This window comes from Adiantum capillus-veneris, chromosome 23 (genome assembly GCF_014529385.1).
Source record: "Adiantum capillus-veneris isolate H3 chromosome 23, ASM1452938v2, whole genome shotgun sequence".
NCBI lineage: Eukaryota > Viridiplantae > Streptophyta > Polypodiopsida > Polypodiales > Pteridaceae > Adiantum > Adiantum capillus-veneris.
The window spans coordinates 138,074,754-138,146,842 of NC_140953.1; positions in this window are offsets into that span (position 1 = coordinate 138,074,754).

Here is a 72,089-nt window from a genome sequence, read left to right on the forward strand (position 1 = left end):
AACATTCTTTTTAGTGGTAGTCTCGCTCGCTACGGAGGAGGAGCTACTGGATGCAAAATCTGTATCCGCTGACACCTCTCCATAAACCGTACAGTTATCCACTAAGTACAATGCCTCTCTCGTTACTTGCTCGAAACTTGTACAAGCTTTCAAGTGCAAGTCCTTCTTGAGAGTGTCGTTTCTCAGTCCCTCAATAAAGAGAACAGATAGTCTGTCATCTTGTGGTCGTTCACGTACTGGACATCTCTCAATGTATTGTTTGAAGCGAAGTGAAGCTTCCTTCACTTTTTCGTGTTCTCTCTGTTTAAAAGCATATATTTGTGAGACCGTATTGTGCTTAATCCCTCGTTTTGAGAATTCCTCAGCAAACTCTCTTAGCAAATGGTCAATGTCATGGAATCCCCCTATGTTCAGTGGTTGAAACCATGTCAATGCCGTACCTTCTAGAGTAAGACCAAATCCCTCGTATTGTGTATGGAAATCTGTTATCTGCTCAGCTCTTAAGACTTGCTTAAAGAGTGACACATGTGCATACGGATCTCCTGAACCACCATACTTCTTTGGCATACACTTCGCTACTTGAGATGGTCTCATACGTCTATGGTCTGCTACCAATCTCATTGCTCCTGTGTCCCGGCTAAAGCTTTCTCTAGCATCATGGACTTCATGGGTTACCCTTGTCGGTTCCCCTGCCCTGAATCTACTACTAGGAGGTAAATGTGATGGTTCCGCTTCGAACCTTGGACCTGGAGTGGTATATGTGGGGATTGGAACTGCACTACCTCGATTCGTATCCATTGACTCTCTGGAATGTAATGATCCCATTGGTCCGGGCTTCGAGTACTGAGGTTGACTGAAAGAGTCAGCAGCCTGAGTTCTTTGTCCTCCTGTCGTCATTGGGTTTTGCCCCATTTGTTGGTGCTGGTCTTTGTGAGCTAGAAGTAACATAATACTGATGTAGTGGTCCCCCAAAGTATGTATATCCTTCTAATTCTTTCTTGCCCATTGTTGAGTATTGCCTCCCATACTTGTCGTAAGCGGCAATTTTCACTTCCGATCCCTCTGTGTAGGTAAAGACATAAAGTCTTTTTCGGTCTGTCAACTCTCCAGTGTAGGGTTCTTCACATCTATAATAGAGATCCTGCTCCCCATTATTATATTTGTATAGCCCCACATAGATGTTATCAGTGTTGATCCTTGTAGTTTCATTCTCTCTTCTTAACCTCGCATCAGGGAAGTTCATTATTGGTGCCTTTCTCCTCAAGTTCTTCATCTACTTTGGCTTTGGTGCCCATCAATCCCCACTTGTCCACAATGTTAGGGTTTAGGACTACCAAGTACATGGTACCCTCGTCATCTAGATATCTATCTCCGCTATAGCTCACAGGCACTAAGTCCTTGAACTCACTAGGTCTCTCTTCTATCTTTACACAATAGCGGTCCATTCCATCTTTGTAGATCTTGGCACCTTGCTCATTGTCGTACTGGTATTTTATGAACAATAGCTTCATTGTGGCGGAAGGGTTTGATGATCCTGCTGCCATATTTTCTCTGTTGTTCAGGTTCAAGTGTTCCAAGTGTTTGGTGAAAATCTCGTAAGATCTCTCCGAAGAAGTATCAGAAACACTTCCTTCAAAGATCGGCTCTAATGGTTGCACCCAACTTTGGTTTACACTTCCCTCGGTTGATATGACACTTGCTGGTTCCCCTTGTTTTGGTTGGTTATTCTGGAGGTTCCTGCCCGATCTCAAATTCATCAATTCCCCTAAAGGACTTTAACTTTTCCGTCTCGGCAATTTGTTTTCCCCAAGTTTTTGTGGTCAGAATTGATCCAAACTGATTGATACTTGGTCAATTGTTTAATCTTGTCAGTTGGACAACTTCTGTTTCATCAAGTGAGAATTTTGTTGCAGTTATGCTGAAAAAGACATTATACGCGTATGATGTCTTTTTTCACAATTTAGACTATTTTGGTTATGCTCACTCTCAGTAGCCCCCTTATGCTCTTTCCACTCACAAAATTCAGTTTGAACTCTGTTTGAGCAAGTTATGGCTAATTTAGGCTTTTCTTGGCAATTTTCCGCTTTTGACTTGTTTTTTGGGTCAATTGTGATCCAAATGGGATGAAACTTGAAATATAACCTCTAGACAGCTATTACAATGGATCTGTGTTAGCAAAGTATCAAAATATGTCCAAAATTAGGTCAAAGACATCATACGCGTATGATGTCTTTTTCATCAATTTGGGTCAAAACTTGATATTTATGCTTCCTACAGTGCTTGTAACAATCTTGTCAGGTCAGATATCAAAAATAAGCAGTGGATGTGCCAAAAGACATTATACGCGTATGATGTCTTTTGTCCCAGATTTTGACTATTTTTGGTTTTAAGCCTTCTCCAATGTTTATAATTGAGTTTCAAGTGTTTTTGTCAGGTTTGAATGTAAAAACAAGATCTGAATCCAAAATTTCCTATTCTTTGCGTTTCTTGGACTCCGACTTGTCTTTTCGGGTTTCTTTGAGTGTTAATGCTCTTGTTTTAAGTTGAAATTAGGGTATAACCCCCCTTTTGAACACTCTGGTAAAGTCAAAATTTCTGTTTTGGTCTCTGTTTGGTCATTTAGACATCATACGCGTATGATGTCTAAAGTTGCAGATTTCCAGTTTTTTGGCACAGAATCCTTCCTAAAGCTTTCTCTAGTGCTCAGCAACTCCAGATACACAGAAAATTTCTCTGACTTTTGTTTATTGCAAGTTTCACTACTAACTCGACGGTTTAGTGATCTAACATGCAATCAACCACATCAAGCAAATACTCCAATGATTATTAGCTCTAGATCAGGATCAAATGAAGTCCTACTTAAGCTATTCCTAATCATAAAATGGGTTTGGTAATTGTGACTTTAAAGATATCCACTGTCACTCACAGACTAGCAAATTCTTCTTCTATCAACAACTACTCAACACCAACAAAACAACAAACAAATCTAAGCTAAACTAAAAATACTGTCAACACGGAAGACCCAGGAATACCCCACTTCCTAGTATCTCTCGAGATCTTCGGAGTCCACCACTCCTAGATCTTTTCTAACTAAAGTATACAAAGTAGTTTATACGACTCACCTCGTAGGATTAGTCTAAGGTCACCTACTTAGGGCTCTTGTCCCCGGCAACGGCGCCAAATGTTAAGGCGGTTACGCCGCTAGCTGAAGCTAAATAGCGAGAACTCAACCAACAATAGAATTTGTCAGATGAGGACGAAGCTTGACCCGCAGGCGCATGGAAACAACTAGGTGGGTGTCAAATCACCTACTCGACCTTCTAATGACAATCACTACTAAGGAAATCAAATCTAAGTTCTAAAATACGCAAGTGACTGAAATCCGTACTACGAACGAATACTATACGAAACAGGATCTAGAATCATTGAATCGATCTCAAACTCAAGGGAAAGTCTAGACACTAGGTAAGAACAACACCCTAAAGACTTGAACTGCAAAATCAACCTATAACCACTCCGTGCGGTAAACGCGTATGAAGACAGGCCAAAAAATACAGGTGACCGAAACTTGACCCCGATGGTACTAATGTGTAGCTCTACTCGTTGTGGTTCTATAGATATGTTGCACGCTCTATTCTGACACACGAGTTGGAAGAAAACTCACACCAAAGCTCGTAGGAACTTACCACACATAGAAGCCGATTGCGCGCACTCTTGGTAGCAGTGCGTAGCTCTCGCCGTTGCTAACACAATGGCGGTGTCGCTTCTCCAATGGCGGCTCCGTAGCTCGCGTAGCAAGTAGATAAGACTCTCTCTCTCTCACTCACTCTCTCTCAGACACAGTCACGGCGCTCAAAAACTCACTTTGATTAATAATCTGAATCCCCTTAGGTTACAAAACTTTGGCTTATATACCTCAGCCTTGGAGGTGAGAACATCTCTAACTAATTACATCAGCAAGTGAAATTACTTCGGGATTACAAGCTGGACACTCAGTTGAGTCCCGTTACTTAATGAATGGCTCAATTCAAAATCAATGTCGGAAAGACATTTATTACAATCAATGGTTACAAAAATGATGAGTGTGAGCAAAAATGTGGGTGTGATCCTCTGTTGGCTCAACACCTGCTCACACAATATGCTGCCCATCATGCACAATGTGGATAGCTTTATTAGACTATATAATAGTATGATACTTATCAGTCGATAAAAGATGCAATGCATAGATACCAAATTTATGGCATATCAATTGGCTTGATCACCTGAGGCTCATCCAAGAGGTGCATAGGATGTGTTATGTTGCTTTTCCTCCCCATTCTCTTTCGACAAACATCCTTCTTGTTGTGGGATATGCGAGTCTCCTCTGTGCAAAATGTGTGGACCAATTCCTTGATTTTGTCCATGATAGGGCTAGACGGTGTTGCTTGTGATATGCAGCCAATGAAAACAATCCACCATTGATAACAAGATTCATTATTTTGTTTTGTGCAAGGAACGATGGCCAACTTTAAGGACCCTTGAGATTTTTTGCAATAGGCATGTTATCCTTTGAATTCAACATCATCTGCAATGCTGCATTCTTAAAAAACAACTCCTCATTAGAACCTGACTGCTTGAAAGTAGCCAATGTGTTGCGGACATTGGAGATGATTTGCTCTATACATCAACCTCCTCCATTAAGGAGTGTTCCTAGATTGCCTAAACAATAGGATGTTCAACAACTAGATTCTAGATTTCTCGTTTTACTTCTGTCTCAAAACCTTTAGTCCTCATCTTGAAAGCTATCACAATCTCAAAGGAGATTTTCTTTTTCTCCTCCTCATTAAGGGCATGACGTCCTCGCTCATCCTGCATCTGATTTTGCTCCCTCTGTTTCCTCTTTCTTTTTCTCTTGTATTTCCTGATCACATAAAGAATTGGGTCTTGGGAGTTGTGATTCATCACATGTAATGGATCCCTTTTGCAAGTTTCTCTTGAATACTAAAAACAAACATAAGGAATTAATTACTTGAAATCACTTAAAGTCATATATGCCTACATCATAAGTTAACATTGGCAATATATTGACCCAACATTCAACACGTTTTTTGCATATCCAACGTTGGAGCTAGTGGAGATATTGTTGTTTGGTTCTCCATAGCTCTATGGAGATGGGAGGAGAAGGGAAAAATAGATAAGAGGGCACGTCAGGGCCAGAGAGAGAGAGAGAGAGAGAGAGAGAGAGAGAGAGAGAGAGAGAGAGAGAGAGAGAGAGAGAGAGAGAGAGAGAGAGAGAGAGAGATCAGCTTGGACAACATAGTCCCGGGTTTAGAATGCTTTATATATATATATATATATATATATATATATATATATATATATAGAGAGAGAGAGAGAGAGAGAGAGAGAGCTGAGCATGCATGTGAGTCGATGACCCCACAACTATAGTAACCAAAAAAGAGGCCTCATTTGAACCAATAATATTATTTTATGGACATTTTAATTTAAAAATGGACATTGTCTTGGCTTTTCAACATATGATAACAAGCATTACTACCTAGCATTGTCCCAAACAACATTTTCAATGGCACGTTAACATGCTTACACACACTAGGTAAAGTAGACTTCTACAATGCTCTTAGCCGTGAACACACATATCCCAACCTAGAGTAAAAACCCATGTTTGGATAATTTTGTGACACCTTTTCCGCCATGTGTTGAATCTAGCAAAGTTGATTTGGATTGTTTTGGTTTTGGGCCACTGGCAAAGATGTTATGGATTATCTTGGTTTAACGACTAATCTATCTCTCCACTTGTTAGCATTAATCTTGGTGCAAAATGATTTAGGCATATACTTTTCCTTGTGAGTGTGTGTGTGTGTGTGAAAGAGAGAGAGAGAGAGAGAGAGAGAGAGAGAGAGAGAGAGAGATCTATAATTTGTGTTATATATATTTGAAAGAGTGTGTATGTTTTTAATGATTCGTGTTTTAGTCCTTGATATATGTCTACTCACCAAGGAAAGAAATTATTAGAGAGAGAGAGAGAGAGAGAGAGAGTGAGAGAGAGAAAGAGAGAGAAGAAAAAGAGGGAGATTTGTGAATGATGGATGTTTGATTGAGGTGTGTTTGCCAAGGGAAAACTTCTGTGTGTGTGTGTGTGTGGTGTGTGTGTGTGTGTGTGTGTGTGTGTGTGTGTGTGTGGTGTGAGAGAGAGAGAGAGAGAGAGAGAGAGAGAGAGAGAGAGAGAGAGAGAGAGAGAGAGAGGACGAGGCCAAGGGAGGGTCAAGAGAGAGAAAGAAGGAGCGGATACTAAACTATGAAGGGTTGAGAGAGGAAAATAATCTTTTTGGAATCTACTCATCAGATTCACAGGGGCAACGAGTGCGGGACAAGGTAAGTGCAAACGTGGATGCAGATGAGGTTGAGCGGGGCCCGGTGGTCACGGAAGCGGGGCGGGTGAAAATATACACAGTTGCAACAAAGTTAAAAAAATTTCCCGAGAAGGTAAAATTACCCAAAAAATGCTAAAAACAAGCAAAAACCTAGCGAGAGTTCATTGTTTCAAAAATTTGTTTCGGATTGATTGATTTTACCCAAAAATGCTAAAAGCAACCAAAAAGTTAGCGAGAGTTCATTATTTCAAAAATTTGTTTCGGATTGATTGTTCACATCAAATTTTTAAAGTTTCATCAATGCCAAAAATTAACAAAATAATTATAAAAAATTAGCCAAATTCTTTTTGAAAAATATCCAGCTTGTTCTAGTTGATTTCCAGCACTTGGAGCATCAAGATTACAGTCCCAATCAATTTCCAATGCATTTGACAATCAAATTGATGTAGAATTGACCATTTTTTACCTCTTTTTTTTCCAATTTTGACCCAAAAATTAACAAACTTAATGATGAAATTAGATAAATTTCTGCACATACGCTTGATTATTGTGCTTTGGAATTTGCAATGCAATCAATTAAACATCAATTTGTAAACAATTACTACTTCAATTATGTGTACAAACACTAGCAAAATTAAGCATAAATCCAGTAATTAGTGCACACACACAATTTCTACCGCAATTTTGATGGCATAACGGTGCAATTTTAGCAATCAAAAAATCTAAACCATCATTTTCATAACATCATCAAACAAGTCATTGTCTTTCACAATACTAATTGGCACCAATTAAGCCATAATTAGCACTCAAAAGTGTGCACTTGTCTACACATGGACATACTAATTGCACTTGAATTTGCACTAATCTTTTGTGTAATCTAACTTTAATGAACCTGCAAATCAAATCAGCAATTGAGTGGGTTAGTGCACTCACAATTTCATGAGCAACGTGTTGATTTCCAACGCCAATTGACGCCTACACACGTGTGTACTAGCAACCTTTTAACGACATTTCAATTACAATCAATTGAGCACGAAATCTCATGTGTAGCATCATTTTCAATGAAATTAAACACATAAGGATAATAATCACAACTTAAATCAACAATTTAGCTATGTGTAGCACAAAAAAGCTGTAATGGAATTAGCCTTTTAACTTGAGTTGAAGCGGAAAGTAAATAACATATTGAGCATTTCCTTGGGTATTCTTTAGTGTGTAGATGTATAGTGAGAAAGAAAGTTCTTGGATAGAGAGAGCAACACTTAACACATTACTTCATTAACATGGCATGATCAATACTTGTAAAAGAGAGTGAGAGTTTAGAGAAATTGACACCAATAGAGGACCAGATTAGTTGGAGCCGGTCCCCCCTCCAATAGGCATTTGTATTATAGATTCTTCCATGACGGAAGACTTGTTTACAATACAACTGTTTGTGTTCCTTGAGACCTTCTTGATGAGATGAAGATGGTAAGCTTCACTCACCAAGCATTAACATAACTACAACAATAAACATGATTAGCATGAGCTTGAAAAATGCCCAGCCTCAATCCCAAGACCTCAAACACCATGAAAGGTGAGGAGAGCTAGCAGGGATTGAGGAAGAAGAGAGAAGTAGAAGTAGCTCTACTAGAAAGAAATAACCCCTTGCACATAATCACTCATAGCTCTTGTAGCATAGCTTAGCATAGAGTTAATGGAGATTAGAGAGATTGATAAGCAAGCATAAGCATTCTCTTGTGTGGATTTGCATCCATAGCCAAGAGCTTGTGGTAGTAGGCACTCAACTTCTCAAGCTTGGAGAAGGAGATGGAATCCTTGCTTCACAAGAGTGTGTGAAGGGAAGAATGAAGGAGAGAGAGCTTGTGGGAGACTCAAATGAGAGAGAGAGAGAGAGAGAGCTGGGCTCCCATTGGGGCAAGGTGTGTAGCCTCTTGACAAGTGTCCTTCTTTCTCTTTGTGAGGCTAAGCTAGCACCCCCCTTGCTTAAGCACAATCCCTGCTTAAGCACACCCCCTACCTGCTTGAGTAGTGTGTCTCTACACTTGACAAGTGGCCCCTTTCCTTTCATAAGGGTATGGGTCCTTGGTGAGATGCTCACTTACTATCTACCCCCCCCCCCCCCCCCCCCCCCCTTTGTAGGGCTCGCCCCCTCTTGAATAGCAAGTATTTTGAACTTGGTAAGCAGGCAGCCCCCTTGCTTAAGCACAGCCCTAGCTTAAGCAAGCTACCCCCTTGCCTGCTTGCACTTTAGTGACTAAAGAGTAAAATTTTAAAGACTATGTGCTAAAGCTTTTAACACTTACCTTTGGAGGCTTTAATGAAGACAACCCTAAGGTCTTTTGCTCCATTAGTTAACCTTTCTCTTTGATAGACCTTTTCTCATATGGGCCCCTTTACCATTGGCCCCATGCTTAAATAGATCTATAAGATCATCTATATCTTAACCCTTGTTCCCGTTTATTCTCCCACATTAAATGATCAGTTTAATATGAGAAAATCATTTGGGTTGGTCAGATATTAGATTTTATGACATTACCTCTCTCTTGAAATCATAGTCGTCCTCGACTATGAGGTAGAAGAGATAAAGCCTTAGTCATTAGTCAATTTTACTTAGCGGGTAGAGGATCCTTTTTTACCCTACGACATCTTTCCAAGATGGATGACTAATCCATTTGGTGCTTGGAAGACGTAGCTGCCGCAAGCATGTCGGCTCTTTAGTCCATTTCATTCTCCCAGAGTAGAGTGACAAATTCTACTTGGTGTTTGAGAGACGTCGTCATCACAAACATGATTGTAAGTATGCATACTAGTTAATTTTGTGCACAATTAAAAAGGGGACTAGTCTAATAAGACAAAAAACATGAGTCATTTAAAAGAAATTTGTACATTTGCTTACTCTAATGTAGCATTGTAAGCATTGACAAGGTTCATACTATCCTTAAGCTGTACTCCTTGCATCCATCTAGCATCTTCAAAAGGATAATTTTTGAACTTAATAAGATACCGTCGGATAATCTTACCATGTCGTAGTACCTTGTCTTCATGCCGAAGGACAGCTTCGGGTTGTAGCACCTCTTCTTGGTCTTCAACTTCGGGAGGGTCTTCAATAATTGGTTCAGTTGGTGGCTCTCCTTTGTAGGGCTTAAGTAGGCTTACATGAAAGGCATTGTGTATAAGCCAATGTTTGGGCAACTTGAGTTGATAAGCCGTCTCATTGATGGGCTTCAAGATTTGGAAAGGACCATAGTATCTTTTTGCTAGTTTAGCATAATACTTTTGATGGCCCGTAGGATTTTTGCCCGTCGTTTGCCTTAGTCGAGCCTTAGGAACCTTGAGTAAGACCCAATCATTTTCTTTGAACATTAAGGCTCTTCTGTGCTTATCAGCAGCAGCTTTTTGCCTTTGTTGAGAGATGGATATAGCCTCCCTAATCTTTTGAAAATATTCTTGTAGGTCACGGCTATACTCATCGGTGGCGAAGATCTTCCCATGTACTTTGAGTAGCAAGGGACTTTTAGGTCTTTCCTCAATGATCTCGAAAGGTGCTTTTTCCGTAGAAGTATGTACAGTATTATTATAGGCATACTCTACGAGAGGTAAGTACTTTTCCCACTGTGAGCGTTGATCTACTTCGGTAACATAAGTCTTGAGTAGATCGAGTATCGTAAGATTGGCTATTTCACTTTGGCCATCCGTTTGTGGGTGATAGGCCGAAGAGAAATTCAATCTTGTTCCTAGATATTCAAAGAGACCTTTCCAGAAATTACTGGTCATTCTAGGATCTCTATCTGACACGATGGATGTGGGTAATCCATGGTGCTTGAAAATCTGAGATATGAAGAGAGTTGCCATTTGATGTGCCTTAATAGTCTTTTTGACAGGAATAAAATGCGCTTGCTTGCTAAACCTGTCGACTATTGTCCATATTCCTGTATTCCCATGGATAGACTTGGGTAATCCAAAGATGAAATCCATGGATATACTCTCCCATGGTGAATTTGGAATAGGCAATGGCTGGAGTAATCCAGGTTTCTTTCCTCTATCATACTTGGTTTTTTGGCATACTACACATTTTGAAACATACTCTTGTATGTCCACTTTCATGGTAGGCCAATATAAGTACGTCTCCACTCCTCGGAGAGTAGGTTGAATACCTCTATGCCCCGCATATGGAGGAGCATGGGATTCATACATAACTTTCTCACGAAGGGAATGGGTAACACATAGCCTATTGCCATGGAGAAGATAACCATCCTGCAAGGTGAATGGTTCCTCTTTCTTCCCCAAAGCAAGGGCTGACATTATGTCTCTAAAGTCAGGGTCAGTAGCATACTCATCTATCATAGAGGATAGATCATTGTGAGTAGCTATAGACACCGCATTAACTTTTGGTCGTCGTGAAAGTGCATCGGCAACTTGATTGTGCTTGCCAGCTATGTGAGCAATATGAAAATTAAATTGCGAAAGAAAATTTGCCCACCTCATTTGTTTGTCGGAAAGCTTGGTTTGCGTCATGAAATACTTGAGACTTTGGTGGTCGGTTCTTAGGATAAATGGAGTCCCCAATAGGTAGTGCTTCCATGTGTCTAGGGCATGTAGAACAGCTAAAAGCTCTTTCTCATAAATGCCCAAGACTCGTTCATCAATATTGAGCCTTCGGCTCTCATATGCTATGGCATGCCCTTCTTGAAGCAAAACTGCACCAAGGCAATCTCCACAAGCATCACATTGGACCTCAAATGGCTTTGAGAGACCCAGAAGCACGAGGACTGGTTGGGAAGTAAGCTTCTCTTTGAGATTTTCAAAAGCATTTTGCTCCTTAGCAGTCCATACAAACTTAACGTTCTTCTTAGTTAAGTCGTGTAGTGGTCTTGCTACTTGAGAGAATTTTGCTATGAAGCGTCTATAGTATGCGCATATACCAATAAAGCTTCTTAGCTCATGTAGATTTCTTGGGTTAGGCCATGATTTTATTACCTCTAACTTTGATGGATCCATACGGATACCATGGTGAGAGATAATATGACCTAGGTATTGAATCTCTTGAAGGAAGAATTCGCTTTTCTTTTGGTTGAGATAAAGCTTGTTCTCTCTCAATGCTTGAAAAATCACTTGGAGATGTTGTTTATGTTCCTCCAAAGACTTGGAGTAGATGATGATATCATCAAAGAACACTCCAGTGAATTTGCGATATGGTCTAAAAATTTTCTCCATTAAATGATTGAACGTAGCTGGTGCATTAGTCAAGACAAAAGGCATGACTAGATATTCATAAAGACCAAACGTTGTGCGAAACGCGGTCTTTAAGATATCTTCATCCACTATGCTTATTTGATGATAGCCACTCTTAAGGTCAATCCTACTAAAGTAGGTAGAGCCTTGTAGCTTATCAAACAGATCTTCTACCTGAGGTATGGGAAATCTGTTTTTGATAGTGATATGGTTTAGTGCTCGATAGTCCACACACATACGGTATGTACCATCTTTCTTTTGCACTAAAAGGACTGGAGAACAAAAGGGAGAGGAACTAAGCCTCACCATCCCTTTGTCTACCAGCTCTTGTACTTGCCTCATGATCTCCTCTTGTTGAGCTTGTGAGACTCGATAAGGAGGCTTGTTAGGTGGTGAGCTTCCAGGAAGGAGCTCAATGCGATGGTCATCATCCCCTCCTTTTGGAGGTAAGTCCATAGGGATATCATCGATGAACACATCTTCGAATCCTTTTAGAAAATTAGATAAGTCTAACTCTTCTTGATTCCTATCATTTACGTTTGATGAAACATTAGTATCTTTTAGAGACTCTTTGACAAAAATCATGTACGCAGAAACTGAGCTCTTCATTGACTTATCAAAAGCAAGAGGATTTACAAGTGGAATAGTACGACCACGCTCACTAGCATCTATATACATGTTCTTTCCCCTGTAGGTGAAGTAAATTCTCCTTTCAGGGAACTTCATGTTGGTAGCCATGCGATCAAACCATGGTGCCCCTAGGATAACATCCTAATGTTGGAGAGGAGAGATGAAGAAGTCTTCTCTGTCGACATAGCTTTGGACATGAAGCCTCAACTTCCCAATCAAGGGAGTAACGGAGGCTTGTTGTCCCTTGAAAGCTGCATCAGCCACTACTATATCTCCCATCTCAAAAGCTTGAATGCCCAACTTGGTGGCCAACTCTATTGATATGAAGTTGAGAGTAGAGCCAGGGTCAAACAAGATGAAGGCATCATGCTCTCTTACCTTTCCCCAAGCATAGGAGAGTGATGATCCTTTGCAATGAGCATCCTCTTTTGAAGCTTCGATGGTGGAAGCCCTAGGAGTCCCATTGCGAGGATTCTTCTTGGGGCAAGAACGATAGCCATGTCCTTGCTCCCCACACTTGAAACACTTATGGTCCTTGCGAAAAGCTTCAAGCTCTTCAGGAGAGAGTTTGTTTTTACCTTTGTAAACTCCCTTCTCCTTGGACCGATTGTTGTTGTTGTTGTTGTTGGAAGTGACTTGGGAATTGTTTTGAGCATTGGTTTTCCCCTTTGCATCATTTTTATCTTTGTTTTCCATGGGTTTGACATTACGTCTAGCCCCTTGATGGAAATTGATGCGTGAAGCAACCATGGTGTGGTGGATTATTTCGGTAATAGTACCGGGCCGTTGAGAGTTGATGTATTCGGCCATCTCTTCAGGTAATCCCGCACAGAATTGCTGTCTTTGCTCGGCAAAGTCCATCTTTTGAAAGACAGTAGCTTTGAGATGTAAATCCCAAAACTTGCTACATACTTGTTGATAGACTCATGAGAGAGAAGCTTCAAACCGCGCCATTCGGTAAGAACTTTATCTTTAGTATCGCTTGGAAGAAAATTGCTTCATGATGGAAACTCGTAGAGTTTTCCATGTCTTTGGGGCTTCTCCATTGCCACGAAGGCTAGCCCACCATTGAGGAGCTGATTTTTGGAAGTGCATAGCTACATGGCGTAGCTTGGAGGACTCTGTGAAGCCCTCGTCCCCAAAGGCCGCATCAAATTGCTGGATGAAGGCCAACACTTTGTCGGTAGCACCAAAGGTGCCATCGTAGGTGAGAAAAGAGATACTCTTTCCTCCCTCCTTGAACTTCTTTAGCTTTTGTGACCTTTGCCATGCAGGAAATGATTTGCGATGTCCTCCCCTCTTGTATTCTCTAGGAGAATAGCCATAACTTTCATCGGAAGAGGAGGAAGGTGAAGAAGAAGGAGAAGAGGGTGACCTCTTCCTAGCCCTTTTCTTCCTTTGTTTCCTCTCTTTTCTTTCAGAGTGATGAGGAGAAGGACTATGGGTTGCTCTTTTCCTCTTGGGAGGAGTAGACGATCGTCTAGACTGCCGTCTTCGTGGAGCCACATCTTAAGAGGAACTTAAACTTTCATTGCTTTCTTGCTCCTTGGGTTCCTCCTCTCTAATGGGAGAGAGTCTTCTTTTGGGGGTCTCTTCAAGAGGCCTCCTAAGCTCTCTCTCCTCTTGGAGAGGAAGGGAAATTCCATAAGCACGAAGTTGTTGAGTAACTTCGGCTTGCAAAAGAGGGTTGCCCATAGCTTGCTGTAACCTAGTGACGAGATAATTCACAAACATGGGAGCATCATCATTAGCACCTTCATGTGCAAAATCAAAACTATCTATGTTCATTCTACTCTCTTGATTATTGTCAGCCATGTTAACAAAATTTATGTATGTACTTAGTGTATGCTTTGGCGATTCAAAACCTTAGTTGCCACTCCTCTTAGCCTTTGAAAATCGGCTCTTAAGTATCTACACCCACGGCTCAAAGTGGTTAATTATAGAGAGTAGAGGAGTAGGTCTAACATAGTAGAATTGCCAAGGGCTAGCTCCTTTTGGACTTCTTATGGCTCAATAATGGTAAAGCCGTAGGCAAGTCTAAAAAGACTCCATTATTAAGTCCAAAGCTCCCGAGGTGTGCACCATCCCCCACATAATGGGCTTAACAAAACCGATATTAGATCCCAATTCCACTTACCCTATTATAATTAACAACATCAACCATTTATAGGCTACTTAAGGACCTCTCTTCTTAAGCAAGAAAAGAGAAACCAAATGCTTTGATACCAATGTAATGGAATTAGCCTTTTAACTTGAGTTGAAGCGGAAAGTAAATAACATATTGAGCATTTCCTTGGGTATTGTTTAGTGTGTAGATGTATAGTGAGAAAGAAAGTGCTTGGATAGAGAGAGCAACACTTAACACATTACTTCATTAACATGGCATGATCAATACTATAAAAGAGAGTGAGAGTTTAGAGAATTTGACACCAATAGAGGACCGGATTAGTTGGAGCCGGTCCCCCCTCCAATAGGCATTTGTATTATAGATTCTTCCATGACGGAAGACTTGTTTACAATACAACTGTTTGTGTTCCTTGAGACCTTCTTGATGAGATGAAGATGGTAAGCTTCACTCACCAAGCATTAACATAACTACAACAATAAACATGATTAGCATGAGCTTGAAAAATGCCCAGCCTCAATCCCAAGACCTCAAACACCATGAAAGGTGAGGAGAGCTAGCAGGGATTGAGGAAGAAGAGAGAAGTAGAAGTAGCTCTACTAGAAAGAAATAACCCCTTGCACATAATCACTCATAGCTCTTGTAGCATAGCTTAGCATAGAGTTAATGGAGATTAGAGAGATTGATAAGCAAGCATAAGCATTCTCTTGTGTGGATTTGCATCCATAGCCAAGAGCTTGTGGTAGTAGGCACTCAACTTCTTAAGCTTGGAGAAGGAGATGGAATCCTTGCTTCACAAGAGTTTGTGAAGGGAAGAATGAAGGAGAGAGAGCTTGTGGGAGACTCAAATGAGAGAAAGAGAGAGCTGGGCTCCCATTGGGGCAAGGTGTGTAGCCTCTTGACAAGTGTCCTTCTTTCTCTTTGTGAGGCTAAGCTAGTACCCCCCTTGCTTAAGCACAGCCCCTGCTTAAGCACACCCCCTACCTGCTTGAGTAGTGTGTCTCTACACTTGACAAGTGGCCCCTTTCCTTTCATAAGGGTATGGGTCCTTGGTGAGATGCTCACTTACTATCTACCCCCCCCCTTTGTAGGGCTCACCCCCTCTTGAATAGCAAGTATTTTGAACTTGGTAAGCAGGCAGCCCCCCTGCTTAAGCATAGCCCTAGCTTAAGCAAGCTACCCCCTTGCCTGCTTGCACTTTAGTGACTAAAGAGTAAAATTTTAAAGACTATGTGCTAAAGCTTTTAACACTTACCTTTGGAGGCTTTAATGAAGACAACCCTAAGGTCTTTTGCTCCATTAGTTAACCTTTCTCTTTGATAGACCTTTTCTCATATGGGCCCCTTTACCATTGGCCCCGTGCTTAAATAGATCTATAAGATCATCTATATCTTAACCCTTGTTCCCGTTTATTCTCCCACATTAAAGGATCAGTTTAATATGAGAAAATCATTTGGGTTGGTCAGATATTAGATTTTATGACAAAAGCACATGTGATTAGAGAGTCTAATTAGGAAAAAGACCCTAAACACACACTCAAAAATCACTCAATTTTAGTTTAAAAATTTATAATTTCATATCAAAAGAGTGATGAATAAACCTCTAATTAGGCATACACACATGTAAAGCACTTGAATTTGTAGAGGATTAGTAAAAAATTAGTGATTAATTAGTGAGAAATTGGGGGTTTTCTATCTAATCTACTCCTAAACACTTGATTATACTAAAAAATCCTCCTCTAGCTTAGGCTACCATCCCCAGCAATGAGACCAAATGCTAACTCTCTCGTAGCATAGCTCCAAAGAATCAACAAAATTATCAATCCAAGGATGGTAGCGACCCGGCCAGGGCATGGTGGAAACATCACACATGGGTGATTGTGTGAGATAAATGACATAGAATCGAGTGGGGAAATCACATGAGATTATCTACAATAGGAATAAGAGAGAACTAATGAAGGGAATTAGTATATGCACACACACTAACCCTTATGCTAATCAAGGTTGCTAATCATTACATCCTCTACTAATCCTCGTGGTCACATCCTAATCACAAGCTCACCAAAGCTCATGGAGTTATGAATAGAGCAATGCATGCACAAATCCTTAATCTACACACTAATCTAATCATGCACACACTACTAGAATCAAACACACAATAGGCAATCAAGAACTAGAGAGCGATTAGTTCTTAATCTACACCATCAAGACACTAATACACAACTTAATGAAAAGCAAGAGAAAGGAAAAATGACTCATCTTCATTGCATGCATATAGTCGGTCCATGAAGAGAGTACATGCAGCTTCAATGCTTCCACCTCCATAGCCTCATTCTTCTCCTTCTCTACTCTAGGTTTCTCTCAAAATGATATCTCTCCTTTCACATGAGCTACATTCACTTATATACCTAGGGCTTTAAAAGTTATGGCCGGCCGCCAAAAGTACATGAAGTGAATAAACAGATACAACTTGGAACTCAATGTGAGCCACTGAATATATACATAACAAAGGGAAAAATAATGTCTATGAGAAGGTGAAAATGGCTGCTGACATTGGATGCATCCAACAGATCCTCAAAATGCCCCACTGATGATCCTTCATACTTCAATCTTCAATCAGAAACAAACAGATGGTGGCTTGGTGTTTTTCAAGTATTCCATTTCCATCTTCTCTTCAGCTTTGGTGAGCCCTCTTGACATTTAATTTTAGATTTAGTTTCATGTCTCATGTGGATTTAATCTTGAAGGTAAAGAAAGAAGACCACGGCATTTTATATTGGGTGTTTCATCAAACCCCTATCCCTGATATCATTGATAAACAAATGAATCAAGGAAAGGTGTTGGTTGTCAATGGAAGGGGAGACTTTCAGGTCCAACGACATCTTGCACGTGACCTTAAAACATTGAAGTTTATGTGTAATTGTGGAATGGGTGCTATGGTAAAGGCTCCATGCTTGTATGGCATGAAGCCTGCAAAGACGATGGACCCAAAATGGTGAAGAAAGGTTCCTACTCGCCACAATGAAGATCCTAATTTCCACCCAGTTCTGGATATTCCACTTGTCAATGTCCACGTTTGTACAATACATGCTCTTTGCAGAATTGTAGAGAAGTTGGCGTATCTTTACATTGGGTTTGCTTGGAAAATCAAGAACTCAAAAGAATAGAAGGTTGCGGTAGAGGTGCTTGAACTGGTTTTGGTGGAGATGGGTCTCCATGGGGGCAATGTAAAAATCCAGCGGGACGAGAAAATGTCAACCAATGATAAAGATGTAGCTTGCAAACCATCTATTGGTGGGTTCAAGGCACGTCGTTTTTTATCAAAACCAACAGGCGTCAAAGATAAGAAGCTAACCAAGCGTGGAAGGATATATCAATCCACTTATGTCAGCAAAATTGAGTTTTAGCAATGGAAAAATCTCCATATGGCAATGAAGGACCAAGAACCCACAACTCTCAATGCCAAGGGTGAAGTGCGGTGTTCCATTGATATGCTATTTTAAATGTGTGACAAAGATGAGTGGACACAAAATGATCGAAACAAGTTTAATGAGAACCTTCAACTACTAAAAAAAGCATTTAGGACAGCATGGACTGAAACTCAAATTACTCATTACATGGTATTGTTAAAGCACCCTTTTAAATGATATGGGATAAAAGGTTGTTTAAAATTCCTGACAACTTGTTTTATTTGCAGCACATCATTTTCAATCACTTACCATAATTCATTCAAAAGTATGGAAACCCATTCATATGGAACACCCAAGGCTTGGAAAAGTCTCATTACATGGCCAAGAATGCATATCTTAGACACACACAACATGGTGGCTCTCGAGTTCAGGCAAACAGTTTGAAGAGTTGTTTTAGTGGTTTCATTGAAGGATCCTTCACCAACTGTAGAAAAAACATGTATTGGGCTATTCAGCAACAACATAAGCATTTAGGTATTTACAACAAAGGAAAAGGAAATGAGTAGAGGCATTCAACAACTCCAGTGCTCGTGAAGGCCAGAGAAAGTGGAGAGACACAATGCAATATATTAACCATAGGTGGATCAAGAGATTTTGATTTTAGGTTACAACATGTACAAGAGATGGATAATGATATAATAGATACAATACAAGTCACAAGTTTCTCAACTTGATGACAGATAGTTGATATCTTTTGGCACATTACCCTTGTATAAATGTTTTCCATAATCTAAGAGTTCATTTGGGTTTTGTTTCCCCAAAGTGGGTACCATTGCTGTGTATGTGTAATAATAAGTTGCACGACCACCAGTGTATCCCAAGCAATATCCAAAACATTCTGTAGAAAAAACTTTGTCGATGAGGTTAACGTTTTCTGCATTTTGTGGTAGCATTGGTCCACCTAGGAAGCATGAGAGCGTCTTGAGGGAAAATGTTGTAGTGCTTCCCTCTTGGGACATTCCATTGTGAAAGACTAGTATGGGTGCTGCATAGAGTCTCGCAGGCTATTGTCCTAGTGCTACATCCCTTCCACAATACTCTCTTGTCTGACGGTGAAGGAAATCATCCTTTTTAGTAATCCATGACTATACACAAAAGGATGAGTTAGAGAAAGACAATGACAATTATATTTTTTATTTTTATTTTTTTCTTGGGGGTGGGGGGGGGGGGGGGCTACCATGTAGCTCTCATCTTGCATATATAATTCATCCTTCCATAGGTCCACTGCTATACTTCTCCTCGGCGGTTTCATTCCCATATCTGCCTCTCTATCTACGACAAAGTGGCATTATGGTGTGTGTATGAGGTTTAGCTGATACTAGAATCGGCTCCGCGTGCACCATACCATTTCCAGTTTAGCATACACACACACACACACACACATAGCACTACTCTCTGTCTCCCCTTTCCTTGCTATTAATCTACTTCTCTCTCTATGTCTCTCTCTCATACTTGAAGGTATATGTAGAATTTGGGTTTCTCTGATGGACAAAAAGACCCTCTGTGTTGTCACCTTATGCGATTCTCTTCTAAGCTATGCTCTCTCTCTCTCTCTCTCTCTCTCTCTCTCTCTCTCTCTCTCTCTCTCTCTCTCTCTCTCTCTCTCTCTCTCTCTCTCTCTCTCTCTCTCTCTCTCTCTCTCTCTCTCTCTCGTGCGCGCGTGCACGCGCATGCTAAGGTGCTACAATAAGCATGCCAACAAAATTGTACAACACATTAAGTGTGAATGTGACCTCTCAATCAAAATTATACGGTGCAATAAATGCCCACTAGTTAATTTTAGATGTTTGACACGTGTAAAGCATGTTGTTATTTTTCGTGCCGACAATGGTACTATGAACGATTAGATTATGAGAGAGAGAGAGAGAGAGAGAGAGAGAGAGAGAGAGAGAGAGAGAGAGAGAGAGAGAGAGAGAGAGAAGAGAGAGATACACTTAGGTAGAGTTCGTACACACACACACATGTGCACGCGTGCACACACACACACACACACACACACACACACACAAAGAGAGAGAGAGAGAGAGAGAGAGAGAGAGAGAGAGAGAGAGAGAGAGAGAGAGAGAGAGAGAGAGAGAGAGGTACACAAAAATAGAGAGTAGAGATTGAAGGCGTGAAGTGTACCCAAGGTCCCATTGAGGTTTTCATCTCTAGAAGGTTGCCGTGCCAAGCCCAGGAAAAGGTAACACCTACTGTTGTTTATTTCTTATAGGCATGGTGTTCCTTTTGAAAGACAAAGAGAGAGAGATAGAGACGACACTTTTACTTGTCTTACGGCTCACCAACGGTGGTTGTTGGTCCACCAATTGTCATTCGCACGTGGTGGAGCATAAAATAGGTATGTAGGGGAGTAGGCACTCAAATAAGAGGATATGTTGTACTAACATCTTTAAAATGCCAACATGACCTATGAAACCAATTTATCACAGAGAGAGAAAAAGAGAGAGAGAGAGAGAGAGAGAGAGAGAGAGAGAGAGAGAGAGAGAGAGAGAGAGAGAGAGAGACTGACACACACAAAGAGAGAAAAGAAAGTTTATTTGATGTCCTATCGCATGCATATACGTAGTATTGGTCTGCCAATTGTTCTTTGCACCCCGGTGGAGAATATAAGGGGTAGCAAAACAGGGAGAGAGAGGAGTTGAAACTAAAAAATAAATAGCTGCTCTAAGTAACCTCTATAAAAGGCCAACATGACCTACGAGACCAATCTGTCACACACACACACACACACACACACACACACACACACACACACACACACACACACACACACACACACACACACACACACACACACAGAGCGACCAACAACTTGCAATTTAGGAGAATTTTTTTATAAAATTTCATAAAAAAGTTAAATGCTGGTGTGTCCCAATACTTACCTATTATTGCATGTACTATGTTTTTCTTAGGATTAAGATCTCACAAAATGAAGAGGCAGTGGGTCAATCCAGAAATTGTCTGGGTGAATAGGAAGCAGAAGAGAGACCACCTCAGTTGCTGAGAGGCTCTTTAAAGAGAGATGTGGACTTTTCTCAGGCCAAAGATACATTTCTTGGAGATGATGTTATGGGGATAGAGGAACCCAGGCGCATCAGAACAGGAAGAAATGCCTATAAGCAAGAAGCTTCAAGTGACTAGCACCAAAAAGAGAAACATTGATCTTTCTTTTGCCTGTGAGCTAGCTACAAAATGTAAGGAGGGGGTTGAAAATCCTGCATGTGTGGATGAAAGACTGTTTGATTTTTTGCAGTATATCTGCAGGAGCTACTGAAATGTTTGACAAGGTCTCTTCTATCTTCAATGCCCCATTCATTCTAGATGACCTTATAGCTCAGCATAGCAATTTCCTGAAGTTTGAAAGATACAAGTTTGAGCTTGAGGTCCACATGGGCAGGGTGGTTCTTGCTGACATGGTGGTGGTGCACTTAAAAGATTGTGATTCCACAAGACAGTCATACAAGAAGTACAATTAGCTGCCTATCATATATAGACCCTCATGGTGTCCTATGCATGAACAAGATTGCAAGCTAATCAAAGAATCCTTTTGGTTACTTCTATTCTTAAATTCTCTATTTGCTAGTCTATTTAAAGATCCTTCATAGGTAATGGATGAGGAGGATCTACCACTCGATGAACAAGATGATGAGGACATGGAGTCCAATGAGGTTCTCTAGATTGAGGAGGATAACCAATCTTGAGGTAGAGGCTAAAGAGGTGCAACAAAGCAAAATACTTACAGTTAAAACATTTGACATCAAACTACCTTTAGATGTGTCTGGCTTTAATGAAAAACAAGCCACATTGATGCTTCCTGGACTGCTAGAGTTCAAATTTTGTGAGAGACCATACATTTTCCTCCATGACATTCAAAGTATATTTTCTTTTTTAAGGGAGAACTTTGCATTGGCAACCGATCCAAATTTCAAGAGGGGAGGAGTGGATTTGTATCTATGACAACAGTGACAACGAGGCGATGGAAACCTCTAGTAACCCAATAGAGTGCCTCAAACTCTGTTGTGACAAGGCAGAAAAGTACAGAGAGACACTCTCAGATGAGGCTATCTTCAAAGCTATCAGAAACAACCTCATGCCAAAACCAATACTCAAGAAGTAGAGGACTAGTTTACGTGTCGCGTACAAGGGTCCACGAGGTCAGTGGACCTATGGAAGGATGACTTATATATGAAAGATGAGAGCTACATGGTAGCCCCCCTTCCCACCCGCAAAAAAAAATAAAAAAAATAAAAAATAAAAAATATAGCTATCACTGTCTTTCTATAACTTATCCTTTTGTGTACAGTCATAGATGACTGAAAATAATGACTTCCTTCACCATCGAACAAGAGAGTATTGTGGAAGGGATGCAGCACTAGGACAATACCTTGTGAGACTCTAAGTTGCACCCATACTAGTCTTTCACAATGGAATGTCCCAAGAGGGAAGTATTGCAACATTCGCCCTCAAGACGCTCTCATGCTTCCTAGGTGGACCAATGCCACCACAAAATGCAGACAAAGTTATCCTCATTAACAAAGTTTTTGCTACAAAATTTTTTGGATACTATCTGGGGTACATTGGTGGCCGTGCAACTTATTATTACACATACACAGCAATGGTACTCACTTTGGGAAACAAAACCCAAATGAAATCTTAGATTATGGCAAATATTTATACAAGGGTTCACAGGGAGTGAACAGGGAGCACCATCTAGCTTTGAGCGGCTAGGATGCAAACAACAGGAATTCAAATAACTTTAACATAGCACACCTCAGGGAGGGGGGGGAGAGAGAGAGAGAGAGAGAGAGAGAGAGAGAGAGAGAGAGAGAGAGAGAGAGAGAGAGAGAGAGAGAGAGAGAGAGAGAGAGACGTAGATGGACGAGATGAAAACCCTTCAAAATGTGAGGGCAAACTTGATTCAAGAAGGTATTTACAAAACCCTTTGTTTCTGTTAGATGGAAATCGCACACACACAGAGAGACAGAGAGAGAGAGAGAGAGAGAGAGAGAGAGAGAGAGAGAGAGAGAGAGAGAGAGAGAGAGAGAGAGAGAGAGAGAGAGAGAGAGAGAGAGAGAGAGATGGCATTTGTTGATGATGAATGTCTCTGTGTGTGTGTGTGTGTGTGTGTGTGAGAGAGAGAGAGAGAGAGAGAGAGAGAGAGGGAGAGAGGGTGGTGGCATGTGGTGGTGGCACCAAGCAAGAGGGAGAGGGAAGGAGGGTGGCGGCCCCTTTGTGAGTGCAAGGAGGTGGTGGCCTTGCAAGCTGTGAAGAAAAAATATTATTTTATTTTTTTGACTTACATTATAATGCTCCTCTTTGGGGTTAGTACCCACCATCGAGGTCTTCAAAAACCGGCTATCAATGGTATAAGAAGACTTGCATTAGATTCTATGGATATCAATATACTAGAGATCGAGATGCTCAAATCCTAGATTTAATTGTACATATCTTCATGAAGTAAGATGCTTTCACCAACTTCACCATGTTTTTTTTTCAGCCTTGAGGCTAGAGACTAACAACTAGTAATTGTCCTATAGTTTGATAAAGAGCCAGCTACCTCCACAAAGTCATGCAAAAACATATATTTTGGATTCTCAAATTTCTTCCTTTCTTAGAATGAAAAACACCCCTATCGGAACATTCAAGAAGTGGCTTGCCCATTGTCCAATGCTGCAAGTAACAGCCATAATTTTTCCATATGAGAGCAGCAGCCACACTGGAGCCTCGTTTGCATTGAGCTTGACAAGCCAACTGTCTGGACACTAAAGTCAATTTGAGGAACATATCTAGAATTAAGACTGTGAGCATTGAGAATTATAAATTGGTTTTATTTTGGATAAAGTATGGAGACAATTATTGTGTTGGGTTCTTACCAACTCCTCCTACTTGTAGATGCATAAAAAGACTGTTGCACGTATATGGAAGGCTATGTGGAAATCTAGAGCTGTATAGGTTAGAAATTAAGGAAGTCATGGTGCCTTACAGACGGATGGAAACTCGTGTGGATAGAGATGCCTCCTCCATACTGAGTATATACAACAGAGCTTTTTTGCATTAAATCCATTCATGTCAAATGTATGCATTTTGCACAGCATTACTATAACATTGTGACAGTTTAGACAAATATGTGTCTCAATTCCTTTTTGTTTTTGTTTTGTCTTTTGCAGAGTGCATTGGATAAGTACATCGTAGATCTGCTTGCAATTTCACATCCCGTGAGCATGGATGCAGAGTAACAATGACTGCTGAGGACTGCGACAAACAGATTTCATAAGGGCAGCTGATGTAAGGTCTCTGCCACCCCTGGAGAGGGGATTCCCATGTAAAGGAATACATATCAAGCCATTCTAGCCATATACAAAAAGTTACTATTTTTGGTAACTTTTTGTAAAATTTTCAAAAATAAAATTTTTACTTTTTTGTCATTTTCATTCAAAAATAGAAAATTTTGAGGTGCTTACACCCACCTAGACGCAACCTTCTCGTCAAAATCTACCTATCCTGAATGTCAATAAAAATAGCTACCTGGTCCAAAAATTACTAAATATAGAAAAGGTATGCATGCGACACCTTAGATTGTCATCCTCAAGATTGTCTTTTAATAGTAACTTTTACAATTAAATTTTGATAAGCCAAGCTCACTCTAGACAATTAATTTCCATCCTAGTGTTAATAAATTAATTCCTAAGTCTAAGTTATGCATATGTATGCATGTGCATGTGTATGTATGTCCATGTATGCCCAAAAATGACCCATATCCATGGATCCATCTCTTCTGGAATAATTGACTATGAGCATGGGGACAGTACATGAGGTGTATCACCCAAAAGGGTAAAGAGGGACACCTCTAATGGCTAAGTAGGAGCTTGTGACACCTCTACTCATTATTTTAGCAAGAGGGGGCAAGCTAGGGAGGTGTGGGGCTGATTTGGTCAACAAGGAACCTCCAAACTCTATTTAAAGGACATTCACACTCAATTTTAGACACACTTGAGCACACTTGGGAGAAGAGAGCTGTGCTGCTGTGGCAATTAACTTGGTGGCTTCTACATCAAAGCTTTGAGAGATCAATAACTCCAAAGAACATTTGGGTAATGTAAATCTCTTAATTAATCAAGTTATTATCAATCTCTCTCTCAATTGGGATCCTTCCTAATTGTTGCCATATTATTAATCAATTGGAATCCTTTCCAATTACTACTATATCATTACTCAATTAGAATCCTTTCCAATTGCTACTCTATTATCAAATGCTATACTATTATTTACCTATCCTCAAATGGAAATAAACAATCGTTATACCTATTTTATGGTAAATTCTCTACATTATAAAGTAATGAAGGTCTCAATGCTCGATTGCATAATCAATTTTGTTGAATTTATGGTAAATTCACTATATTATAATGTAATGAAGGTTTCACTGCTCGATTACATAATCAATTGTGTTGATTGCATGCACAATTCTTCTCCATTGTAACCTAGATGTTTGTATGTATTAGCTAGTCATATTCAAGAAATGGTCCAACTAAAATGATGGATTGTTCTTGCAAGTATATATAAGTGATTAATCATGTGATTAATGTATAGGTCATGAGGCATGCTATCATAAGATTATGGCAGGATCAAGCAATCATATGTTTTGATTTGATGTGTAGAGTAACCATATATGTTTTGGAATTAAAATACCTATAATCATTTACCCTACTTCCATTGTATTCTTATACTTTAGCTTACAACTTCTCAAGTTAAGTTATCTAATAGTGGGAATGTCACCTAAGAGAACTCGCTATGGTGGATCACACGATCACAAAGCCGGAACCAGTGATGGTAAAGGAAAAGGAAAGCCCCCGATGAATGAGGATGTGCCACTTATCCCACGAACTGACATTATTGCTCATGAACAGGTAGGAAATTTCTTTTTGTTCCTTGCATCATGAGTAAATAGGAAGGGAAAAACTACCTAAACATGGGGCCGTTCCCAATTCAAAAGAGCATCAATTGAACTTGTTGTTGTATTCATAGGGAAAGATTGTTTGGAAAGTAGTTTGTTTGCTCATATGAAAGAAATGTTTTCCTAGTAGAAGAACTCTCGAATATTCTTCATTCAAAAATCGTATACTGATATAGTTAAAACTCCCTTTGATATCCAGGGGAAGAGAGCTTAGGGGAATGAACGCTAAAGCAGTGCGTACGGTTGCACACCAGTTGCAGGTTGGTGCCCAGAATGCAAGATAATACTTGCGGGTTGGTGCCCAGGTTGCAAGTTAGTCACTATAGGAACTCTCTCCAAGAGGAGTGAACTCTTGGGGTTTGGATGTTTAAATGAACAAGAGTCGTATGTTGTTTTTCTTCTAGGAAAGATTGTCTTGGTGCCGATTTGATAATGGTTGAAGGGTTGTCTTAACGAACTTGTGATGGAAATCATAAAAAATAACTTTGTGTATGAATATTCATGTTGTATAATTAGAAAACAAGCAAAACAAAGTGTGAGTGTGGGGGTGGAAAGTGGGGATTGGCTTAGGTTGCTAGTCAAGGATGGGTGGTCTCAATTAGTCGAGAAACTCTACGCTCCTCATTGATAGAAAAAGTGAAACTAGAGAGTCATTGTGCCAAGAGTTGAGAAGTCCCAATTGTACATGCCTCTGAAACTTATGGGGAAAAAGGCATCTGGGATTTCTCTCTTTTGGAAGGTGAGAATTAGGAACATCAGATTATTGTGTTAGTTCATTTGTTCCCTGCGAGACAGGGCTAGGACCCCTTTTCAATAGCTCGGGCTCAAGTTACTTGGTGACGAGAGTCTGTCCATTAGAAATCTTGTCTATTTGACTATGATTTTCTCAATCGATTAGGGCCTAGTGACTTGTCAGGTACCCTCCTTTTTCCAAATGGATATGGTAACGGGGTGTCAGCTGAGAAAGGATAGGCGAAGAGTAGCGAGGAACTTCTGAGAAGAGAAATGTTGCCGAGAGAAAGTTTGACAAGGAGAAAATTCCAAATGAGGGGAAGCCCACATAGGAGCAACATCACACAGATCGAGGGACTGACGAAGAAATAAATGTTGAAACTCCCTTTGTGCTTGGCGAGTTTCAAAAGGAAGAAGCTTATGCAGAGGGAGGGGCTGAGAAAGAACGTTCTAATGCTCAAGCAAAAAATACATCAGCCACAATTCCACCTGTTGATCTTGAAAATCAAGAGTCATTTATGCCTGACACACAAATAGATCATAGCACATTTGTTCAAAATATGCAATATTCACACTTTCAACTAACAAAGGGATAGAGGTAGTCAGACACACCTCATCTTACAATTGAAATAAATATATAACCAAATTGTGGGAATCATTTCACAATTGAAACAAAAGATTTAAATTGCAAGAAACGTTGGAATGGAAGTCTTGAATATAGATTCATTCAAGTTACATTGGCACAATTTGGACTCAGCTAGTTAGTTAACTCTCTACTAGCAATCTCTTTTTCCCTTCGTTGCATTACTTTGCATCCACCAATTAAGAAATAGAACTGCAAGGGCTCGTTCTCTGCGCTCTTCTTCATGATGTTGTACCCAAGTTGCAGAAGGTTGCATTGCTCTCTTATTGTGACCACTATCACAAGGTTAAGATCTTTGTTGAATACCTCCACATATATGACAACATTGTTCTTTAGACCTGCCAACTCTTGATTAATAGGAATAAACTTAGAGTAGCCTAAAATAATTTGAGAGTGCTGGTACCAGAAGGAGATGAGAAGGGACAGTGTGTCAATCATGTACTTGGACACCAAAGTGTCTAGTGCAACCTCGCAATGTATGTCTTCCACCTCTTTAATATACCACCCTCCATCAAGAAGCTTGTCACAGAAGCAAGCATCTAGAGATTTACATACCATAATTGTCTTTGCAACATGTATGTGGCAGGTGTGAAATAGTTCCACAAATAAAATTATAGGACAAAAATTAGCAATCTTTACCAATTTAGTGGGCACTAAATTTCGTAGGGACCTTTGCACATCTCTAAACAGCTTTCTTTTGAGAGCTTCACACACTATGGTGTTCGGGACTGGCTAATCAATACAGCTCCAATTGGTAGGGAGAGGGAGTTTAATCAAAGTACCATTTTGATTTTTTTGGTTGAGCTGGTAGAAATGCTTATGAGAATTTGATCTACCTCTGTTAATATTATTCTACTTCTTCAAAAAGAAAAAAGAAATTAAGAGAACAACAAGTTCTAAAGCAGAATAGAGATGAAAGGCTATGAACACACTTACAGTTGCATCGAGGATGATAAGCCAATGAGACATCTCCGCCATTAGCAATCACATCGGAGTGACTATAGACATGCTATACCAAAACCTCCTTAACAGTTTTCTTGCCCACCTCCACTTTGAAATCTAGTACTCGTGCTTTCTATGTTGAACTAAATAGATTTGTTGTTGAGGATCTTTTCCTCCTTCTTGGTTGCATAAGAACCCAAGAACCTTTGTATATTGTTTGTTTTTGCCATTGACTATCTATATTGATGGAGTTTGAGATAGTGATAGAGCTTATGGTGCTACTTGGCCTCCTTGGGAGACTAATGGTGAGGCTAGCTAGGGAGGGAGCACCACAACCCCTAGAGCTATTAGGGTGGGAAGAAGAAAAAGAAGAAACCATGGCTCTTTCTGAGTGGTAGAAGAAAGCATGAACTTTATTCCAATGGAGGGAATTCAATTTTAAACGCTTGGTTAATGGAGCAAGAGCTTTTGTGGCACAGTATGATACATTATCCTAGCTGTCTTTCAGTACCATAACTACATTTAGACCCTGGGCTCACATATAGATACCTTAAACATCATAAAAACGAGGTTTTACCTCATGTTTCTTCTCTTCCTTTTGCATTTTTAAATTTATTTCTACGTTACATTGGCTTGATGTTCATTGGATGCGCCTCCTTTTTTCTCTCCTCAATAAGACCCTCCAAATGACCTCCCAAATTCCCTAATGAAAGAGGCACAAACTAAACTTGTCAATTCGGTGCCTTTAAACAAAATCGGGGACTACTATGAAGGGAACGAGGGAAACACTATCCTTCCAATACAATACAATGATGTAGAAACTATGGCTATTTTAGATAGTGGAGCAAGTATTGCAATAGAAACCAAAGCTATCTAGGAAGCTTGGGAAGAGCTAGCAATTAGGCAAACAAGGATGAAACTACAATTGGTAGATGCACACAAAGAGAAACCAATGGGATTATTAGGAAATGTTATAGTCAATTCATGTGGGATTGACTACCAATACACTTTTGCCATTGTGGATTTTGGAAAGAAACTCAACTATGAAATTATCATGAGAAGACCATATATGAGATAGATACAATTAATCCAAGATTGAGGCAATGATTATCTCTACCTGAAACAAGTAGGGGTGATTACTTGGGTGAACTTGAAAGACCACTCCTACAAGGATGTCTTGAGGATAGCTATACAGGAATTAGACTCTGAAACATCAATGGAGACTAAACTTCCATCGTGGATACATAAATACACTCATTTTTGGATGTGTGGGGCTTCGAAATCGAGTAGTTTATGAAGGGAATACTATGTTTTAGACAGAGAAGTGAATGATGTAGGTTACATACATGAACCATTCCCTGAACATTTGTTTGAACCTTTTGAGTGGACCCAGATTTTTCCCACAATGGATGTGTGTGTCAATGAATCTACACCTCACACTTTTGTGACAAAGATGGCTATGATATAGTCCTAATTTAGATTATATTTATCAAAATGATCAAGGAGCAATAGGTCTTCTCTGATCACTATTATGATGCCACAGATGAGCTGGAAGAAGAAACAATCACCAAGGAGGAATCAAACTCGGAAAAAGAGCACATAAGAGCCAAACTTCTACTCAGGGGAGGAGAAGAAAAGTTTTTTGAGTTTCCAAACCAACATCAAAGACGCCAACAAAGATAATCATAGGAAACGGGACAATAAATTAAGAAATAAACTACAAAACCTACATTGGAAAATAAAAATCAATTCTTGATGAAAGTAGATGCACCAGAATGCATAAAAGAAAAGATGACTGGAAGATATCCATACCTAAAATCTTCAGAGCAACAAGACTAAACAAATTAAAACCTGGAGAAATCAATGTTCCATCTCATTATAAAAAATTCACTTTGCAAGATCGTATGATTATTATAGAGAAACCATTGTGAAAACCAAGAGAACTGGGAAAATCCTATGAGGAGCCCAAGAATGCTAAGAAAATTGTCCGTGCAAAGCCTTGAGAAGAGTCAAGATCGACCCACATACATAGCTACGGATCTATCGCAAAAGGAAGAAGAGATTCTCATAAGAACATTAAAAAAATATAGAGATGTCTTTGCATGGTCTTACAAAGATCTCAAGGGGGTGGATCCTGCCATCTACCAGCACAATATCCCTATGAGAGATGATGCTAAGCTGAGCAGACAAAGACCATATAGCTATAAGATATTTACCAAAAAGATCAAGGAAGAAATTGAAGTACTCAACGAGGCCAAGATTATCTATGAAATAGAGCACATTGACTGGGTATCACCAATTATCATGGTGCCTAAAAAGAATGGCAAACTTGGAGTGTGTGTAAATCTCAAGAAGGTGAACGTCGCCATTATACAAGATAAATATCCTCTTCCTATCACAGACCATGTGCTAGAACGAGTAGCTGGCAAAGAGGCTTATAGCTTCTTGGATGACTTCTTTGGTTACAACCAATTAACTCTAGATCCCAAAGATCAACATAAAATAGCTTTCACCACACAATGGGGAATTTTTGCTTATTGAGTCATGCCTTTTGGTTTGACCAATGTTGTGTGCACTCCACAAAATGAGAGAGTCACTTATTTAAGATGTATCTTTGACAAATTCCATCTATATAGGATTTGCTTGAATCCTAAAAAATACGTTTTTATGGTTAAACAAGTCGAAATTCTTGGACACATTGTGTCAAAAAATGGTATAGCCACAAACATGGAAAAGGTGGGAGTGATTGCCAAAATGGCTAGACCAACATCACTCTAAGAAGTTCAGGTAGTTATGGGACATTGTGGCTACTATCATAGATTTATCTATATGTATACATTGATTTCTAAACCCATTTCTAGCCTTATCACTCATTTTGAATGGACCAACAATATGAGGAATCATTCCAAAAGCTTAAGCAAGCTTTGACAACAACACGAATACTAAAAGCTCCAAACTGGAACAAAGTGTTCCGTGTGCATGTTGATGCTTTGAGTTTTGCTTTTGGATGCATCCTAGCCCAGCCAGGATAGGGAACCATGGATATTCCTATCTCTTATGCTAATCAACCACTAAACCTGGCGGAAAATAACTACACAACCACTAAAAGAGAGGGTCTTGGTATGATGTATTTAGTCAAGAAATTTTGACACTACCTGTTAGCTAGCAAGTTTTTCTTTTTTTTCAACCATCAAGACTAACTATATTTAGTGAATAAAGCATGCAATACATGAACAATAGTGAGATGGTTCATTATCTTACTTGAATTTGACTTCACAGTGATCGTCAAAAAAGGCACAACACATCAAAGAGAAGATCATTTGTCAAGACTCGGCAGGGGAAGTGCCCAAAGGGGTAGACGATGATTTGCCAAATGCATATCTGTTCTCTGTGAAAATGGTTCCAAGATGGTCACAAGATCTTGTATCCTTAATGACCATAACACAAGTAGATTCCCAAATAACAATCCGTATCACACCATGATCGATTGAGAAATATGCCCTATATCAATTGCCAGTTGGAAGATTGTATTACAAAAACAAGGATGGAATTATAGTTTTGTCAATTAATCCTGAGGAGCAAGATGCCTTGTAATGGAAATGGCCTATGAACTTTGAGGATAGCGGAATTAGGAGAATTAAAGAGAGCATTTTTGTGAGACTACTTCAAGAACAAAGAGGGTGAACTTATTTAGAGGTAGCAACTTAACCATAATACTTAACTAACTTGGCATGAAAAATATTTTTGCAAGAGAGAGAGTTTAGAGAACTTGACAATAGTTGAGGACCGGATTTATGTGGATCCGGTCCCCCATCCAATAGGCTTTTGTATTATAGATTCTCCCATCAAGAGATACTTGGTACAATACAATCTTTGCGTTCCTTGTGACCTAGGTGATGCAATAAAAATGGAAAGTTTCATGCATCACGAGCATAGCATAGACTTTGTAAAAAACATTGACTATCCCCCCCCAACCTCAATCCCAAGGCCTCAACACCTTCAAAGGTGGAGAGAGCTAGCGAGCAATGAGGGTAGGGAAGAGGAAGAAGAAACATTTATAGGAGAAAGAAATAGTTCCTCACTTATCATCACTCTTCTTGCTAGCATACATAATAGCATAGTAATGAAGATGAAGAAGATGGCAATCTTAAGCATTGAAGCATGGCTCTTGGTTGTATTTGCAATTCTATAGCCAAGAGTTTTGGTGTAGTCTCTCAACTTTTCTACTAGCTTGGAGAAGGAGATGGAGATCTTGCACTTTGCACTTCACACAATGAGAGAGAGAGAGAGAGAGAGAGAGAGAGAGAGAGAGAGAGAGAGAGAGTTGTGTGTGGGAGAGTATTACCCCAAGCTAGCTCCCTTCTTGATTTGGTTGACCCCCTCTTCTAGCACTATCTTGCACATGATTGGACCTCCGCAAGCTTGGCCAATCACAGGCTTAATGCCTATCAAGCAACAAGGGTAGCCTTGGGACAAGTGTCCCCCTTTTCCCTTTGAGAGAGAAGACTTGATAAACACATAGACAATTAATTAAATTAACTAAATTATCATTGGACCCCTTGGGAGTCTAACCAATAGGCTTTAAGAACACTATGAGGGTAACATGAAGAGGAGGTTGACAAGTGTCCCTGCTGCTTTATTTGTACCAAGGATGCCTTGTGTGATGGTGTATGTGTTCTCTCTCTAGCCCCTACTATGAGGGCTCGTCCCCCCTTGTGTAGGGATATGCATTGACTTTTGAGTACTTCTCCCCTCAAGCACCTTAGTCATGGAACACCTTAACACCTTAGTCATTAGCACCTCAAGCACCTTAGTCATCAAGCATGACAAGCACCTCAAGAACCTTAGTCAACAGGAACGAAAAGCACCTCAAGCTTGGGCTGGGTTCCCACCTTTCAAGCACAGCCCTAGCTTACCTAAGGTCAAAGGACTTTTAACACTAACCTTTGGTGGTCTTTAATGAATCTAACCTTAAGGTCTTTAAGCTCCATTATCTAGCCTTTCTCTTTGACAAACCATCTCTCATTTGGACCCCTTTACCATTGGCCCCGTGTTGAGATAGATCTGTAAGCACATGTCTATATTCTAACCCTTGTTCCCGTTTATTCTCCCACATTAAATGACCAATTGAATAAGAGAAAATCATTTGGGTTGGTTAGATATTAGATTTTATGACACGCCTACTTGACTCAAGCTCATGCCACAGTAGTAGGTCTATATTTTTCACGAGATCAAACCTTATGATGGTTGACTTGGTTGGGAGTTTATTGGCCTACCGTAAAGAGAGACGTTCATCATTATGTGAATGATTGCTCTCAATGTAAGGAAAGAGATGTCATACCCCATGCCACATTATTTTAGATTTTAGTGACACCTCAATGGAGTAGATACCTCATAGAATATCTAACTAACAGAATATTATGAGAACACATGAGTAAACGAAGACGAAAGGAAGTAAATATTGAAACCTCCAACTATACAATGATTAGGAATCAGCTCTATCAATGAGGGAAAGACCGTGGATTCTAAATTCACTCAAGAATCAAAAAGTGAGGGAGTAATTGAAGTGAACCATGCCCAGTATGTCTTTACAACCCTCACCCATGTGAAAAATCCAAAAAACATAACCTTTTTGGGAGCCATAGAAGTACTAATGGATAGCCTATCATGCTATCAGCTAGGCCAAGCATCTACCACCTGTCTCGTAGCAAAATTTATGGCTACTATGCAAAAATGATGATGAAGAAGAAGTACAGACCAGAGCTCCAACAATGGCCACATGATTGAGGACAAGGTTGGTCAATGTCCCAAAACAAGAGACCACTACCACAGCAAAGGCCACTGAAAGTGACAAAGAGGAAGAGGAGGAGGAGGAAACTCCTCTCAAAAGGAAGAAAACTGAGAAAGGAAAAGCTAAGGTGGAACATGAGGAACCAAAAAAGTGACCAAGACCTATAACACCAGTAGAGGAACCAGCCAAGAAAGCAGCAAGGGTTGAGAGGAAAGCTGCTACTTTTGAGCTTGAAAGATAACTCAAAAGTGACTTTGAAGAGTAATGGAAACTCTCACCCAAAAAATTCAAAGTTCCATCCAAGAACCCCATGTATAATCTGCATGATGATCCTATGGTGGGGTTAGAGCATCTCTATCGACAAGAAGAACGCCAAAGGGAGCAGGTAAAAGCATAATACAAAGAGCAAACAGCACCTAGAGAGGACTCACCACAAGAACAAGTATACACTGAATAACAAAACTTCACTCCTCCAAGAGAGCACCCACAACAAGAGGAAAGTGCTCCAAATGCTGAAAATCTAGCAGCATTGACATAACCTACCTAGGAGCCTGAAAAGAAACAAGATGATAAGCCACATGAGGCCCTCTTCACTGAGGCTCCGGACACACAAACAAATCATCCTGAAGCAAGTCACTCAAGAAACTTGGAAAGTCTAGACGACATTGATGAGTATGCGCATTTTGCTAATGATGTGGTGGATAAAATGAAGGACGAGATTTATGCTCTCCACTAACAGCTTCACAATTTCTATCAGCGAATGCAGTACTCAAATGATCGGCTCGACATTGCCAACACTTTCAATGATGCATACAAAGAAGCAATGGAAATCAAGCACAAGGAACTAATAGAACTAGCTGCGAAGTCCAAAGCGGACTTGGAAGCTCTAAAAACAAAGGACCAACAACAAATGCAATTGTTTAAAGAAGAAACCACCGCTCTATAGGAATCAACTTCTACACAAAGGTTGTAGATCCAGGTAATTATTGTCAATACTCAGCTAGCACAGTTGGAAGCTCGTTGCCACCTACATGACATAGCTTAGAGGACTCCTTGAAGCCCTCACCTCCAAACACCGCATTGAATTGTTGGATAAAGGCCAAGACTTTGTCTGTAGTACCAAAGGTGCCATTGTAGGCAAGGAAAGAGATGTTCTTTCCTCCCTCTTTGAACTTTTTGAGCTTGGACGACCTTTTCCAGGCAACATAGGATTTCCTATGGCCTCTTCTTTTGGGTGGTTTGAGAGCTACACCATCACTTTCTTTAGAAGAGGAAGAGTATGAGGAGGATGGAGAAGAGGGTGACCTCTTTCTTTCCTTTTTCTTCCCTTGTTCCTCCTTTTCTACACCATCACTTTCTTCAGTAGAGGAAGAGGATGAAAAAGATGGATAAGAGGGTGACCTCTTTCTCACCTTTTTCTTCTCTTGTTTTCTCTCTTCCCTCTTTGAATTATGGTTTCGTTTAGGGGTGTTGGAGAGCATTTTGACCACCGTCTTCCTAGATCCATCTCCATCGAGGTGACAAGAGACTCACTTCTTTCTTGTTCTTTTGGTGGGAGCTCTACCATTGAAACTTGGGTTCTCCTTTGGGAGGGAGATGCCTCACCAAGTAGTAAGTTTTTGAGCCCTTCGTATGGATCCTCCTCTTCTTCCCTTATCGAAGAGAGACCTCTTTTGGAAATCTCACCAGGAGATTTTCTAGGTACTCTCTCTTCTTGGTGGGGAGTTTGGAGAATACCATGGGTGTGCAATTGTTGTAGCACTTCACCTTGGAGGGATGAATTGCCAGGGTTTGTTGAAGCCTAGAAACAAGATAGTTTACAAGCATAGGGGCATCATTAGTTGCTCTTTCATTAGCAAAATCAAAGCTATCAACATTTGTTTCAATCTCTTTTCCCTTGTCAGCCATACTAGCAAATATATGTGTAAATTTTTACTTGTACTTTAGCACTTCAAGCCCTAGTTGCTACTCCTCTTTACCTTCAAAGATAAGCACTCAAGCCTCTATACCGGTGGCTCGAATATTATTAAATGCAAGGAATAGAAGAGAGGGTTTTATAGATCCAAGACAACATCGGTTCTTGTCAAGCTTCTAATAGCTCAATAATGGTTAAGCCATAGGCAAGCCCCGTAGGACTCCATTATATAAGACCATAGCTCTCCACAATATCCCCGTTAACTACATAAAGCAGGAGTGCTTCAAGGATGAAAAATCCCTATTCTACTTACTCTTTTGCAATTAAGAACACCAACCATTTGTAGCAATCTTGAGACCTCTCTTCTTGAGCAAGAAAAGAGAAACCAATAGCACTAATACCAATGTAACATTAATACACTAGTAACTTGTGTGTAGCGGAAACTGATAACATAGTGAGCATTTCATAAAGAACAAGTTCCTAATGAGCATAGAGAGAGTACTTAATTTGAGAAAGAAACATAGCAATTTACACCTAGCTAGTTTAGCATAGACAATACTTGAAAAGAGAGAGAAATAGAACAAATGACAATAGTTGAGGACCGGATTTACATGGAGCCGGTCCCCCCTCCAAAAAGGCTTTGTATTATAGCTTCTCCCATCAAAGGAGACTTTTGTACAATACAATCTTTGTGTTCCTTGATAAAACTAGTTGGTGCAATGAATATGGAAGCTTCATGCACCAAATTATGCTTGAAAAACACACCTAATGTCCCTAGCCTCAGTTCCAAGACCTCACACACCTTCAAAAATGGTGAGAGCTAGTAGGGAATGAGGAAATATTGAGAGGAAGAATATGTAATGAGAAAGAAGTATTCTCCTCACATAATCACTCTAATAGCATAGCTTAGCCTAGTAATTAGCATGGTAGAGGAGATGAGCATCCCATTGAAGCTTGGCTCTTCATAGCCAAGAGTTGTTGGTGTATGCCTCTACTTCTCAATGCTTGGAGAAGGAGATGGAGTTCTTGCTCAACACATGAGTTGTGTGTGTGTGTGTGTGTGTGTGTGTGTGTGTGTGTGTGTGTGTGTGTGTAGCAAAATTGGTTAGTGTAAAATGCCAACCTCTCTTTCTCTTCTTGGTCGACCCCTCTTGATTTTTGCTCTTGCTGGCTTCCCATCAGCTCCTGCAAAGGTTAGCCAATCACAAATTGGAAGCATAACTGATAGCCTTGTGAAATGTGTCCCCCTTTCCCCTTTTGTGAGAGCCTTAGGCAATTAAATAATTTATTTAAACTCTCATTGGACCTTTTAGTCTTTTGGCCAATAGGAATCAAGTAAGCCAGTGGGCTGTTGGATGCTCATTGGACCCCTTGGTAGACTGTCCAGAGCTTAAGTTCTATTGGTTATTTATATCAAGAATTTTTAAATTGATTAGACTAATTTTATTCTAGCCTAATTCTCACTGGTCCACCTCTATGGCCATCTAATAGGATTTGAGGGGAGATTGGGGGCAACTGGGCTAGGAGCCTGCCATGTGTCCATTCTTCCCTTTGGGGAGAGCTTGGGATTTTGTGTGTGTGTTTCTCTCTCATCCCCTATCATTAGGGCTCACCCCCTCCTTCCTAGGGATGTGGGAAGACTTTTTAGTCTTCCCATAACCATTCAATAGTTTCCATCTTTGGACATTGGACTTATTAGTTAGTTTTTGGAACCTTAGTCTATGGAAGACTTAATGGAGCTGAACCTTAGGTATTTTAAGCCCCATTGAAGCTCATTGATCTTTTGTAGAATGTCTCTCTTTGGATCCCTATTTTTGCTCCTTTGGATCCCTGCTAAGACCGGTCTGACAGTCTTACCAATATTCTAGCTTTTACTCCCTTGGTACTTCCACATATGAAATGGTCAGTTTAACATGAGAAAATCATTTGGTAGTTTTTATGACAAATGTCATAGGAGAGAGAGATCAATGATTTGTGCTGCCAATCTCAGCGAGGATGGTTCCATGATGACGCTGATGAGAAGGAAGATGACGAGTTTGAAGATGATGAAGCCAGTACATCCGTAAAAAAACAATTCATTTTGTCTCTTTATTGATTTAGGAGACCATGGGTTAAGATTTATATCAAGCTACTTGTAGAGATCTTTTGGAAGATGATTTATGAACATTTTTTATATTATATGCTATGAAAAGTTTTTTTTGTATCGCTCATTCATCGCTTTCTCTCTCTCTCTCTCTCTCTCTCTCTCTCTCTAATTTTGTAAAGCATGATAATTTATGTTAATCAAGTGGGTGTGATTAATTTAATAATAAAATATCTATCATTTTTTGGTACAATTTTTCATGAGAAATAACAAATGCATGCTTTGTAAATTTTCAAGAAAATCAATCAAAGCAGTACTCAAATTTGCATATTTTGGCCCTAAATCATTGCACAATAATGTTAGAGGCAATAACAACAATTATAATGTCTCTCCCTTTCTAACATCCACCTTCACACATTTTCTTCCATTTTTGTGAAGAGTAATGGGTGCAAGTAGCATTTGTGTTGTGCGCAGTGTGGAGGCAGTCCGAGAGTGCTTCCACTAGTGAAAACTGCTTTGAAGAAGCGCTCCTCTGTTGTGCTCCTTGCTCAACACCCTACATAGCAAGAGAGCTCGTTTCCACCACTATGTAAAGACTTTCAAAATATGTGACAAATACATGGATGCAATCGCTCCGATGAAATGCACGTGTGGTATTTGAGGGAAGAATGCAAACCTCTCTATTTTGTACATGATGCTTGTTTTACATACGGCCCAACATTTATGACATAGTGATTACACGCCTTGTGCAACCTAATTTATCCAATAACAGCCGTTTCATGTTTTAGTATCATTTTTCGTCCATTTTTTGAAATTTAAAATCTTGTTTTTAAATATTTTTGGCATAAGAAAAACAAAGGGAAATACCCAAATTTGAATGTTCTAGCGGCAAAGTGGGGCTCGATAATAAGAGAGGTAATGGGGGTGGGAATAACCATACTAATATACACAATAATAATCGGGGTAATCCACTAGTAGTATTCAAAGCACAAAAAAATGTGCTCCCAACCCCCTCTCTCTTCTTTAGCCAGCCCATTTTGGACTCTCTCTCTGTCTCTCTACAAACCGTGGTAAAAGGTCACAATAAATGTTTTCAAAGTTTCATATTGGTGTAGAACCTTTCAAATGTCTTGATAATCACTATTGACTTGAGTTTAGATGCATCATTGGCTCTTGATGAGTATTATGTGCAACATTGGATCATTGACTCAGGCACTAGTTTCCAGGTTACTCCCCATAGGAAATGGTTCTGCAGCTACGCTCATATGCATGGTTCGGTCAAGCTAGGTGGCTCGTATCAACTTGACATTTGTGGCATTGGAGAAGTGAAATTATGTATGTGTAACAACACTGATTTTATGCTTCGAGGTGTCAAACATGTGCCAAAGTTGCCTAAGAGCTTAGTGTTAGCCATTTAGCTTGATGGTTTGGGCTATACTACAGGTTTTGGCAATGGTTTGTGGATGATTTTGAAGGGACCATTTGTTATTTTGAAGGGCCAAATGTCTAGCTCGTTGTACTTTTTGTATGTCTCTTTTGTGCAAGAGAATTCCATTATGTTGCCAAGCTTCATTCTACAGAGTTGTGGAATAGCTGGCTTGGTTATATGAGTTAAAAAGGAATGAAATAACTTCATTGTTTGGGCTACTTACTTGTCTTAAACTATTGTAATTTTAGCTTGTTAGAGAATTGCATGTATGGAAAATACACTAGGGTTACCTCTTCACCATTGAATAGAGAGTTAGAGAATCCTCTAGATTTAGTACATAGTGATGTATGTGGTCCTATGCCACATAAATATTTAGGGGGCATTATATTTCCTAACAACTATAGATGACTCTAATAGGAAAAGTATTCGCTATGTTCCAAAAAGTGTTTACAATGGTAGAAAACCAATCATGCAAGAATCTGAAGGCTTTGCACACTGACATGTGTTGGGTTAAAGGCCCGTGTGCCCGGCTGCCCGTTGTTCAGCCGCCCATGTACAGCCATTCATTTACTCATTCATAATAACTATACTCATAACTACACATTGTAGTGTGAGTACCGCCCCGCCACACACTGTGTCTATCTCCTTCTTCGTGTTGGCTCTCTGTGTGTGTGCTCTCCGATCCCAACAAGTGGTATCAGAGCTTGGTAGTGAGAGCATTGAGAGCTTCATCATCATTGTTGAGTGTGTTGAAACTTGCTGCTGTTTCATTGCCATTTTTCGGTTTCGCGCACGCGCGCATTTCTAAAGAGCAGAAGGTTTTTCTGAGCTTGGCATTGGAAGGTTCAGCACTCCGCGAGTATTTTCAGCAGGTGTCCTGCGGTTTAACCCCCCTTTCGGAGCCATTCGTGCCATTAGAAATCCCATCCGAGCTACAGACTAGGAGCTGCGTTTTTCAGCTCTCTTTGGTAGTTTTCTGCTGCAAGAGCTTCCATAGCCATTACAGGTGCCATTGTTGTAGTGTCTTCCACTTACGTGAGCCCACAGCTCATTTGAGAGTGTGTAGCCTCTTCTTGGAGTGGCCTCATACACACAGATAGAGTGGGAGTTTGGCGACATTGTCTTCTTCGACTACAGGTACAGGTACAGGTACGGGTACAGGTTACAGGTTACAGGGAGCTTTGGATACAGGTTTCTTCTGTGGTTACAAAACATGTATTTTGACTGTGGGACAGCCATGTATATGGTTGTGGTTTGAGTGGGAGCTTCTACTCTTCTGGGCAGTCTGTTTATGCGTGTTCTTGAGCTACAGGTTTACATCATCTATGTATGTTGATGGATGTGGATATGGCAGTTTGACAGACACTCTTTATGCATGATATTGTGGAGATTTGGTTCACTTATACATAGAGCGGGTTTGCTCTTGCTTGCAGTGTTGCGGTTTGAGTACGGACAGGTACTTGGTTGACAGTAGAGATTGGACTTCGTTGAGCTTGTGCATTGGTTATATGCTCACTTGGATCCATTTATGCTCACGGATTTGTGTAAGCTTGGTCAGCTTATGTCTCTATTGTGGTTATTCAGACATGGAGTATGTTTATGCCTCTATGACAGCTCATTGTTGATGCATTTTGTGGCACGGTTTGCCTAGGCCGGTTGAGTTACAGGTGTCACGGGTTTATGCATTTTTTTGTGGATTTCTACATACGTTTTTTTTTAAACCATATTATGGGCTGATTTATACTCTATGCGTTTGCTCTTTGATTGAGCAGCAGGTGTTGTCAGATTTGCAACACTACTTTGTTGTGGCATGTTGTTGGTTGGTTACAGGTTTCTCATTGTTGCATTCTTGTTGTAATGGGCACTAAAGAGGACACAGTTTTCAATATTGAGAAATTGGATGGTGCTAATTTCTCATATTGGAAAGATCAGATTTGGGATGTCTTGGTGCAGAAGAAACAGATTCGACCTCTAAAGTTGCAGGGAGTTAAGCCAAAGAACATGGAGAGGGATGATTGGGAGGAGTTGGATGAGATGTGTAGGTCTACCATTAGGCTTTCCCTTTCAAAGTCTGTTTATTACAATGTGAAAGATGCACAGGGTGGAGCTTATGAGCTATGGCAGCGGATTTGCGATATGTATGATAAGCATTTGGCTGCTTCTATGGTGTATTGGATTAAAAAGCTTATTGATTTGCGAATGGAGGAAGGTGCTTCCATGAATGCGCATTTGAATGAGTTCAATACAATTTTCAGCCAACTTGCTACACAGAAAATTACGTTTGAGGACAATGTAAAAGCTATGTTTTTACTTGTCATGTTGCCTGAGTCATGGGACACATTTAGGACAGCCATATGTAACTCGGTTCCTGCGGATGAGTTGACAAGTACTAATGTGGAGTCTAGTCTTCTCACGGAAGAGATTAATCGAAAGAATAATGCAGGTAGTAAGTCTTCTAGTGCAATGGTTGTCAGAGGCAGGACTATGGACAAGTATAAGTCCAACAGGGGTAAATCTAGAAGCAAGTCCCGTGCAGGCACAAGTAAAAAGGATGTGGAATGTTTTCATTGTGGTAGAAAAGGCCATTTCAAAAAGGATTGCTACAAGTGGAAAAGGGAAAATGGAGATGGTAAGAAGAAAGACCATGATGCTAAGGACAAGCCTAAATCCAATGTCAAGATTGAGGAGTTAAATGCAACACAGGGAGAGTGTAGCTCTCAAAATGACCATGTATGTGCTCCGACTAGTGCTATTAGTGAAGAGCTTGGTGATGTGTTGCTTGCATCCTATTTTGATGACGCTTTTCTTCTCACTCATGAGAGTAGTATGCCTATGGATTGGATCATTGACAGTGGTGCTTCTTTTCACGTTACACCTCATAGGTCGTGGTTTCATGACTATGATGCTTCGAGCATAGGTACTGTCAGGATTGCCGATGGGCGTTCTATGCAGATTCATGGCATTGGAAATATTCATTTGGCTATGCAAAACTCTACTATGTTTGTCTTGCAACGTGTGCGTCATGTGCCAGCTCTTGCAAAAAGCTTGATTAGTGTGGGTCAGTTGGATTCACTTGGTTTCAATGTATCTTTTGGTGATGGAGGTTGGAAGCTCACTAAGGGCAGCCTTGTTTTGTGTAGCTAGTGTGGCTGATCACATTGTGGGGATCACTGAGCAACCTCTTGCTTCTTTATGGCATCAGCGTTTGGGGCATATGTCACTGAAAGGTTTGAAGTTGTTGGCACGTGCGGATTACATTCCCGTTTCAGATTTTGGTGGTTTTGAGTTTTGTTAGCATTGCCTTTATGGTCGACATGCTCGGTCTTCTCATAAGAAAAGTGTTCCACACAGATCTTTGGAAAAGCTAGCTTTGGTGCATAGTGATGTATGTGGGCCGATATGGAGGTGCTATGTACTTTGTTACGTTCATTGATGATGCTAGCAGGAAGGTATGGGCATACCCCATTCGTAAGAAGGATATGGTGTTTGATATATTTAAGCAATGGTTGGCTCTTGTCGAGAACCAATCAGGTTGTAAGTTGAAGTGCTTACGTACGGACAATGGGGGTGAATTTATGTCTCATGCTTTCACAACATTATGTGTTGAGAAGGGTATACGGCGGGAGCTTAGTGCTCCCTATACACCTCCTCAAAATGGTGTGGCAGAGCGCATGAACAGGACTATACAGGAAAAAGTTCGTAGTATGCTTTCTATGGCTGGTTTGTCAAATGGATTTTGGGCTGAAGCTGTTGCCACTTCTGTGCATTTGATAAATCGTTCACCTAGTGTTCCTTTGGGCTTCAAAGTGCCTGAAGAGGTATGGACAGGTTTGCCACCTTCGTATGGTCACCTTCGTGTTTTTGGCTGTGAAGCTTATGTACATGTACCTAAGGCAAAACGCAGCAAATTGGATCCAAAGAGCAAGAGATGTATCTTCTTGGGTTATGGTAGCTCTGGTGAGATGGGTTATCGATTGTGGGATCCTATTGACAGGAAGATTGTGCGCAGCCATGATGTTGTTTTTCATGAGGACTCTATGTATAGAGCATCACCGCGAACGGTTGAGGTTCGGCGTGTGATATTTGAGGAGGATGGTCTTTGGTATGATGGTCCCATGGCTGCTCGTGGGCAGCCCATTGACCCTCAAGTGGGAGATCAGCCCTTGTTGGGAGATCATGTAGATGTGGGACAGCCAGATGCACCTCCTGCACAGTCTTTGAGGCGTTCAGAGCGGCGTACAAGACAGCCTCAACGTTTTGTGCCTTCTATTGATTATGTATTGTTGACTGATTGCGGGGAGCCATCATGTTATGATGAGGCCATGTCTAGTGTTGACAAGCTCAAGTGGGAGCAGGCTATGCAGTCAGAGATGGATTCGTTGATCCAAAATGAAACGTGGGAGCTTACTCCTTTGCCAAAGGGTAAGAAGGCACTACCATGCAAGTGGGTTTACAAGATAAAATTGCGTTCAATGGATGCAAAGCCTAGGTACAAAGCAAGGCTTGTGGCTAAAGGATTCAAGCAACAGAAGGGCATTGATTTTGACGAGATCTTCTCCCCAGTGGTGAAGATGTCTACTTTGCGTATGTTGTTTGCCTTGGTAGCTACAGAAGACATGGAGTTGAAGCAAATGGATGTAAAGACAGCTTTCTTACATCCGGACTTGCATGAGGATTTGTACATGGAGCAACCAAGTGGGTTTGTTATTCATGGTTCAAAGAAGATGGTATGCCGGCTTCTTAAGACCTTGTATGGGCTGAAGCAATCATCTCGTGAATGGTATCGTAAGTTTGATGCATTCATGAGTTCATTGGGCTATGTACGCAGTTATGAGGACCCATGCCTCTATACTCGCAAGGCTGCAGATGGTAGTCTTATTATTTTGGTTTTGTATGTGGATGACATGCTGATCGCAGGGAAGTGTATTTCTGATGTGGATGCCTTGAAACATAGGCTACATGAGACCTTTTCCATGAAGGATCTTGGGGATGCCAGTCATATTTTGGGTATGCGGATCACTCGTGATCGTTCTCGCAAGATGCTCTTTCTTAGTCAGAAAGAGTACATTGACAGGGTGCTTGAGCGTTTTCATATGGAAGGGGGGAAGGCCATTAGTACCCCGTTGCCTCCATATGTAAAACTCAGCCATGATGAGTGCCCTCAGACAGATTTGGAGACTATAGAGATGTCTCAGATTCCCTATGCGTCAGCTGTTGGTTCCTTGATGTATGCCATGGTGGCTACGCGTCCAGATCTTGCTCATGCAGTTGGTGTGGTTAGCAGGTACATGTCTAACCCGGGCAAGCGTCATTGGGATGCAATGAGAGGTATTCTCAGATACTTGAGAGGGACTTTAGAGTTGTCCCTATGTTATGGTGAGAAGGATATGTATGTTTGCGGATATACAGATTCAGACTATGCAGGGTCAGTGGACTCGAAGAAGTCTACTAGCGGCTATGTGTTCACAGTTGCAGGTGGACCGGTTTCGTGGGCATCACGTTTACAGCCATGCGTTGCTTTGAGCACTACAGAGGCTGAATATATGGCTGCCATTAAGGCTGCCAAGGAGGCCATATGGCTCTCACGACTAGTGGGAGATCTTGGTATGGCTGGTGATGCTCCGATTCTACATTGTGATAGCCAGAGTGCCATAGCGTTGGCACGGAATCCTGTCTTCCATGCGAAGACAAAGCACATTGAGGTGAGTTATCACTTTATACGAGAGGTGCTAGAGGACAAGCGCATAGAGCTTGTCAAGGTACACACTGACGATAACCCTGCTGATCTACTCACGAAGTCGTTACCCTCACAATGGTTTGCACACTGTAGATCGCTGATGGGTATGGCTTGACTTCTTTTGCTGTACTTTGGCCACTTTAAAGGCACACTGCCTTTAAGTGGGAGATTGTTGGGTTAAAGCCTCGTGTGCCCGGCTGCCCGTTGTTCAGCCGCCCATGTACAGCCATTCATTTACTCATTCATAATAACTATACTCATAACTACACATTGTAGTGTGAGTACCGCCCCGCCACACACTGTGTCTATCTCCTTCTTCGTGTTGGCTCTCTGTGTGTGTGCTCTCCGATCCCAACAACATGGGGGACAATACGTCTTCACTGAGCTCATGAATTTTTGTAGCAAAAGAGGTATTAGACAACACTTTACTATGCCATACACACATGCTTAGAATGGAAATGTTGAGCATATGAATAGGACAATTCAAGAGAGAGTCACAACCATGTTGTCTATGGAAAAATTACCTCCAAATTTTTGGAGGAGATTGTTATGATAGTAGTTTACACCATCAATTAATTGCCTAGTATGCCATTGAAATATAATATTTTGTAGGATATGTGGACTAGCAAGAAGCCAAAATACAATAAATTACCTGTATTTGGGTGTGAGGAATTATCACATGTCCCTAATAATCTACACAAGAATATAGACCCCAAATCATAGAAATGTATCTTCATTAGATATGGTGTAGATGGAGAGATGGGCTATTGTCTTTGGCACCTAAAATCAAGAAAAGTCATTCGTATTTCAAAAGTTATCTTCAATGAGTCAAAGATGCACAAATATCCTATCAAAGAGTTTGAGTATGGCAAGGGCAGATTCAAGGACATAGCCTCAAGTGAGATCAAACAAACAACTCAGTCTACTAGTGACATTCCTACCACTAGTCTCTCCAGAGAGAGCAGAGTCCATTAGTCAAGCAACAAGAATATCTATGTGAGTCTCTCATGCCCCTAGAAGTTTTCAACCAAGGTTAGACTATTTGTTCATCACTGAGTATGGAGAGCCTACCTGCTACCAAGAGGATATTCAGATGGAAGATAGCACAAAGTGGGAGTAGGCAATGTAATGAGAGTATAACTTGATTGTGGCAAATGAGACTAGGAACTAACAAAGTTTTCAAAGAGAAAACAAGCCTTGCCTAGAAATGTGTGTATAAGAAGAAATTCATGGTAGAAGATCCCAAGCCTAAGTATAAGGCTAGATTGGTTGCTAAGGGATTCAAGTAGAAGAAAGGTGTGGAACTTGATGAGATTTTCTCTCCAGTATTCAAGATGAATACATTGCATCTTGTGCTTGGACTAGTAGCTATTGAGGATGTGGAACTTATCCAAATGGATGTGAAGACATCTTTCCTTCACGGTGATCTAAAAGAAGACGTCTGCATGAAAAGCCTACGAGGTCAAAACTAGTGTGTAGACTACATAAGGCATTGTATGGCTTAAACCAAGGCAATGGCAGTGGTACCAAAAATTTGATAATACATGTAATCCCAAGGTTATGTATGGAGCCAAGAATATCACTGCTTAGTAAACATGAAAGTTGAACAATGGTTCGCTTATCATCTTGATACTTAATGTTGATGATATGCTCATTGACAAGAAGTTTAAAGAAGTCTAAAGAAAATTTGATAACATGTAATCCCAAGGTTATGTATGGAGCCAATAATATCACTGCTTAGTAAACATGAAAGTTGAACAATGGTTCACTTATCATCTTGATACTTTATGTTGATGATATGCTCATTGACAAGAAGTCTAAAGAAAATATATTTATCTTGAAGAAGTCACTTAGCATGCAGTTTGTTATGAAGGATTTGGGAGATGCAGGTCACTTTCTTAATATGCATATGAAGAGGGATAGAAAATGTGGAATACTGGAGTTATCTCAAGCAACATATATCCACAAGGTCTTGCAACATTTTAATATGCAAGGGGAAAGGCTACATTGAGCACCTCAATGTAGGCATATGCAAAACTTAGCAAGAATGATGCTCCTAAATCTGATGCTAATGCTAGACTCTATGTGACAGCATCTGTAGGGTTGTCATCTATATGAACCTTGACTGTCTTGATGCACTTGTTGGCTAGTATGTCCCGTATCACAACCTCTATCTCTCTAAGAGGAGGGGAAGATAGAAGAAGAGGTTATGTAGATTTTATCTTTGTCTTACCTCTCTTCTTCTTTCTCCCCCTCCAAAAGTTTCCCAAGCTCTCTTTCTCTCCCTCCGCTATTATTGGAAAGTGAAGATATGCAATCTTTATCCCCCACTCTTTCTCTAAAACACTCTGACGTCTCTTCTTCTCCTATTCTCATGCTAGGGAACCTTTTTTTAATGTAGCCTACCACACATCATTTTATTTTTGTAACACTCCTTCTAGATTTGTAGCCTTTTCCTCCATAGCAACAACATCTCCTTCTACATCTACAACCAGATATGCACTCTCTTTATCCATGGCTCCAACATCTTCTTCTAAATCTACAACCTCTTTCTCCATATCTCCAACATCTCTTTCTAGATCTGCAACCTCTTTCTCCATAGCTCCAACATCTTCATCCTTGATCAAGGTTCCCTACCCCACTTTCACTCTCTTTACAAGCTTGCATCTCTCTTTTTAGTTTTGTAACCTCTTTTTTGATGTGTAGCATTAGCTTTTGTACTCTAGCTCCCTATCCCTTTTGAGATCTCTTTTTGAAATAAAATAATGTCACCATACCTTGAGAGCCTTTACAATAGCTAACAATTCCAAATCATGTGTAGGCTCATTCGGCTTGTGAATCTGTAACTTATGAGATTCATAACCATAGATAGAACAACACCAATCACATTCATTTGTGAGGATAGTGAATGTCTTCATGAACTCTAAAAGTCTTAAAATAGGAGCATTTAACAAATCTTCTTTGATTGTCTCAAAGCTAACCTGGGTATGATCATTCCAAGTAAACACTTTAGTCTTCTTTAGGGTATTGGTCAATAGTGATGATATCCTAGTATAACCTTCAATAAAAGTACATTACCATCTTGTCAATCCAAGAAATTAGTATACTTCTTTGATAGATTTGGGTGTAGTATAAGTTACACCAACTTCAATTTTACTTGGGTCAGTAGAGATGTCATTCTTGGAAACAATGAATCCAAAGTATTCCACTTTGTCAGTGAAAAAGATACACATCCTACGCTTAGCATAAAGCTGATTTTGTCATAGAAGTTTGAGTGTTTTTCACACATGATGTTTGTGGTCTTCCTTACTCTTTGAGTAGATTAAAATATCATCAAATAAGACAAGAAAAAAATCTTTGAGATGTTCTCTAAATACATCAATCATAAGTCGATTGAAAGTCACAGGAGCATTTGTAAGTCTAAAGGCATAACTACAAATTCATAATGTCCAAATTGTGTATTGAATCTTGTCTTTGGTATATCTTCTTTTATTTAGATATCATAATAGCCAATTTTAAGATCAATCTTAGTCGAATGAAACTTTGGTCAAGAATTTGAGTAAGCTACTCTTTGAGTTTTACAGATTCTACTACAAACATCTTGTATGGTCTACGTACAATTGGTGTGAGCTCTTGGAATAAGCTCAATTGCATGATCAACTTCATGCTTAGGTGGTAACTCTAATATTTCTTCAGGAAACACGTCATTATATTTTTTAAGCCACTCAAGTTCAAGTACTTCTAGATTCTTCTTTGCTAGGTTAAGCTTCATATCTTAAACGATCTCATTCTTCCTATAGCCTTTAATAGTTTAGTGAAATTCACAACCTGAAGTTTAGATTATCTTCATTTCCCAATAACAGTGACCCTAGAGTTATTTTTCTTTACAAAAGTCAATGAAGCATGCTTACAATGCAAATGAGCATCGTCCTTCTTGAGCCAATCCATCCCTGCAAGTCCATCATAGACTTCTATGGGTAAGATCTTAAAACAAATTGAAACTTTTGCCATCCAAATCTAAATTCAAGTCACCCATTGAAGTAGAAGATCTTTCCTACCTGTAGCTAGTTCTACTATAAGGTCAATATAAGGGTGTTCAAACATAGAGATATTTCTAATGTACCTAGGAGAGATAAAGGAATGTGTACTGCTAGAATAAATCAATAAGGTAATATATTGACCTTCATACTCTTTTGGTCTGAATTACAAAAAATTTGTTCATTATCTCGTTGATGTTCGATTCCAACCATTTACCTGATTTTCATCATCTCGAGCACCTTGAGCTCTATTGGCTTGAACTCTTCATTTGGGTCATTGCTTTCCTCCTCCTCCTCCTCCTAGACGAGGTGGTCAATGAAAGTTATTACCATTGTTATTGTTGGGTGGTCCATTCCTCACAAAGGTTAGATTTCTTGGTCAAAAGTTTCCTTGGTTTTGAGGTGGTCTTTGATCCTGGTTGAAGTTCTACTAAGTTGCATATGGTTTAGGTCTAAATTTTTTGAAATTTTGGTTTGGGTTTTAATTCTTCGCCTCAAAAATATATGCTAATCTCATATAGTCTGTCATAATATCTAATAACCAACCCAAATGATTTTCTCATATTAAATTGATCATTTAATGTGGGAGAATAAACGAGAACAAGGGTTAGAATATAGACATGTGCTTACAGATCTATCTCAACACGGAGGCCAATGGTAAAGGGGTCCAAAAGAGAGATGGTCTATCAAAGAGCAAAGCTAGCTAATGGAGCTTAAAGACCTTAGGGTTCACTTCATTAAAAACATCCAAAGGTTACTGTTAGCAGTCCTTTGACCTTAGGCAAGCTAGGATCTTGAGGTGGGAACCCGGCCCAAGCCTGAGGTGCTTGTCGTGCTTGTTGAATAAGGTGCTTGAGGTGCTTGTCGTGCTTGCTGACTAAGGTGCTTGAGGGGGTCAGGTGTTCAAAAAGTCAAAGCATATACCTACTCATGAGGAGGTGAGCCCTCTTTGCAGGAGCTAGAGAGAGAAAATACACACCCTCACACAAGGCAAGCTTAGTACAAAGAAAGAAAATAGGACACTTGTCAAGCTCCTCTTCATGTTGCCCTCATGGTGTGCCTAAAGCCTATCGGTTAGCCTCTCAAGGGGTCAATGATAATTTAGTTAATTTAATTAATCGTGTATGTATTTATCAAGTCCTCTCTCTCAAAGGGGAAAACGGGACACTTGTCCCAAGGCTACCCTTGTTTCTTGATATGCACTAAGCATGTGATTGGCCAGGCTTGAGGAGGTCCAATCAAGTGCAAGCTAGTGCTAGAAGAGGGGGTCGACCAAAGCAAGGAGGGGGCTAGCTTGGGGGGTATACACCCCCAGACACACACACATTTACTCTCATTGTGTGAGTTGCAAAGTGCAAGAGCTCCATCTCCTTCTCCAACCTTGTAGAGAAGTTGAGAGCCTACACTAACACTCTTGGCTATGGAATGAAAATCCAACCACAGCCATGCTCCAATGCTTAAGCTTGCCATCTTCTCCATCTTCATTACTATGCTATTATGTATGCTAAGCAAGAAGAGTGATGATAAGTGAGGAACTATTTCTTTATCCTATGAATGTTTCTATTTCCTCTTCTAAGCAAGAAGAGTGATGATAAGTGAGGAACTATTTTCTTTATCCTATGAATGTTTCTATTTCCTATGAATGTTTCTATTTCCCTAACCTCATTCCCCGCTATCTTTCTCCACCTTTGAAGGTGTTTGAGGCCTTGGGACTCAGGCCGGGGATGGTTAATTCTTTTTACAAAGTCCATGTTATGCTTGTGATGCATGAAGCTTTCCATATTCATTGAATCACCTAGGTCACAAGGAACACAAAGATTGTATTGTACCAGGTCTCTCTTGATGGGAGAATCTATAATACAAAAGCCTATTCGAGGGTGGGCTGGCTCCACATAAATCCGGTCCTCAACTGTTGTCAAGTTCACTAAACTCTCTCTCTTGCAAAAGTATTGTTCATGCCAAGTTAATTAAGTATTATGGTTAAGTTGCTACCACTAAATAAGTTCACCCTCTATGTTCTCAAAGTAGTCTCACATTAATTCTCTCTCTAATTCTCCTAATTCCGCTATTCTCAAAGTTCATATGCCATTTCCATTACATTGGTATCAGAGCTATTGGTTTCTCTTTTCTTGCTTAAGAAGAGAGGTCCTTAAGTTGTCTATGAAAGGTTGGGACTGTTTATTGCAATAGGGTAAGTGTACATGGATTTATTATCTTGGTTGAGAAGGACTTAGTTCGAGGTACATCATTGGGAACTATAGTCTTAATAATGGAGCCTCTCGGGGCTTGCCTTTAGCTTAACCATTATTGAGCTACGAGCAAGCTCAACAGAAACCATAATCAACCGAGAAATGTTAGACCCTCTCCACTAGTCTTTGCAACCAACAGTGTCTAAACCATGGATATGGCTGCTTGAGAACTGATTTTCAAAGTAAAGAAGAGTAGCGACTAAAGTTTTTGAGGATACCAAAGCACAAAGTAATTCTATACGTAAATTTAATTAGCATGGCTGACAATAACCAAGAGAGTAGACTGAACATTGATAAATTTGATTTTGCACATGAAGGTGCTAATTATGATGACCCCATGTTTGTTAATTACCTTGTTACTAGGTTGCAGCAAGCTATCGACAACCCTGCTTTGCAAACCGAAGTTACTCTACAACTTCATGCTTATGGGATTTCCCTTCCTCTTGAAGACGAGAGAGAGCTGAGGAGGCCTCTTGATGAGACCCCCAAAAGAAGACTCTCTCCCATAAGAGAGGAGGAATCCAAAGAACGAGAAAGAAGTGAATCTCTAAGTTCCTCTGAAGATGTGGATCCACGAAGGTGGCGGTCTAGACGATTGCCAACTCCTCCCAAGAGGAAACCGTCAACCCACAGTCCTTTTCCTTGTCACTCCAAAAGGGAAGAGAGGAAACAAAGGAGGAAAAGGGTAAGAAATAGGTCACCCTCTCCTTCACGTTCCTCCTCTTCATCGAAAGCAATAGCTATTCTCCTAGAGAATACAAGAGGGGAAGAAATCGCAAATCTTACCCTGCATGGCGAAGGTCCCAAAAGCTCAAGAAGTTCAAAGAGGGAGGAAAGAGTATCTCTTTTCTCACCTATGATGGCACCTTTGGTGCTACCGACAAAGTATTGGCCTTCATCCAGCATTTTGATGCGGCCTTTGGAGATGAGGGCTTCATGGAGTCCTCCAAGCTACACCATGATGTAGCTATGCACTTCCAAAAATCTACTCGTCAATGGTGGGATAATCTTCAATGCAATGGCAAAGCCCCAAAGACATGGAAAACTCTACGAGTTTCCATCATGAAGCAATTCCTTGCAAGTGACGCACAGGAAAAAGTGCTTACCGAATGGTGGCGTTTGAAGCTTCTCTCCCATGAGTCTATCCACAAATATGTGGAAAAGTTTTGGGATTTACATCTCAAGGGTATTGTCTTTCAAAAGATAGACTTTGTCGAGCAAAAGCAACAATTCTGTGTGGGTTACTTGAAGAGATGGCTGAGTATGTCAACTCCCAACAGCCTAGTTCTTTCATCGAAGGAATCCACCACACCATGGTTGCTTCACGCTTCAATTTCCAACAAGGGGCTAGAAGGAGTGTCAAGCCCATGGAAAGCAAAGACAAAAGTGATGCAAAGGAGAAAACCAATGCCCAAGATTCTCCCCAAGGCAATTCCAACAACAACAAGAACAATTGGTCCAAGGATAAGGGAGTTTACAAAGGTAAAAGTAAACTCTCTCCTGAAGAGCTTGAAGCTTTTCGCAAGGACTACAAATGTTTTAAGTGTGGGGAGCAAGGACATGGCTATTGTTCTTGCCTCAAGAGAAATGCCCACAATGGGACTCCTAGAGCTTCCAGTATCGAAGCTCCAAAAGAGGATTCTCATTGCAAAGGATCACCTCTCTCCTATGCTTGGGGAAAGGTAAGGGAGCATGATTCCTTCATCTTGTTTGATCCTGTCTCTACTCACAATTTCATATCCACGAAGTTGGCCACCAAGTTGGGCATTCAAGCTTTTGAGATGGGAGATTCTCTAACTGCCAATACAGCTTTCAAGGGACAACAAGCCTCCGTTACTCCCTTAATTGGGAAGTTGAGGCTTCATGTCCAAAGCTATGTCAACAAAGAAGACATTTTCATCTCTCCTCTCCAACATGAGGATGCTATCCTTGGGGCACCATGGTTCAACCACATGGCTGCCAACATGAAGTTCCCTAAAAGGAGAATCTACTTCACCACATGGAAAAGAGCATGTATATAGATGCTACTGAGTTTGGTTGTACTATACCACTTGTAAATCCTTCTGCTTTTGGTAAATCAATGAAAAGCTCAGTTTTTGCGTACATGATTTGTCATCAAATATCTAATATCTAACCAACCCAAATGATTTTCTCATATTAAACTGATCACTTAATATGGGATAATAAACGGGAACAAGGGTTAGAATATAGACATGTGCTTACGGATCAATCTCAACACGTGGCCAATGATAAAGGGGCCCAAATGAGAGATGGTCTGTCAAAGAGCAAGGTTAACTAATGAAGCTTAAAAGACCTTAGGGTTAGCTTCATTAAAGACCTCCAATGGTTAGTGTTAAAAGTCCTTTGACCATAAGCAAGCTAGGGCTGAACTTGAGGTGGGAACCCGACCTAAACTTAAGCAAGCTAGGGTTGTGCTTGAGGTGGGAACCTTATGCAAGCTAGGGTTGTGCTCAAGGTGGGAACCTTAAGCAAGCTAGGGTTGTGCTTGAGGTGGGAACTCGACCTAAACTTAAGCAAGCTAGGGTTGTGCTTGATGTGGGAACCGACCTAAACTTAAGCAAGCTAAGGCTGTGCTTGAGGTGGGAACCCCACCTAAGGTGCTTGTCATGCTTGATGACTAAGGTACTTGAGGTACTTGTCACATTTAATGAGGAAGTTGCTTGAGAAGCTTCCTATGCATGGGGGGTAAGATGCTTGAGTCAAAAAGAGAACCTACTCACTTAATGAGGAAGTTGCTTGAGAAATTTCCTATGCATAAAAATCTCAAAGTTAGGAAAATTCTAAAAGAGCACATGGGACACATGTCAAACTCTCACTAAGCTTAACCACATGGGAGCTTGAATGCTATTGGTTGGGCTAAAGAGGGGTCCAATGAGCTTTCACTTCCACCTAACAAATATCTAGATATTTTCAAGCTCTCTCTCTCTCTAAGGGGTAAGGAGGACACTTGTCAAAAGAATACCCATATGCTTGACTGCATGCGGCATGTGATTCGCTAAGGGGAGAGGGGTCCAATGAGCTTGCAACATGAACAAATTTCGCCCAAAGCAAGCTAGGGGGGTGCTAGGGGGGTATACACCATCACACACACTCATTTGCAAGGCTATTCTCACTTGGTGAAAGTTGAGGAACACCACCTCCTTCTCCAAGCTTGTGAGAGTGAAAGCCTACACCAACACTCTTGGTTATGGAATGCAAATCCAACCAAGAGCCATGCTTCAATGCTTAAGCTTGCCATCTTCTCCATCTCCATTACTATGCTATTATGTATGCTAGCAAGAAGAGTAATGATAAGTGAGGAACTACTTCTTTCTCCTATGGAATGTTTCTTCTTCCTCTTCCCTATCCTCATTCCCCGCTAGCTCTCTCCACCTTCGAAGGTGTTTGAGGCCTTGGGACTGAGGCTTGGGATATTTAATGCTTTCTACAAGTTTATGTTATGCTTGTGATGCATGAAGCTTTCCATCTTCATTGCATCACATAGGTCTCAAGGAACACAAAGATTGTATTGTACCAAGTCTCTCTTGATAGGAGAAACTATAATACAAATGCCTACAAGTTTATGTTATGATTGTGATTCATGAAGCTTTCCATCTTCATTGCATCACATAGGTCACAAGGAACACAAAGATTGTATTGTACCAAGTCTCTCTTGATGGGAGAAACTATAATACAAATGCTTATTGGAGGGGGGACCGGCTCCATATGAATCTGGTCCTCAACTATTGTCATGTTCTCTAAACTCTCTCTCTTGCAAAAGTATTGTTCATGCCAAGTTAAATAAGTACCATGTTTATGTTGCTACCATCAATTAAGCTCACCCGCTATGCTCACAAAGTAATCTTTCAAAGGTGCTTCACCTAATTTCCTAATTCCGCTACTCTCAAAGTTCATAGGCCATTTCCATTACATGATTTTTGTCAAAGAGTCCCTAAAAGGTCCTACTGTTTCACCGAATGTAAATAGTAGGAATCAAGAAGAGTTATGCTTGTCTAATTTTCTAAAAGGATTCCAAGATGTGTTCAAGATGATATCCCTATGGACTTACCTTCAAATTGAGGGGATGATGACCATTGAATTGAGCTCCTACCAGGAAGCTCAACGTCTAACAAGCCTCCTTATCAAGTTTCCCAAGCTCAACAAGAGGAGATTATGAGGAAAGTACAAGAATTTGTAGACAAAGGGATGGTGAGGCCTAGCTCCTTTCCCTTTTGTTCTCCAGTCTTTCTAGTGCAAAAGAAAGATGGTACATACCGCATGTGTGTGGACTATCGAGCACTAAACCATATCACTATCAAAAACAGACTTCCCGTACCTGGGTAGAAGATTTCTAAGATACAAGGCTCTACCTACTTCAATAGGATTGATCTTAAAAGTGGTTATTGTAAGATCCCCAATTTTTGGGTCTCTTTTAAAAATAAGAAAAATATTTTGTGCATAGACCCCCGGGGAGGGGTATTTCTCAGCTATGATCAAATAAGGATAGTGAATGAAGATATCCTAAAGACCACGTTTCGTACAACGTTTGGTCTTTATGAATATCTAGTCATACCTTTTGGCTTGACTAATGCACTAGCCACATTCAATCGTTTAATGGAGAAAATATTTAGACCCTACCACAAATTCATTGGAGTGTTCTTTGATGATATGATCATCTACTCCAAGTCCTTGTAGGAACACAAGCAATATCTCCAAGTGATATTTCAAGCATTAAGGGAAAACAAACTTTTTATCAATCAAGCAATATCTCCAAGTGATATTTCAAGCACTAAGGGAAAACAAACTTTTTATCAATCAAAAGAAAAGCAAAATTTTCCTTCAAGAGATTCAATACTTAGGTCATATTATCTCTCAAGCTGGTATCCGTATGGATCCATCAAAGTTGGAGGTAATAAAAGCATGACCTAACCCAAGGAATCTACATGAGCTAAGAAGTTTTATTGGTATGTGTGTGTACTATAGACGCTTCATAGCAAAATTCTCTCAAATATCAGGACCATTACATGACTTAACAAAGAAGAACGTTAAGTACTCATGGACTACTAAGGAGCAAAATGCTTTTGACAAGCTCAAAGAGAAGCTTACCTCTCAACCAATCCTTATGCTTCCGGGTCTCTCAAAGCCATTTGAGGTACAATGTGATGCTTGTGGTGATTGACTTGGAGCAGTCTTGCTTCAAGAAGAGTGCATTTTTTTAATGAGCTTTTATTTTCGTGCTTTTTAAACAATGCACAATTTTTCATGCTTTTTAGAGTCGTTTTCTAGAGCAAATATACATGTTCTAAGCAATGTCCAAAACCACCCGATAAGATTATACACAAAAGAACAACGAATTATCAACACAATAAGTGTCACACATAAGTTGTGGCATCATTAAAGAATTAAACATTACCATGCCAATAGTGTGTGATAAAAAACCTGAGAGCGTACTACTTCACTAAATAGAGGGAGGGGCAAAATGGGGTTGCCTATTTTTTATGTAGAAAGTAAAGGGTTCATAGCACGGGGATTGAAATACGGGGTTGACTAAGTATGAAGGCAACATCCATCGCAGTCAGTGTGAGTTGATGTATTACCATGTGCTCCTTAGGTTGCAGACCCAAGACATGCACATACACATAATACATGTGCTTACAAGCAATGAATGACTTTTGAGGTATCACCCTTTTTTGGAAATCTGGACATGTACAACTTGGCTCGCCTTTGATATGAACATCATAACAGCTTTCAGTACGTATACGAAGCACAACATGTTTCTTTTGAATTATAGAGACTTCCTCTAAGAAGGTTCCAACCATCACTGCAGCTGCTTCAACCCTTTTTTGTGCGTCTTTTGAAATACCATGCCTCCACTTTCGTCGGCTACTACTTGAACCTCCTTCTCCACATAATGAAAGGAAACCCTATTTTCCTTGTACTTTGGTGTGCTAATGACGGCCACTTGAAAACCTGCCATTGTAAGACTAGCGAGCTCTTATCTTGAGATTTTTGTCCCCCTTGCAATGGGCCAGATCATAGGGGCTATTGGTACCTCCTTCACCTGATTTTTTACTGACTTTGTGTGCTCCACATCATGATTGCAAAACCATAGCCATTACTCTATGGTTTTGTCTTTGTAGCATCTTTCTGATCAAAAGCATGGTGCAACCAAGCCTGTACCATGACTATAAGAGTGTTACCACAATTTTTTCTAACCACAACACCAAAACACTTCCTATTACAACGAATGGGCATTCTACGCAAGGCCCATTGTTCACGTGGAACATCATGTTCCTCTACATAGATCGACTGCTATGTTTTGCATGTCAAATGTTCATTTTCATGCATGTAGTCTTTTTCAATCTCTTCTTCTTCACTATTGCTTGACTCCATGGTTTCAAATCTGATATGACGTGGATGACCACGAACTTTGCGTTGTTTTGATTCCATTACATATTCTGGACGATGAGAACTAATAGCTTTTCTTGTCCCTCTCTTCTTTTGTTGCACGGTTTCCTTGTCACCATGCAGTGTGGGCTCTTCATACATTTGGGGTGCCTGCGACAACTCCTTGTACCACCCTTGCAATGACAGCTGGACTTGGAGTTTGTTGTCTCTCGACTCTTGAGAGCATAGATCCAAGTGTGGGACCCGTGCCTATATAACGACCTATCAAGAACCCCAAACGCTTTGCACATTGTATATACGAGTTTAAGACATCGCTAACACAGGCATCTTATGATGAAATCTTTCTGCTTCCCCCTTCAACAGCCAACCAGCTAGCATGAACGCTCTCAGACAAGTCTATACTTAGAATTTGTGCCTGCTCCCATGGAATTTTATTAGCCTATCCACAAACTTGTAGTTGAGTAATTGAACATGGTTTTTCTTGGATCACAAAGAAATAAAATATAAGCTCACATTCTTGTTGATGTTTCCCCAATGCTCAATTTGTTGTTCCCACCATTTAAACCATCGTTGAAGCGCCTCTAAGTTCTCTTTTGGAACATGAATCAACCACAATCTTTGGTATGCCTTGCGTTAATTGTAGCCTCTTCGGTTGTTGAGAGTCTCCATGATTCACACGTTCCAATGTGCTCATTTTGCTTTGGTGCAGGCACAAATTTTCCTGTGTACTTTTGAAAGCTCTACTCCCAATGGAAAAGGCAAGAGCACTCTCTACCTTCCATAATCTTACACGGGCCTTCATTGTACACTATCCTTATTGCCAACCAATTTGCCCCTGCCTCATCTGACATGAACCCTGCAAAATCAGGCAATTCTTGCCCACATTGAGCCATGGTAGCATTCAAACTTTCCCAAAACAATACTTGAGACTCCTTGTCCTCCTCTTTTGCTTCTCAAAAATTGCAATAACCTGCAACACTCTCATTCTGGACAAATATGATGCAAATGTTAGGACAAACCTTTTGAAGGATAAATATTTCATATTTCCAATTAGAAACAAACTTACCCCGGATCATACACAGAACACGACATTGTTGCCCATCCATCTATCCTATGTATATGATCAAAGTGAACCCAAGCATTCCTCAAGTCCCCTTGCCCAGTTCGTCTCATTCGGTTTACTAGGTCCACACCTAATGCAGGACCTTTTGTAGACATCTTGAAAAGGTAACATTTTTCTCTTCCATTGCCTTGTCCTGGGAATCTACTGCCATGGAAAAAGGGAAACATACAATGTCGTTGTAATTGCAAAATATGTCATATCCTTCACCCATCTGAACAAATTGCTTCACCTTTTATTTGGTTATTAGACCTTTAAATCTACATGAAATATCCATATTAATGTGAATGACATCGTGTTTGGTCAAGTTGTGCCGAGCTACGACAGAGAGAGCGGGGAGAAGATTTTGGAGAGGTTGTTTCCAGCATACCATAGCTATGTATTAGATGATTGTGTTTTCCCCACAGAAGTTGATGGTGAAATTGTTAGAGGTGATGCAGAGTGAAGTTGTGTATTTTTTTGGTAAGTCACTTATCTTGTATGATGTTGATTAGAATGGTCCTTGTATTAATTAAGTTTGACACATTGTTTCCACCACTTGCAAAAGTAATGGTGTTTATTTCTATGTTGGTGACATGGTCAGGTGGTTGCTGGCAACATTCACAGAGCGTTGCGACTATGTCTTGGATGTGTTTGCAGGGTGTGGTGGTTTGGGGAAGGCGAGTGAAAAATTCCTGAGACATTGCATGTGTTTAGAGGGAGATGATGTACTCTGTGAGCAATGTCTTTCTCCCATAGTGTGGAGACCCATGCCAAGCTAAGAGGGAGGAGATTGTTGTGAGAAGATCCATACATTTGAATTTTTTACTACTATGATCTATGTATTATGTACTTCTTTTACATTTTTTGGGGTGCTAACAATGTGTGACTACATGATTGATGTCACTATGTTTGGAATGTCTCTATGTTTGGCATGTCTCTATGTTGGTTTGACAAAGATTTAAGATCACCTTGTGAGACTACCTGTCATACTTTCAATTCCTTTTAAAAGAGCATACTTTTTCTCTAGGTGGTAGCTAACAAAGTTTTTATTTGAAGGATTTTTTGTTAGTCTTTTCATTGTTTTGAACGTCCTTAATCTCTTGTAGAGGCCTTTGTGATAAAGGTGGAGAGATACTTTTTGGAATTCTTAGGCTAAAATGAAGGAAACTCTTGCAAAAGAAAAAAATTGTACTTGAAAATTTAGTTTGGGATTCATATTGTTTACGTTTAGCCTATAGTTTGTGTGCAAGTTTTGTCTTCGACAAGCTCATTTAGGCCATGTTGCACTGCAAAAGAACAGAAAAGTAGTACAAACTTATATGAAGGGTTTTTTGTTAGTCTTATGTGTGTGAACGTTCTTAATCTCTTGCAAAGGCCTTTGTGATGAAGGTGGAGCGGTACTTTACAAATTTTTTAAAGCTAAAATGAAGGAAACTCTAGCAAAATTTTTTTAAAATTTGTACTTCAAAATTTGGTTCTAAATTTATTTTTTTTTATTTTTAGCCAATAGTTGTACGTAAATTTTGTCTTGGACAAGCTCATTTAGGCCATGTTGCATTGCAAAAGAACGAAAAAAAAGTACTAATTGCAAAAGGACGAAACATGAAGCTCGCAAAAAATAAATCCCCTCCAAGCAAGACTAAAAGTAGGTCAAACCATGGAAACAAAATGGAAAAATTATCCAACCCCTGATATGGAAAAAACTAAACTAGAAGCCTACAAAAACTAGTGAGAATCACTTAAGCAATGCTTGAAGCATAGAAACCAAAAGCTAAAATCGTTGGAAATCTTGCAAAAGATGAAACAAAGCAGGTCCAATAGAGAGAAGAGACACTAAAGAAACAAGATAATATTTAGTTGAAGACAAGAAACCGGATCTTATAGTACTTGTTGGTGAAGAAGGGTTATAAGAAATTCCCCTAGTGAAAGAAAATTGAGTGTCTCCATTCACTAAGCAAAACTTTTTGAGCGAGCTAAAGTCTGAGAAATGACAACATTGTAATATCTGCCAAGGAATTTCTAAATGGGTAATTTTGAAGCAATGATTGGACTACAAGGTACTCTATATTGTTACCTTGGTTTAAAAAAAACACCTACTTTAATATTATCTAAAAGTAACTCCAAAACAAGCACATTAGAAACATATGGTTCTCCTAATGATGACTGAGGAGACGTGGGTTCACAAGAAAAGTCCCCTAGCAACCAAAATTTATAAATAGTGGAGTTGGAGTATTCTAAAGAAACTTAATTTCACATTCTCACATCACAACAAAGTGTTTAATATTACAACCACAAAAATGTCAAGTCATAGCAACACATCACATGATTGCATAACCACTTCTACCACAAAGAGCTTGTTAATTTGAAATTTTGTTAATACACATTGATGGATAAAGTAACTTGTTGTCAATATATTGGCCTCATAATAATTCTCATCTAGCTTCCAAAAATCATACATTGTGAATTCTAGAAAGCCAAGGAAACAAGCTTCTACACTCATATTTTCTAACAAAATCTTTACATAGTTAACGCTAGTGTAAACTATTAACACTATGTCAAAAATATTTCTAATGCACCAATCGCCAAAAGCATGACATTCACCAAAATGTCCATAGACAAAGTGATACATCATGTAGCTACATGAAATTGTCTAGCACTAGGAGCTTGGAACAACTTAGCTTCTGTTAGGGTAGTCTGATGAATAAAGTCATGTGCTATTGAGTCCAAGCCAAGAGCTTGAAATAAACAAAATATAAGTGCTTGGAGGGAACAAATGCCAAAATATTGCTTTCTCTTTTCTAAAACGATTGCTTTCTCTTTTCTAAAACCATTCACAAGTGCATTGAGGAAATTTCACCATTGAGACTGAGTAATTCACACCTAGTGCTCTAGATCCCTTTGTATTGCCATAAAATGTGTGAGTCTCATTGCATATGACAATAGCTTCTTGAACCACCTCACCACTCAGGCTCTACCCTTTTCTATGTTATCTTGATGCTCCTTGGTTAATCATGTTCTCCATTTAATAGTCTTTCCATCTCTAAACTTTGGATGAAAAGCGCTATGTGTATTTGAAATGCTTGAACCAACCACATGGTCTTGCAATGAAACCTCTTCAAGAACAATTCCGTTCTTTTGAAGCATCTCAATTTCATGCCTTTGTAAATGAGTACCATGAGCAACTAGCCACACACCAAGAGAAGGTATTGAAACACCAATAACCTGGTCATGACTCATTACGAACCTCCCAAGAATGTGTCGGTGTTAAATTGCAAAACCAAAGAAACCCGACCACAAAACCTCTTGGGTATTTCCTATGGCCTCATACGGGTGGTGCTGGAATCCCATCATTTTTATTTTCATCATCCTCATCTATTAGAGCACAAAAATGTCACTTGGTATTTGACAGGCAATTTTCTACCCAATAGCCCACATTGTCTTATGCATTGCTCTTTCAACACACTTTTGTGTCTTATCTTTTTGAGCACTGCCTTGCCTTGTCATGATAACTATTACAAACTCTAGCTTGTGGATGTCCTCTTCAAGAACTTGCCTAGGATCAATGTTTGTGGGATGTTTTCTTCAAACACTCTTCTTTTTCCACCTACAACATTGCAGCTCAGGGGAGGCTAACCCAATCTCATCCTACTTGATGCTCATCCTGTTGATTGATTGCAAAACTTTTTTGCCATGTCTTGCATGCTTAGTCTACTTCCTACATGTCTACCTTTTAAGTATATATCGTACATCACACTCTGGAATATGGCCAAAAAGATGTCTACCCCAATATCCTTATAAAGGGAAATTTGAACCTTGTAACTCACACTAGCTTGCATACTAGCATGTTGGGTCTCTAATAGATTGGTAGTTGGTATAAAAATGCGAGGCTCATCTTGAGTAACAAACCAAGATCTTCAATGTGAAGCCCTCACATCCCACCAAGAAAGCCATGTTTGCAATGTAGGAATGTCCCCTTGCATTGCATGGCTTGCCCACCAAAAATTCTTAAGCTCATTCTTGCAATTCTCTATAGCTAAATCTAATGGTGCATTTTTCCATGTTCTACATAAAACCTTGTGGTCCTTTTGCAATGAAGGATGAATGGATTTACATGTATGGTGCACCATGCTTTGCTTCCAACAGAAGGAACAACTCCTCTCCTTGTTGTCAACCTTTCTTGTAGCACCACCAAAATATGCTATGAAAACTACAATCCAATTTGCATTAGCTTCATTGGTCATAACTCCTCAAAACATGGGCTTTGGATACCCATTGTCGTGGACTACCAAGTCCAGTAACCTCCAAAACTGGCTAGCCTTGAACTCTATGAAGATGATCAAAGTGGAGCCGCATGTCTTGTAAATTTCCCCTTTTTCTCATTCAATCAACCTAATGAAGTCTAGAGCCATGAACTTTTGTTGACATTTTAAAAACATGCAATTGAATCTTTTCACTTAGTTGACCAGGAAACAAGATGCTATGAATATACGAAAACCTGCAGTGATTATTCAAATCCAAGACAACCTTAAACCCTTTTGAAGTTATATTCTTATCTTTCTTGACATTCTCCAAGCATCTGCTTGTCCTTCTCTTATTGGAAAGGGTAGTAACAAAATCTAACTCTTTTGTGAACTCTTACTCTTCAATCTTTGCAATTGCTTGTTGGTTACTATTACTCATCAACATCTCATTATCACATTGGTGCAACACTTGAGGTGCAACAACTATCTCTAATTTCTTTAGAGTGGTAAAGAAATTCATTGCTTCTTGAGCAATGATTTTCTCATCAATCTATTGCACACACTCCTTGTTTACACCCTCTTCATAGGGATATTCATGATTTTCCAAGTGGATTGCACATCTACTTGTGTGCATACACTCTTGTGGCACATAATAATAAATCATTGCAAAATGCTCCTTTACAATTATAGGCATTTGAGAGCAATGATTCCAAACAATATTCCCATACTTTGCACTTACAAGGCCGCCAGTAGGAAAATGCTTCTTTAACTTGCCTTTCCATTGGGTTTCATTATGCTGAAGCAATTTACCTTAATAGGGGCAACAAACACCTTAAGTAACCTACACAACGACTTAATTGCACAACCCTATCAAAACAATCTAAATTGGATGTGGCTTATTCCATCCAAGTATGTACATCACTTTTCTTATGCGTAGAGGGTTTTTGACCACATAAAGGAAGCTTAAAAGGAACGTATCCAAAGCTACATGAAAATTTGTATGCAGAGAAATTGGCCTTATCAAATTCAAAATGCTAGCTGCATTTGACATCCCAACACCCAATGTCAATGGAAACTTTGTAGAAGTGGTGAATCAGAGTGTCTAGAATAAATTGAATTTCTCCACATGATAACTCAATTGGCTCACATCTAGTAATGTGTTTGTGGCTTAGAGAAAGAGGTTTCAAAGATACAGGTATCCCCACAATGTAAACTTTGTAGAAGTGGTGAATTAGAGTGTCTATAATAAACCGAACCTCTCCACATGATAGCTCAATTGGCTCACATCTAGTAATATGTTTGTGGCTTAGAGAAAGAGGTTTTAAAGATACAGGTAGCCCCACGACATCAAAGTTATCTTTAATAACATGCTGCTTCATCATTTATTCATGTTTGCAACTTGCTACATGATTAAGTAGTTGGTTCATACATGGTGATCCATCATTTCTTTGACCTTCCCATTTCCTTAGGTAAACTCTATCTGTGTTTATAGCATGTTGATCATAAGGATTATCTTGTTCATGTGTGTGTGCATTGAAATATGTTTTTCAGTTCTACATTTGCAAAAGAAATCCATTAGTGTTTTTTTCTTGCTAGTAGTTGTTACCTAGTGTTATTCGGATACACAGCTGATAATGTTGATTTGGTATTATTCAAATAGATAACAAAGCAAAGAAGCTGCATGTTCACTTTTGTTTACTTCTTCAAGGTCACTTTTCCATCGAGAAAAACATAAGTTTGTCCATAGCAAGTTCAATTATTACTTTTTTTACGAGTAGTCATTCAAGCACAATTCTAACAATTTAATTATATCTATAGGATGAGTGCTAGTGATGGAGACTATTCCAAATGAATAAAATCCTAATTCATCAAAGAATAATCAAGCAAGAGAGAGAAATCTCTCTCAAAATCGAACATGAGACAAAGTGCATCGTGGACGTAGTCCTCCTACACATAATAGAGTTTTTGATCCATCAAAGAGGAGAAGATCATATTTTCCTAAATAACACTACTATCCGGAAGAGAAGGACTAATCATGTAACCCACTCAACAAAGAGTGATTGTGAGAGCATAAATTCCTCTGGCAACGAGCTAGCTCCATGAAGAAGATGTGTTGATCGAGTGCACTCCAAAGCATAAATTCCTCTGGCAACGAGGTAGCTCCATGAAGAAGATGTGTTGATCGAGTGCACTCCAAAGCATAAAACCAAGCATATATGAGCTGATTTCAGCTCCATCTCTTCCTCCTCTCCCAAAAGAGTCAACTGATCATAAAAGACCATCCAAAAGACAAAGACAGAGGACACCACCTTCATCCTCTTCTCTCTCTTTTGACTCATCGGATAAACCTTCTCTCGAGAAAAACCATCATGTCTCTAAAGGTAAGAGGACACAAATATTCTCACCCTACAGGGAAGAAATCCTATCGTATGCAAAAATCTAAAGAAGATGGTAAGAACATCACTTTGTTTTATTTTGATGGAAATTATGGTAATATTGATAAAGTATTGAATTTTATTCAACAATTTGATGTTCCTTTTGGTGGAGAGAATTTCATAGAGCGGTCCAAGATATGCAATGTAGCTATGAACCTATAGAAGACCAATAGGCAACGGTGAGCTAGCCTCAAAGATCAAGGTGAATCACCAAAAATTTGGAAGGAGTTCCAACTTGCAATCCTATTACAATTCTTGGCCAATCAAGCGAAGGATGATGACTTAATTGATTAGAGAAGTCTCAAGTTAGAAAGAGGTGATTCTATCAAAATGTTTTTGTATAAGTTTTGGGACATACATCTTAGAGCCACTATCTACTGAAGTCGCGGAGCGGAGCGTGGGTCGACTCTCTCACACACATAGAGAGATACACAGAGATACACAGTACACAGTACGTAGAGAACTCTGTTTGAAGGGTTATCTCCCAAAACCTTATTATCCACAAAAGTATAAGTGAGTATATACAAAGAGTTAGAGGTAAGTGAGTTAGGCGGGCGGGCGGCCATATCCATATAAGAGGCCACTTGGGCTTTAATCCCAACAACCTCCCACTTAAAGTCCAATGTGGCACTTTAAGTAACTGTAAATCTATGAACACAAATGTACAAAGATTTACATGGCTGCCATCTATCCAATACCCAATAACTCACGACAATGCACAAAGCCCTCTCCTGGAAGTCCCTTTGTGAGTAGATCAGCAGGATTGTCCTTGGTGTGGATCTTCAGCAGTTGTATCTGCTTGTCTTCAAGTACTTCCCTAATGAAGTGATATTTCACATCAATATGCTTAGTCTTCGAATGGAACACTGGATTCTTTGCCAATTGTATAGCACTTTGACTATCACAATATAACTCCAGCATATCTACTTTGATTCCCAAGTCTGCTATTAATCTACCAAGCCAAATAGCTTCTTTGCATGCCTCATTTGTTGCAACATACTCAGCTTCTGTGGTAGACTGCATAACACAATCTTGTAATCGAGACCGCCATGATATGGCACCTCCAGCCAATGTAAAGACATAGCCTGATGTAGATCTCCTCTTATCCAAGTCTCCTGCATAATCTGAGTCAGTGTATCCTCTGACACTCAAATCCTGACGACCATAGCATATGCGCATACTCTTTGTATGTTTTAAGTATCTCATGATACCTTTCACTGCCTCCCAATGTTTCTTGCCGGGATTTGACATATATCTGCTAGCCACTCCCAGTGCAAATGCAATATCCGGACGTGTAGCAATCATTGCATACATCAAACTACCCAATGCAGACGCATATGGAATCTTATCCATTTCAGCCTTTTCTTCCTCAGACACAGGACAATCTTGTTTGCTAAGTTTCACATATGGTGGCAATGGAGCACTCAATGCCTTTCCCTTCTCCATATTGAAACGCTGCAAAACCTTGTCAATATACTCCGTTTGAGATAACCAAATCAACTTCTTTGATCTGTCTCTCTCAATGCGCATACCAAGTATATGACTTGCCTCACCCATGTCTTTCATGTCAAATGATTTTTCCATCTTTGACTTCGAAGCTGAAATTTCTTCCAAGTGTTTGCCAGCAATCAACATGTCATCCACATACAAAATAAGGATCAGCCAGCTGCCATCCTTAGCCTTCTTTGTATATAGACAGTGATCGTAATCACTACGTTTGTAGCCTTGAGAAAGCATAAACTGGTGGAACTTATGGTACCATGCCCTCGGTGATTGTTTTAAGCCATAAAGACTTTTTAACAACTGGCATACCCAATCTTCCTTGCCTTTCTCAACAAACCCTTCTGGCTGCTGCATGTAAATTACCACATCTAAATCACCATGCAAGAACGTTGTCTTGACATCCATTTGGTGCAACACCAAATCCAATATAGCAACCAATGCAAAAAAGCATCTCAATGTAGTCATCTTGACCACTGGAGAGAAGACTTCATCAAAGTCAATGCCTTGTTCTTGCTTAAAGCCCTTGGCAACAAGCCTTGCTTTGTACTTTGGCTGACTATCATGAGCGGTGATCTTATACCTGTAAACCCATTTACAAGGTAGAGCCTTTTTGCCCTGTGGTAATTTAACTAGCTTCCATGTCTGGTTTTTATGCAGAGCTGTCATCTCTGACTGCATGGCTAACTGCCATTTTTCCAAGTCAACCACTTGTAATGCTTCCTTGTAGCAAGATGGTTCTCCACAATCTGTGAGCATGACATAATTTAGAGATGGCACATAACGCTCAGGTGGTTTGGAGACACGCTCAGAACGTCTCACCACAACTGATGCTGCCTCTCTAGCCACTATAGGTTGTTCCTGAGCCTGACCATGCTGTCTTGATGTGCTAGCACTAGGTCCATCTTCCCTGAAGACAACTCTTCTGATCTCCTCTGTCTTCTCTGGCTTAGCATGAAACTTGGATTCATTGAAATGCACATCATTGCTTCGAATAAGCTTTCTGGACTCAGAATCCCAAAGCCGGTAACCCATCTCGCCCGATTCTCCGTAGCCAAGAAATATACACTTCTTGCTCTTTGGTTCTAACTTATTCCTGAACTCCTTAGGAATATGGCTATAAGCTTCACAACCAAAGATTCTGAGATGCTTATACGAAGGTGCCTTGCATGTCCATAGAATCTCGGCCACTGCACTCTTATCCAGAACCCTACTAGGAGACCTGTTGATCAAATGGACTGCTGTAGCCACTGCTTTCGCCCAAAATCCATCAGGCAACTCAGCATTTGACAACATGCTTCTGACCTTCTCTTGTATGGTCCTATTCATACGTTCTGCAACTCCATTCTGTGAAGGATTATATGGTGCAGTAAGTTCCCGCTTTATCCCTTTTGCTTCACAAAAGTCTTGAAAAGCTTTGGAAACGTACTCTCCACCATTGTCAGTTCTCAAGCACTTCAGCTTCTGACCACTTTGATTCTCCACAAGCTGCAAGAATGTCTTAAAAACCTTGAGCACCTCATCCTTGTGCTTCAAGAAGTAAACCCATACTTTGCGAGAATTGTCATCTATGAATGTACAAAAGTACGCTGCTCCCCCTAGTGACAAACTAGGCATTGGTCCGCATAGATCACTGTGTACAAGAGCTAACCGTTCGTCCCTACGATTCCTCTTTGATCTGTGCGGTTCCTGTGTTTGCTTACCATAAACACAATGCTCACAAAACTCGAAATCTTGAAATGAAAAGCCAGGCAAATAACCATAATGAGAAAGTATTTCCATTCCTCTTTTTGACATATGTCCCAGCCTACGATGCCACAGTGACACACTTGGTTGCTCAATCACATTGATTACATGGTTTTTAACCTCTGAAACATGTAAAGTGTACAGAGTTCCTGACTTGCTGCCATGTGCTACAATCATCGAACCTTTGGAGATCTTCCAAGCGCTGTTCCCAAAAACTGTCACATAACCCGCATCATCCAACTTCCATGTACTGATCAAGCTCTTTCGGATTGCTGGAACATGTCTGACATTCTTGAGACATAAAGAAGAGCCATTTTGAAACTTCAACTGCACATCTCCCACTCCAAGTATGTCACAAACCTGCTCATTGCCAAGTCTGACATAATCTTTAGTAGTCACATATGATGTAAACCACTCTTTGTGCGGAGAAACATGTAAAGATGCCCCTGAGTCGATAATCCAATCACTCATAGCATGTCCATCTTCTGCAGTCAAGAAAACAGAATCAAGATTGCTTGTGAGGAAGATGTCACCAGCTGCTATACCAGAATCACTGTCTGAACCAGATCCTATGACATTCACCTCTTCAATCTTCACTGAACTCTTCTTTTCATCTTGCTCAGAACTCTTTGTTTTGCCTTTTTCTTGTTTCCACTTCGTACAGTCTCTCTTCATGTGACCCTTCTTGCCACAATGGTAGCATTCTATGTCATCCTTTGACTTCGAGTCACGAGACTTACTTCGGTTTTGTGCCTTCTTACCCTTCTTCTCTTTAGACTGTTGTCTCCCTCGAACGACCAAAGCACTATTGCCTTTGCCTTTGTCAATGTTCTTCCTGTTCACTTCCTGTTCACTTCCTCTGTGAGCAAGCTGCCTTCTACATTGGCACTTGTAATACCTTCTGGCGCGACAAAATTACTTAACGCTGTACGAAAAGTATCCCAACTGTCTGGCAAAGTGATTAAGAGAAACATAGCCTTCACTGAATCTGGAAAGACTATCTCCTGTGCTGTTAACTGGCTGAAAATTGTGTGAAATTCATTGAGATGATTTGACATGGCTGTCCCTTCCTTCATCTTCAAATCCACCAATTTCTTGAGCCAGTAAATCTGAGAAGCGGCACTTTGTTTCTCGTACATACCACATAGCTTTTGCCATACGCCATACGCTGTAGTCTCTTCTGCTACGTTGAAGTAAACATTTTCTGCCAGTGTCAGCATGATTGTGGAACAAGCTAACTCGTCAAGCTCTTCCCACTCATCTTCAGCCATACCTTCTGGTCTCTCCCCTTTGAGCTTCAGTGGCTTCACTTGTTTTTTCTGCACCAAAACCTGCCAAATCTGCTTCTTCCAGAATGGAAAGTTTGTGCCATCCAGCTTCTTTATGTTGTAAAGAGTCTCACTTTGAGAAGATGCCATATCTGCCAAACTGTTTACTCTTGGGAAAAATCCAACAGATTTTCCCCTGTAAACTGGCCTCTGTACACAGTAAACAAGCTGTAAATAACAAGCTGAACACCTCTCCTCAGGAACTGTCAGTATTTTAAAAAATTTTGACAGAGTCTCCCCTGTAAACTGAGCTCTGGAAACCAAAAGATAGCTCAAAAAACAACCATAAATAGCTGACCAATGACAAATCTGAAAATCTCTGTAATATGTTGTCCTGTAAGCATACACTGTCTCCTGTCTGGGCGATGACAGAACATGTACCTGTCTCAAGACTGAACCCTGAACAATGCCTCAACGGCCTGACGCATAAGATGCAATCCAGTGTCTACACAAAGTCATACATCCTATGGGGTAAAAGTCGTCGAAGAGGATGCGTGTAGAGGGGAACTCCAACAACCTAATCCACCTCACACTGGGTAACCCAGCCCCCAGTGCTTGGCTTCAAAAAACCTCACACACGACCCTCACAGATGGCTCAGCAAACTGTCCAGAACTAGCATACATCCTACAATAGACCAATCACTATCCTATGACCGCTGCGACGGTCTGTCTGCTAGCGTGACTCACAACTAGCAGACCCACAATCACAGTACATCAATCTGCAATACATGCCAGTGGTGTCAAGCCGTCGTATGGCCACACCTCCCCTAGAACCTGGCAAGCACAAGAAGTAGCAATGCAGACTGCAATATATATATCTGATGATATATATATGTGTACCTGGTCTACAGATGATGCTTTGAAGACAAATGAGTGATGTATGTCGATGTCGACCACCTCTGCTTGCCAATCTACACAATACGGATTTCTTTGCGGCTGAAATCTATCTTCTGTTGTAGTGCTCAAAACAAAATTCTGAGGGCATAAACGGCTTCGAAAGGGGGGTAAAACCCTAGGACGCCTGGTGGAAATTCTCCCGGAACGCCGAGTGTAAATTTCCAAGCTCCGTCTCCAGAATCTGCCGGAAAAGTGCGCGCGCGATTACGCAAATATGCACTGAACCAAGCTCTGATACCAATTGAAGTCGCGGAGCAGAGCGTGGGTCAACTCTCTCACACACACGCAGAGATACACAGTACACAGCACGCAGAGAACTCTGTTTGAAGGGTTATCTCCCAAAACCTTATTATCCACAAAAGTATAAGTGAGTATATACAAAGAGTTAGAGGTAAGTGAGTTAGGCGGGCAGGCGGCCATATCCATATAAGAGGCCACTTGGGCTTTAATCCCAACATCTACAAAAGAGTAGAATTTGCAGAACAACGCCAATAATTTTGTGCAAGACTTTTGGAGGATATGCAAGAATATGTCAATTCACAAAGCCATAAGAACATATCGAAAGTGATTCATTACATATGGTTGCCTCTAGAATATTTCCTCCTTCTAGGAAAAATTCTCACAAATTTCCTAAGAAGGTGGATAAACCCCAAGGAGGAGAAAAGTCCAACTCAGATTTCAAATCCAAAGACCAAGCAACAACCATGAAAACAAGAAGCATAAAAAGAAGGAGAAGGGAATTTACAAAGGTAGTAATAAAATCATCAATAAAATCTCTCTTGTGGAGCCTAAAAGGCACAACAAGGAGCATAAATGTTTACAATGCAAGAAATCGGTCATAGTTATTGTGATTGCCCCCAAAAGTGACTCAAAAAGGACAATCCCCAAGATACTAAAAAAGGACAATCCTCAAGCTACTCAAGTTCTCACTCACAGGAACTCAAGTCAACAAGGAGCTCCATCAATTTATGCATGGAGTAAGATTGGAGTTCAGGATGCTTTCATTATATTTGATCCTGGTTCTACCCACAACTCATCTCTCAAGATATGGCTGTCTAGTTGGGTATTCACTCTTCTGAGCTAGTCTTCTCCA